This window comes from Petromyzon marinus, chromosome 14, assembly GCF_048934315.1.
Source record: "Petromyzon marinus isolate PM22_M1 ecotype Great Lakes invasive population chromosome 14, UKy_Petmar_22M1.pri1.0, whole genome shotgun sequence".
Lineage (NCBI taxonomy): Eukaryota > Metazoa > Chordata > Hyperoartia > Petromyzontiformes > Petromyzontidae > Petromyzon > Petromyzon marinus.
The window spans coordinates 7436709-7508797 of NC_133680.1; the positions used below are offsets into that span (position 1 = coordinate 7436709).

General features: G+C 42.4%; 2 protein-coding genes across 3 annotated transcripts in view; both read left to right on the forward strand.

The window, feature by feature from the left end:
* Positions 1-1061: 1061 nt before the first annotated feature.
* Positions 1062-39415, forward strand: LOC116942361 (hyaluronidase-2-like). Of its 2 annotated transcripts, none has more exons than XM_032954160.2 (7): positions 1062-1283; positions 15229-15321; positions 28188-28333; positions 28763-29647; positions 30829-30918; positions 31314-31515; positions 32459-39415. In XM_032954160.2, the coding sequence occupies exons 3-7, from the start codon at positions 28214-28216 to the stop codon at positions 32659-32661; spliced, it is 1500 nt and encodes a 499-aa protein (XP_032810051.2). In that variant the 5' UTR covers positions 1062-1283; positions 15229-15321; positions 28188-28213; the 3' UTR covers positions 32662-39415. The 2 variants fall into 2 exon arrangements, with proteins under 2 accessions (XP_032810051.2, XP_032810052.2); XM_032954161.2 differs by lacking the exon at positions 1062-1283 and adding an exon at positions 12517-13856.
* Positions 39416-49524: 10109 nt separating this feature from the next.
* The window catches only part of LOC116942360 (dual specificity tyrosine-phosphorylation-regulated kinase 2-like), a 24825-nt gene continuing 2260 nt past the window's right edge, over positions 49525-72089 (forward strand). The window contains exons 1-5 of the mRNA XM_032954159.2: positions 49525-49762; positions 49959-50162; positions 61554-62477; positions 65905-66313; positions 71163-72089. The exon at positions 71163-72089 is cut by the window's right edge and continues 2260 nt beyond it. Coding sequence (XP_032810050.2) covers positions 50019-50162; positions 61554-62477; positions 65905-66313; positions 71163-71503 — 1818 coding nt within the window. The 5' untranslated portion in view covers positions 49525-49762; positions 49959-50018 and the 3' untranslated portion in view covers positions 71504-72089. The remainder of the gene's footprint in view (positions 49763-49958; positions 50163-61553; positions 62478-65904; positions 66314-71162) is intronic.

A 72089-nucleotide genomic window follows, 5' to 3' on the forward strand; every position in this document is an offset into this window, starting at 1 on the left:
ACGTGCACACTCACTGACTCAAGGCTGCTTAGCGTAATAGGCCACTCCCAATGCTTAGGTATGGGGACACTTTGTTACTATTTGGCTAGGGGAGGGCATGGCAATGACGCAGCAGGGCACCTGAAGAGCCTCAGCCTGACGTCTCGTCAATCATTACTCATTGGCACCACCTATAATGAGTCATCTCCCAACCCCATAATTCTATCCCACCAGCGACCACGATTAAAGAGCCCATTTAGTTCCTATTAAGTGAGGGACCCTGGATCATGAACGGACGATGGGCAGACGGTCAAGAAGGATAACGGTAGGCTGCCCAATTGATGGAAACGCCGTCTAACGCGGACATCCGCGGAGATGGAGCGACCAAAAACGGCTCGTCGGTGCAGCTGCTGGGTGGATTATTCCATCGCAGGATCGTGAATCAACGCTGTATTTGTTTGTATCGTTTGCTATTGCGACTTGCTGACCAGCCCATACTGGACATCTTTGCGGGGGGGGAGGGAGGGGGAAAGAGCTTAGTAGCTCATCGGATTTCTCCTCGAGTCTATACAAAGATTCACATTGATCCCGTGAGAGATTGATGTGGCTAGAAGGAGGCCTTCATCCAGCAGCGGATCGACCACAGCTGACGACGGTGACTGTGAGCCGCCACGACAAATGTTCTAATCGATGAATAATCGATTATCACCGGCAACGAATGTACTTTTATTTTTCGATTTAAAGCTTTCGTGTACTTTTCGTAAGCAACGTTGACACATAATCGATTTACAGTAATCGATTCCATATCGGAGAACCGCGAACGCATCGATTACTTTACGAGTCTCTGAATCGATCCGCGCCTTCAATCACGGCACTCGGGTTTACAACGTACGTCACCGTGACGTCGTAGACCGCCCCCCCTCCCGCTCTCAGCCGGACTCCGCTTCGAGTAAACAACTCGCCCTGGGGGCGCTCGTCGCACTGCGGCGATCGCCGTGCCCGGCCGTTTCGCCGCGTAAGCATCGCGCCCTGGGGACGATTTGCGAACGCACAACGAGCCGCGCCGCCTCCACCCCACCACCACCGACTCCCCCCCCCCCCATAGGCGACACCTGGGGGCGGCAGGTGACGGCGGGGCCCCCATGGGCAAGAGGCGGCGGCGGCGGTGGTGGCGGTGGCTTCAGCTTCAGCTTCGTCTCCCGGCCTCGCTTCGTTCCGCCTCGCCCTCCCGTGGCGAGGGAGACTCACGGGGAAGTTGACTACTCGCGGCGGCGGTGGTGATGGCGGTGAGCGTTTGAATGGTGGTGAGTTTGTTGCGTCGGCGTTGGACGCGCACGCCGGACTGACTCGCTCGCTTGTTGACACCAAATGTGTGTGTGTGCGCGTTATTGTTGCTTTTCACTGAAGCCGTTCTGTACAACTTAAGGTTGTGCTCCAGTTAAGTTTCCATTTGTGCTCATTCACACGACGAAGCATAAGAAAACGTTCGGTCGATATAACTTGAGGTTGTGTTTTGTTTGTTTGGAAATGTTGCAACCGGTACTTGCAGTGAGTCGCGGTGATTTGCATCGGGCGCTGTCAACTCGTGCAGCAGCTAGTAGCGGTGACGATGTTATCGTTCCTAACTAGTCAACAGTGTGATCACCGTACAGCATGTTGCCCATTGTAATACATGACTGGTGACGGGATGTGTCTTTAACTTTGCACCTTTTGTACGTGCTGTAATGTAGCAATAGTGTGTAACTATTAGTACTGTATGCGTATTGTGTACCGTACTGTAGTGCACCATGATTGGGTCTACAGTAGTTTAACTCGTCAACATTATGCTTATTGTGTACTTTAATGTAATACTAGTGGTTGTGCTGTAGTATGTTCAACGTGAACAATGTACTTAACACGTTAACAGCATCACTTTAATGCCTATTATATTGTTGTTAGTACAGTACTTATTGTAATGTAGTGCAAGTGATACGTACTGTGCACCATACTACAGGCACGAGTAATATAGTGTGGCTGTCTGATAATGTCTGCTACTTAATCATTGTATGTCTACTATGTGCTCTAACTATACTGCACTCGTGATGTAGCTGTCCGATAAGCAGTGTACTTGACTACAATACTCTAGTTATAGCAATAATGACGATACATCCGTTGTGTTTTCCTTGCTCTCGAACGCAGCAATCCTGTGTACCCGTACAGCGATTAGTACAGCATGGCTACTACATTACTGTCCTCAACTCGTTACAGTATTACGACGAGTCCTGGACTGTAATGTAGTCATGTTGTACATCTGTTGTTTATTAGAATGCTAGTTTCATAGTTCCATTTATTTTGGTATAGCCCCGTGAGCCATTCGGCTCTTGAATCGGGTGCAACCGCAACAATAAAAAAAACATGAACAAGAAAAACATCTTAATGCAGCAGCATTACCCTAATAGTTGTACTTACATTGTACATTAGTTGCGATTAATACAGGATTGGCATTTCGCTTTGCACTTAAGTGTGGCACGAATAGTCTGAGTAGGTGGAATAATAATACTGCACTGCTTATTGTTTGCTTGTCCATGGAAGGAGATGTCCCGAGCCATAGGAACACGGAATTTCCGCGTGGAGGGAATTTTAAATTAGCGGAGTGTTTAGTTGCTGGTTTGTTATTTTAAATTAAATCGTTGCCAATCCACAATTGGTATGAAACATTGCCAACATCCACACTGAAGTCTGTCAGCTTTGACGTCGATCAACCGACTTGTAAACTTTATCGATGAATTGTAGCCAGGGCATTGTGTACGACTTTTAATTTTCTATTCATGAATTTTAGTGGTTTTATTTGTATCCTTTTAATTAACCGGCAGATGAAATAGACCCATTGAGACGCATGAAATACTGGTTCTTGTAAGGGGGACCAAGGTTTGTGGTGAATTGTTAATATATTGGAAGTGGAACAAAATTGTTTCCCGTAAGATGTTATCTGCTTAAAATGTAACAAGATATACAAGGGACTTTGTTGGTAGGTACGTTTACAATAAGTCTGGCCAGCACATTGTGACCACATTCACACACACAAACACAGCTGGGCATTCAGCTGCATTTATACCTGTGAAACCCTTAGAATGCACAATGTACTTTTGTTGCAGCAGATGTTGCTTAGCGCATTTTCTTTTCGCATATTTAAGACTCTACGTTTAAAAGTGCTTTTAAGAAAGATTGATTACAGTGCCAAGTGTAGTTCTGTAATCGATTAATAAATCACTTTACTTTATTTCAAATGCAGGCAACTGTCCTTTTGAATTGCATAGACAGAGGTGTAATACAACGTTGCTGGCCATGCTGTAGGATTGTGCAAATAATAGAGGTAGTTACATAAATAAAGTGGCCTTGCAGTGTATACCGTCTTAGGAACGTTCAACAAATTATGTTGACATGAACAAGAATGCACCAAATAACTTCTAACAGTGCGGAATTTAATACAACGTTGTGTAGAGTGTATGCACATTTTAAAAAATGGAATAAAGTATATACTGTAAGTGACATTTTAGCACAAACAACCTAAAAAGTTTACCAAGTACTGTATACACAAATAAAGGTAACATTTCAGTTGAATGGTCTCAACAGAACGACCATTGCCTCGAACAGTAACAAACTGAAATGTGTTTTTTTTCTGTCACAGGGACGCATTTGGCAAATGCAGTGTATTGCTACGCCCATGTCTTGTGATGGGAGTACTTTAATAACTTATTAGAGTCATACTCATTATGCAGGGTGAAAGCAGTAGAACAAGCCTACCCATTTAAAAGGTGTAATGTCAACAAAAGAGAAATATTTTAGAAATTCAGAGCAATACTAACACAGTGGAGTCAAGATGTGTAACCAAAGGCTGCAGCCGTAGAGGGTTTATAGCCGATTGTAACTTCATACAAGGTTATGAAAGTATGTGGGCATCACAGGCATGAACATATTTTAATAGATTCGTGCTCGGATTCATGTTTTCTTAAATGAGTAGTTGAGTTTGTGGTATATCTGCATACTCAAATTTGAATTTCGTATAACCCTTGATTTATAATGCACAGTTTAGCATTAAAGTAGATTACAGAAGCATGGCAAATCAAATTAATTGAATATTTGTATTCTTTTGTTCTTTCGGTAAGGTAACGTAGATAGAAAATAATAAGATAAAAAAATAATAAACACAAGCAGTCGTCATGAGGTGGATGACGATCGCTTGTGTTGGGATCGAAACGTCGTGAGTTTTTTGGGTTTTATTATTTTATTTTTATTTTATTATTTTCTATCTACGTGACTTTTTACCGAAAGAACCAGAGAATATTAATTTAATTGAAGATTTGTTACAGTGCAGGTAATGATTTGGCTGTGAAACTCTAAGCTCTTCAATGTTATTTTGTAATTTAAAATACCTATTACATTTTGGAAGCACAGTGCAACTGGTGGTATATTTAGAATGTAATATTATATTATTTGCATGTTCTGAGTGATAGTGCAGTTATTTCAAACTCGGCCAATAATATGAATGTTGCTGAAGTCTTACGTTACAACCAAGACACTACGAGGTACATAGAGTATGGTAAAACATACATTTTTCATTTTCTATGCATTTAAAGGAAAATAATAATTTGGGTAATAAAATAGTACAACATTTGGACAATAACGTGATGAGGAAATGCCATATATTTGCATAGCAAATTTGGTTGGCATATCGGCTTGAGTGTAACATATTATTATAATGCTTGTACTAGCTTTTTTGCCTGTCCAAGGACGGGTGTATATGGCAGTAAATCTGAAATATTCATAGAAAAATTGTTCAGCTCATGATTATTAATGAGTGGGGGGGTTGCTCCATGTGGAGTCCGTTAATGGTTATTGTGGAGCGGTGCGGCATGTGGAGTGACGTCACCCGCTCATAATTATTAATGAGGGGAGGGGTGCGGCATGTGGAGTGACGTCACCCGCTCATGATTATTAATGAGGGGAGGGGTGCGGCATGTGGAGTGTGCGACCTTCTTGTGCATTCGTGTAAATTTCACGCGGGCATGAATATTAATGAAGGGGGGGAGGCTCTTTTGCATTGACGTCACGTACGGATGTAGTACTGTGCTGCTTAGATTTATTTTTACCGTCACTTTCTGTAAAGAAACGTCATATTTGAAGCGACTTTGCATAATAAATTATTTAATTCAGCTTGACAATCCTCTGCGTTCGTGTAAAAATCCACCCACTCATGAATATTAATTAGGGGGGGTGGGCCTCATGTGGAATGACGTCACGCGCGGGACACACATTCTTGGCTTATTATATTAGTGATATCCATGAAAGCCTCAACTGTTTTTCAGGAGGGTCCTGTCTATGTATTTGTCAGTAGGATCGCAATGTTGCTGCATGTAATCCCAATTGAGTAATTTTGCAGGTAATTTTTCAGAAACTGGGTAACCCGAAGGAAACTCGTGCAGAACAGTGAGAGAACGTACAAACTCCACGCAGAAATGTGCCAGCAATTTATATTGAACCCAGGGCCTTCTTGCTGAGGCACAAGTGTTAGCAGCGTGCCACCCTGCTGCCCATATGAATTATACTGGCATAGAAATACACTTATTTTTTCGTGGGGGGGGGTCAATAATGCATCTTTTTTTTGCACAGCAAGTGAGCTTTGACGTCAAATCTGTCATGTGACCCGCTCATGTGGAAGTGTAACGCATTGTAGTGTAGTGGTTAGCGTGCTGCGCTACGAACCCGGCGACCCGAGTTCGATTCCCGCTCACGGCCACCACCGGTGACGATTATTTGAACCGGTCCTGGGCCTCCCCTAGGTCGACTCAGCCTCAAACGAGTAACTGGTGTGGTGTGTGAACATCGCCACTGGCGGGACACAGGCGGCCGGGCGTCGTGAGTCCAAGTCCCGGGCGAAGCCGGATAGTACAGCTGGTTATTTATAAAGCGATCGAGCACGCCAAAATAACTGGGCATCGGTCATAAGTCAAGTATTTTCAGTGTAGTCTGGTGGTCCATTACGACTGTCAACCTGTGCTGTTAAGTCCAGACATAATTGGTAATCCTGCCATATCCCATCGATATGCCTACCTCAAGGGCATGGTGGGATAAGAAGATGAATGATCCTTAATCTGGTCTTTGCAAGAATCCACAGCGCACTGTAAGCAGTGGAGGTGGTGCCGAGTAAGATACGAAGACACGTACTTTGTGCAACAGGGCCCGTTAGGACTACCGTACAAGCAGGTGCTGAGATGGCTGAAATGTACACTGAATTTTTTAAAATAACATGCATGACAGGAAAGCTACTTAGAGAAATCTCATGTGGTGAAAGTATGTGTCTCTCAACACAGGACTGTATTTGAAAAAGTCTATGAAGTCTTTTTAACAAATAATGAATTAGCGTTATGTATAATACTTTGTATTTAATATGCTAAAACCACAGATAGCCAGACTAAAAAGGGAAGAGCCCTAGCAAGGATTCAATAGAAACCACAGTAAAAGAACCTACTCCAACTCAGTCATCCCTCACCATTAACGTTTTACCTTAAGTACATAACATCTCATGCACTGTCACAATATATGTGTTACATTATACACAATTTAATGCCTCGTGTATTTTATTATGCAAGCAATATTACATAATCTATATATAAAAGGGAAATTTGTGAATGTGTGTCTGTTCAAAGTGTTTAGCGTACTTCCCGACATGCAACAAACTTTAAATTTGCCATGTGGGTACTTTCCAGACTGTACAACATGCAAAAATTATAAAAATAGACTTTTGTGTTATATATATTTTTTGGGGGCGGGGGGTGCAATAATGCATATATTTTGCACTTGTGACGTCACAGCGTAACGCAGTGTGCCTGCTCATAAAGTGCCATACAAGTGTGTTGTAGGTCTAAGGCGTTCTTCGCCCAGCATTGCTTCATTATTTCAGTCGTTTACGGTCGTACGCACCCGGAAAGTTGTGTGCATCTGCTGCAAGCGCGTGTATGTGTACCTATAGACGCGTGTATGTGTGGGGGGAGCGGTGGTGTAGTGCGCTACGAACCCGGCGACCCGAGTTCGATTCCCGCTCACGGCCACCACCGGTGACGATTATTTCAACCGTTCCTGGGCCTCCCCTAGGTCTACTCAGCCTCACACGAGTAACTGGTGTGGTGTGTGAACATCGCCACTGGGGGGACAAAGGCGGCCGGGCGTGGTAAATCCAAGTCCCGGGCGAAGCCGGGTAGTAAAGCTAAGTCAACTATAAAGTGCATTTACCTCATTATCTTAATTTGAAGCTTTCGTGACTGCAGGAATCCATACTCTTTGGTTCATTCGGTAAAGTCACGTAGGTATAAAATAGTAGATCACGAAATTTTTGATCGCAACACAAGCAACCGTCATCAGGTGAGACCAACACAGCAGGGGAAATGCTGACGGAGAAAGAGCTGCTGCAACAAGAGGTTTTATAAGGTAGGTGGAGAGCTGCTGATGCAGGCTGCTTCTAAAGCAGGGGTGGGGAACGTCCGGCCCGCGAGCCGTATGAGGCCCCGCGAAATCATTTGGTGTGGCCCTGCCAAGGCAACCGCAGGCGGGACTCGAAATTCAACAAATCTAGGAGCAAACCTGGAAAAGCAGTTGCGAGTAGCAACATCATCAATACCGGCTAACATCATCACACGCCTCACCAAAGAGAAGCAGTTCCAGCCAACACATTAGGGGTGAGTTAATTAAATGTTTGACAAAATATCACAGGCTAATTTTGATATTGATGATTTTGTATGGCCCGCGAATGATGTTATGAATATCCAAATGGCCCTTGGTAGAAAAAAGGTTCCCCACCCCTGTTCTAAAGGGTAGAAATGGGCGTACCCATTTCTGCTGCGCGTGAGACAAGGGGGAGATCGGAGGCAGGAGGATAGAGGGGGGGTGGGGCATAGATAAGAAAGGGGGGGGGGGCTGCACGTGCGACAAGGTGGAGATCCCCCTGCCGCCGATCTCCCCCTTGTCGCACGCGCAGCCCATTTCTTATCTATGCCCCACCCCTTCTCTATCCTCCTTTGTCAGCATTTCCCCTGCTGTGTTAGTCTCACCTGATGACGGTTGCTTGTGTTGCAATCGAAACGTCGTGATCTATTATTTTCTACCTACGTGACTTTACCGAAAGAACCAAAGAGTATGGTTAGCCGAGTGTTTACTATATGCTTTCACTAAAAAAACTACTTAAAGATTATCTATTTACATGTCTTTATTCATTTATATGTTGGTTGGCCTTGTGCGGCGAAATAACAAATCCAGCTCGCTCCGCGGTATGACTGCATTTCTCTTATTCATTGCACAAGAAACTATACGTTGGGGGGGAGGGGTAAAAAAAAACATGCACATTGCTAATTTGTTTTTGTAATAATTGCACCATTGTTTGTTTTTTGGGTTTGACTAAAAACTCCACCCTGATAAAATACTGTAATGCAATGTGGGTGTATCAGCATTACTTGTGCAGTTTTGGGGGGAGATTATCCATGACGTTGTTTACAACAAATGCCCATTGTGACACTCATTGCCAAATTTCAATAATTATATTATCCACAATTTATTAATGGCAGTGTTTCACATTTGTTTACTTTTATGATTAACACTGTGTTGAAATCTAGAGTATATCGGGTCAATGCAAGACTGCATACAATATCTATATATATAAAAATATACCATTTTCGCTTGCAGATTTCATATTGTAATGGCTTGAGATTCTTTTCCATTTTTTCTGAGCAACAACCCTTCATTGAGGCAATTGCCCTTCATTTGCCCGAGGGTAGTATCCACTTAGCTTATTACATGGATATATGAACCATTATTATGTTCTCTTCATCCAAGAGTGGTCCGAATCAACTGAGCTTATGATTAATTCAAGCGTGGGCCACTGGAATGCCTCTTTACATGTGATGTGCTAATACATTTTTGGCATGTTGCAAGCTGAAACGGATATTACACTTACTTAAGTGAGGATTAACCTGAAGTGGTGATTATAATAAGAGTCGTTTTATTATTATTATAATATTAAGGTTCATTTTAATAGTGTATTGTGTTTGTTCGGATAGTCCCAAGAGCACACATTGAAGTGATTTGTGGTGTTTTGGGTCAATGTGGGTGGTTGGAATAAAAATCAATTTGAAACTACCAAAACATATATTTTAAAAAGGTTTTGAATAAAACAAAAACTACAACATTCTCAGGATTGTTAGAACTATAGTTCCTGCTTTCCTGCGTAATTTGCCTTTTATTATTTTACTAAGTTGGTAAAAAGAGGCTTTGAACATCCTGTCATTGTATAAATTAAAGTGTATGTTGTGCACTTCAAAGTGCTGATTCAATGTTGTGTTCAAAGCTATACAGGGCCATAGTTGACTTGGTATACGGTATTGTATATACATTTAAATGCGATAACATTGTAAACACATGAAATGTGTAATCAACACAGAATGGGCATTTTGCTGATATGTAAGGGATTGCTTTTATACTGTATTAAATGTACAATTTTTAAATGTTAACATTCTTCATTAAATAATGTGCATTGTAATTGTTGATTGTCGAACATTGAAAGCTAGAAAGTTAACAAGGTTCAGTATAAAAGGTCTGGTATTTGTGAATTGTGAAGTTGGAAATTTTACAATGTGTAATACATTTACTCACGTTTCTGAATAAAACATTTAATACAAGCCATTTATCATGTATGCAATAGTTTGTGCCCATTTGCTATACATAGCATGGTGCGTGAGTTAACACGTCGTTACTGGTCATGATCAGCAGTTTTGTGAACAATATGGGGATGCTGGAATAACACCAGGAAGGAAACGAGTTTGACATTTGGTCAAAATGCTTTGATCAAGAAATATGACACTGAACAAAACCACTGTGTCCCCAGAGTTGATCTCTTTCATTCTCATAAGCGTAATTATTGGACTGATCCTGATGGAAAAGCTTCCCTGTGAAGAGACTAAATAATAAGCAGTTGCCATGTAATCTGAGTCATTAAACCGAGTGCATGTTTATTTGTTGGCCTTGTGTGGTATATGGATTGTTTTGCTCAGTCATTAAAAATATACCAGCCAGCTGGTGTCTGTTAAAGAATACAATACTTAAATGTGGATGTTATTTTTTCTGGCTACTCTCACCTGCATCCTCAAGAATAACGCCTGAGAATATCTTAATTATTCATAAAATAAATCCTGAGAATCGTTTTTTGCTGAAACTGTAGTTTTGAAAAGGGGACTTTTACATGTAATACAAACCTTATAAACAATCTCCCCAAATGCCGATGTGAGCAATAACTGCATTTCCTTGGCACACTGGGGGCTAAATAATGTAATAATGAGGGCTTTACCTTCCACAAGAGTTGGGCAATTTTCATGATTCCTATCCTGAAATCGCGATTCCATTCCTGGAATCGATGTGGAATTGTCAGAGGATTGGGGGTGGGGGGCGTCCAGGCTGTGCAGAATAGATGGGTGGCCCGATGGAATCGACATTCAAACACATGGCCTTTGGCCATGATATTTTGGTCATTGGTTTAAACATTGGTACTGCAATGGCCTTTTCCCATTGTTAAGTTGGTGTAAAATCATCACATTTTTACAATGTCAGTTTTAGAATACCTAGTTAAAAATGTAATCCATTTCAGTAATTCCTTGATTTTTCACTCTCAATCAAAAGGATGCTAATTCACCCTGTTCTGAATTAACGTCTATATGTAGGAATTTGTGGACCTCAAGCATTTTGTTAAGTTATGGATAATTTTGAATAATAGACGAACCCATCAACAATCATTATACCTCAAAGGTTAACAGTATGAAAACATAAAAACTATGCATACCCAAGGGTCAAACTTATGATTAAGGTAGTATTGCTCAGTGGTCAATGATAACACGTATACCCTAAAGTGGTCAAGTATAGAATATACTCTTTGGTTCTATTCGGTAAAGTTACGTAGGTAAAAAATAAAACAACAAACGTCATGATCTATTATTATTTTTCTATCTACGTGACTTTACCGAAAGAACCAAAGAGTATAAATATCGTTAACATACAGTTATTTTATATACAAAAGCAGTGCAATCGGACCAATTTATCATGCCTCCTTCCTCATGCCACTTATCGGCTCTATTTTTTATGAATGTGGTCAGGTCGAGAAGTCATAATCTATGTGTTTCACATTGCCTTACTGTGACATATATGGTATACTGATGCTTGCAATTAGCATTATATCCCAGTATCGGTCAAGCCATTGGCTATTGAGTGCAACTTAATTGAAGTGCAAATGTACACGTACACACAAACCTAAAGATGTCACGACGTTCATATGCAGGCAGAGGCTAAAAATACCGGTTCCCTCCCTTGATGCTACTGCTCGGTCAGCCATGGAATCCACTCTTGCCGTTCTTGTGGTCCGAGCTCTTGGGCTTTGGTGTCCTGCAAGTGCCTTACATTGAGCAACTCTGACCTTGGCATGCCGATAACTCTTTTAGCACCATTTAGCCATCAGGCAATTGGCTGTGAGCACATGTGCTGCTTCTGAGTCCCTTAACGTGTGGGCGGTCGATCCACTGCTGTGACATGCCATGCTCTAGGGGTTTATTTATTGCTTAAGACAGTTGCTGTGACGTACGTAGTCAGGATTTGTGGCATTTGTAGGGCGTAGTAGAATGGTCTTTGGCTTAAGGGCCAAATATTGACACCTCTTACAAACATGATAAATGGCACGTCGATTGGGAGATATGATGCCACCTTCATAGTTAATTTTCCTTTGGTTGGAACTGGGTGAATTATTTGTAAAGGTGTTTTTGTTTTGGGCAGATGATTCACGTGCCTCAACAAAGCACTTGCTTTGGAAGTAGCAGAACAGAAGTCGCTGCTACAAACCATTTTATACACGGGCAATAAAGTAAACAAACTCTGAATCTATTTGCTTCTCTTAGACCCACTAAATGTATCTCTAGCAGTATGCTATGTTATCGCAGTGCAGAAAATGGAAGCTACGTACACATGTAATGTTACCTGTATTCGTAAAGGTAACTGCTTGGTGTTGCATGTTGGCCATCACCAAGTCCTCTATTCTCGGTTTAACTGATCTGTTTCATAAAAAGACTCAACCCTCTCAGTTATGCAGGATTTTCCGATTCTATCGGAAAATAACTTCGGGAGCACTGGAAACATAGCCTATTATGTATATTCAGGCCCTTCCAGGGGGTTTACAATGTTTTAGATGTCTTAATAAAACACAAGGAAGAACACTGGGGCAAGACACCTTCATTTGAGGGCCAAGAACACACGCTTAGGTTTCAACATAAACAACTACATACGGCTCATCGAGCCAAACTGAGTTCACGACCAGTATGGCAAGAAACGCTATTCTAAACCAAACTAGTAATATATACAGATTCATTTACAACATTTGATGAAGTTTATAACAATTTTAATAGTTCCCACTTATTGTGTTACTTGGAGTGTGCTTTGCAAACGTTATCAGTGTGAATTGGAGTTATACATCTGTACACATAGAGTATATATGTCTTTGGGTACAACATCAGGATATGGTGTTGGTAGCACCAACATAAATTTGGGGTCACTGAGCTGTCATTGGACTTCAAAAAGCCATCAGATTTTCTGAGGTGGCGATTTTAATGAGCAGAATTCCATATTACCAAGGGTGGTGTTGGTAAATGAGTAACACTTTGCTGATCTTTTAAGTAAGAAAGTGGTCCTGAATTAAATTAGCTCAGTCTCATTATAGGCAATAACGTAGATAAACTGAAATACTGCTTGTTCATAATTGTTTTGTGAGTTAAACAGCTTCTTTAAATAAACTGTTCCTAATCAGTGCCATATAACCAGAGTGGCTCATATATGTCTTTGGTGTTTTTTTTTGATACACAAAATTTACTCTTGTGTCATATAATGTAGTTTGAATAAACAACATTTTTATAACATGTGCAGCATGTATATAGTTCACACATTGTAAGAGTTGGTTATCTGTGCATTTGTTTGTTATATCATGCAAATGAGGCTTTGTGCATTAAATCCATGAAGAGTAGACCCTTGTGTATTCACCTGCTAGCCACCTGTGTTATTGTTTTACCAAGCCTCGGGCATATAAATTTTATTTCTTAAATTCCAAAAGACGGTGTCTGCCATGGGGAATGGCGCCATGTTATTGTAAGTGTTTCTGCTTGGCAAGGTGTACGTGCGTTGAATAGTCAGTGGAGCGAGAGAGAAAGGACACTCCATAAGTGTATTTGAATGAATTGAAAGGGCTGTATAATTGAATTTTATATATCAGTGACCATTTGCTACATGTTATCATAGGTACTTCAAAACAGATGGGTTCTCTGTTACACGTTCATGTAAGCGTATACTTGCTAGTGTGTTCATTCACAAATACCATATATAAGTAGTGTTGGGAAAGGAATACATAGCTGCATTCAATATTGAATGAATCAGTGCTGCTCGATATTACAATATGCGAAGAAAACACGCCCAAGAAGTGTGTTTTGTAACATAATCAACCAACCAGGATGACATTTACTTTCAAGCCAAATTTTCCAGGTTTCATATTCCAGCAGTTCTATAGAGCAATGGAACGTTGCTATAGAAATTCCGTTATTCCACGTTAACGCCCTTTTACTCCAGGCCAATAAAAAGGTTTAGCACACCAATGAAACGTCATTTTTTCTTCGTGTGTCCCCACACTGTAAACGTATACGTAACGATCAGTGAGCTTATAAGAACTGCTCTTCGTCACATGGATGTGTAATGTACACAAAGATGCAAGCAGCGGACATTGGTACAAGAAGTAAAGTAACGGAGTAACGGATGTGAGCTACAGGAAACTAACTGTACGTGTTACTTCTGCATTTTATGCACTTATCAAAGCTAAACGTTTATGACTGCAAATGTACTTCGTAAAAATTGATGGCGAATGTAATGACTCGCGGAATGATTAGGTGTTGATATTTCACGGCATTTGTACAAATGCGACCAGGGTGTAGTGCGCAACATATACGCAATGTAAATTCATCAAATTATTGTCTTATGTTGAAATGCGATGTGTGTTTATAAAGTACCGTATATATTGTTGTGAGGTTTGCATTTGAGGCCGTTCAAAACGCTTTGATCTCCATACAATGTGTGGTATTAATTTGCTTTCCCATTCGAGAAAGAGCCCCTAAATGGAGATGTATGTTTATTTATTATTAGAGCATTGTGTGTACGGTACTTAACAGTGTTTATTAGATTTTGATTTAAAGCTTTCGTGACTGCAGGGATTCATATTCTTGGTTCTTTCGGTAAAGTCATGTAGAAGGGAAACAATAAAATAATACAAATATAAAACAATACAATTCTCACGACTTTCCTCAGCAAGAACATTTTCTTGCTGTAGTTTTTCACACCTGATGATGATTGCTTGTGTTGCAGTTGAAACGTCGTGATAATTTTATTGTTTTATATTTTTATTATTTTATTGTTTCCCTTCTACGTGACTTTACCGAAAGAACCAAGAATATAATGTTAATTAGCACCATATGCTTACCAATATAACTGTCACCGATATATTAATGTTTCAAAAATACTTTTTATAGCATTATCATGATGCAATTATTGTGTTTGTGTACTGCACTATAAGCCTGGCAAACCGAGTTTTGATTCCCAGCCATGGCCAATTGATGTCCGAGTGACATCTGAACCAGCGTGAAGTATACGGTTAAACAAGACTCATGGCCAAAAATGTGAGATGGCTATCATCCAGCAGTGGATTAACACACAGATGTAAATTATATAATTCAAAATCATATTTTATAATTTATTCTAACTTGCTATTGGATTGGGATTATTAATAGAATGCAATCCATGAATAGTTACATGCCTATGAATACATTTTTAAATGCATGTCATGTGGAACTAAAAAGTAGATGGACAAAGGTCAATTATTTATTTGTCATATGTTTGCGTAACTTTCCCAAAAAAATAGTTTTAAATTAATAGAATCGTCAAATCAGACACGGAAGTGTTTGTTGTCAACCACTATGCACTAAAGAAATTAATACAAATACCCACCTCTTACGTAGGTGTGTCCACCAATAGAAACTGCCTGCAGGCTACCGATAGACCCTTGTTATACTCGCCCTGTCCATGAGTAGTGCCATTCTTGTGTGCGTTGTTCCTCAAGCACATCCGTATGTCCCCCCCCTCTTCCTTTATACCGAACAGAATTCTCAGCAGTCGACTGGAAAGGGAAAAGGGAGTGGATCTCGGAGTCTCCATCTGTGCCTCATTAAAACAGTGCAACGGAATAATGTTACCGTGAGTACAGTATTTCAAATCGTTTTTTACAATATCACACGTTTAACATGCATTTCAATGTATCACACACTTGTTTAATTTGCATTAATACACAGAAGCATTTTTTTATTACACGTATATTAACGTCTCTTTACGTTGTATAATTCACATTACAATTGTTCAATATATTCCCTAAAGCAACACAACTCTGGGCAATATAGGCTACATAGACTATATGCAATGGTTAGGCTAGTAAATTGAAATATTAATGTATTACTGCCTTTATAAAACGAAGGGCTTTTGAGTCCCAGTTGTCACACGCTTCTACAAAAAATATTGTCATATTTAATATCCGTGCCTGCACTCGCTTCTATATAATTTAATTTGTATCCCCACCAAATCCCCCTCGTCATTAAAACAGCTGATTTTCTTCCACCGAGTCACTCGTGGTTTGAATCACCCCACGGTGAGTTAGTCACATGTGTGGGTAAACTGTACCCCTTGGCCGAGCCCTGGGGACCAGTAGCCCTCTTAGAGTTTTTGCATGGTTAGATCACACGCATCTGACCTCATGCCGCTTCCTAATGGCTGGAGGAAATGAGGGGTCTGTTAACCTAGGAAGCCATGTGAGATGGGGACACTTCAAATTGTTGTCCGTTTCATACAGTGGATCCTTTATCTTTTTTTAACAAAAAAATGCCCTTTTATTGGTAACTGGTTCAAAGGGTGCTTTACATTTTTAATTTGAATCTGTGCAATGCAAAGTGAAGTGTATTGTTTGAGAAGTATTATTTTTTTTACTATTTAAAATGCTTGACTATAAATTGCAGAATTTTGTCGTCATTTATTTTTGTTCAAACTGTTAATCCCATGTGCATTTTAATTACGGCCAAATCGTTTTTTTATAAGTAAATGGTGTGCATGCTGTTTGATACAGTTAGACACGATGCCAAGACTCATGTTAAAAAAATACACTTCTATTTTATCAAAATAGAAATGAAAACGAGAGCGCCCTGCTCTGGAGGCATATGGTTTTAATTATTGTTGTTTTAATAAACAAGAGCGCATGTTATTTTAATGTTACATGGACCACCATGGGATGATGGGATTTCAATAAAATACCTAGAGATGCAAGGAAATGAATGTCAGCTTTTTAAACAATAAATGTGCCATTATATGCACAATAAATACATTTTTTTTATGTTTCTCATCATTTACAAAATTACTTGGAGAAATATGAGCAGCCACTGATAGGATTTCAAAGGCTTATCTGCATAAAATTAAGAGGAAAACTAAATTACATGTTGCATAAATAGTAAAGAGCAGCCTCGCAATTACTTGCTCATGCCACTGGTGGTGGAAGGGCCTCGAAAGAGCCCCTCAAGAGGATATTTGGCCTACTTTTCTGTACTGGCCAGATGTCTTGGGAGAGGTGGGCGTACCCACAATTTATCCCACCACAAGACGACTTGCCAATTGACTCATTGTGGTGCACCTATTTATACTATTGGATGGATCGAGTTGGGCAGACTCGAGAAACTTGTTCGTCATTTCAACTAACATTTCAGGAGATTGTACCGGTGACCTCTTAATTCCAAGTTCAGTGTGCTAACCATTACGCCATTGCAGGATCCCTTCACAGGGGTAATGTATAACATATATCTATTAATTTAGATCATGTCTGGAATTATAGAAAATATGGGATCTAGTGTCTGATGAGTCATATTTGGGGTTGTCACCATTTATGCATGAATTGTTGTACTTCGTAGTAGCATATTTTGACAAATACATGTTTGGAGCAACTGTGTGAATCCAGGGTGCTAACTTTTGCTTGCATATAGTAGTGTTTTATGAAATGGCTATAAAATAAAGATAATTTATGTTTTTTTTCGGCAGAGTTTTAAAAGTGAACAGCATTAATATGGGTTTTCCCCTTTTTTCTGGCAACAAAACTGAAACCTTTTTACAACGATTCATGTCTGCATTAACCACAATACCTGCAGTCAAAATGCAAACAATAAACATACTATGATAATATATTGGCATTGTCCTTGAAACTGATTGGTCCACACCAATTGACGGCTTTCTTTTGAGCCTCGACCCAATTGGTGCTCGATCAGATGACGCCAAAAGGCATACGCCAAAAGGCGTGTGCCTATATTATCATAATTTTTTTTGTTTGCATTTTGACTGCAGGTATTGTGGTTAATGCAGAAAACACTGCTATATGCAAGCACAAGTTAGCACCCTGGATTCACACAGTTGCTCCAAACATGTATTTGTCAAAATATGCGACTACGAAGTACAACAATTCATGCATAAATGGTGACAACCCCGAATATGACTCATCAGACACTAGATCCCATATTTTCTAAAATTTTGTTTGCATTTTGACTGCAGGTATTGTGTTTAATGCAGACATGAATCCTTGTAAAAAAAGGTTTCAGTTTTGTTGCCAGAAAAAAAAGGGGAAAAACCCTATTATTACATTTTGGTACTGGCAAAGGAGGTCTAATGATGTAAAGTGAACAGTGTTTGCTTTTGTTGTAAACGGTAATTGATTAAACATTTAATTTATACATGAAGGTTATGAATCCATGGCCAGTAAAATTGTACATGCTGCATTCTATGTATGTGCAGTACTAAGAACCCAGTCACCTGCGTTGAATTTCCAGCCACAGCTCATGTAACCCGTGAGTGATATCTGAATGAGTGCTGGGTTCACCATCATCACCAACCTGTACTGACCAGCATAGTGAGGTATGGTCAAACAAACCCCATACCCAAAAGGCCTTCATCTAATGGTGGCTTATATACAAGTATAAAAAATACATAAATCAACTTGTATTGTAACTAGTAAAGAAACATTGAATGGGTACTAATGTTAACCTTTTCTACGCAGTTCAGTTAGCATGCCACTTCATAGTGGGGTGCCACTGTTAAATAATTATCAGTAGCATATGCTTCCAATGCGTTCATTTGCCCTAGTTTTGGTTTATATTTTGTGATAGTTTCATGATTTCTCAATGGATCATTTAGGAGTTGTACCAAAGACAACTCCATTGTCAACGTAAATCTAAGACAGTCTGCTGTGTGATGGTTAAGCTGGCCAAATGTAATACATAGCCAATAAAGTGCAGGCCGAGCTGCATACTTGAAAACCAATGAAATTATTTTAATTGGCCTACCAGTGCGCCAGCATATAGAGATTATTGTGCCTCCTTAAGTTTTGTTATCAGAGTTTCTTGGCAGTAAAATTAAATGTTGCATAACTTAACAAAGGTCTTATTCAGAGTAGAATTACGTGGTTTGGAACCTTTGTCTGACGGTGCTGACATTTTACCATGTTGATTTCAAATCAATCCTCGGTTACATAAACTCCAGTGCAATCATCTGCTGAGGTGGGAAATAATTATGTCATTTGTCAGTGGAGTGCAATATCTGTAACAGTGTTGGCAGTGAATAATATACTACTATAATTAGCCAAGAATGTGTCCCGCACGTGACGTCACTCCACATAAGGCCCACCCCCGCCTCATTAATATTCATGAGTGGGTGGATTTTTACACTAATGCAGAGGAAGGTTGAGCTGAATTAAATAATTTATTACACAAAGTCGCTTCAAATATGACGTTACTTAACAGAAAGTGACGGTAAAAAATAAATATAAGCAGCACATCGCTACATCCGTGCATGACATCACTGCATGGAAATTTATACTCCACATGCCGCACCCCTCCCCTCATTAATAATCATGCGCGGGAAACGTCACTCCACATGCTGCACCCCTCCACAATAACCATGAGGGGGTGACGTCACTCGGGCAAAAAAGCTAGTTAACATATATGTGGATATATGTATATTTGTACAGCCATGTTGACAATGTACTGCACAACCCTATTCCGCTTCTAAAAATCTGATATGTTTAGGCACATTCCAAGTGATTTGATAATAGGCTAGTCCAGCGGTGGCCCACCGGCGTCTTCTGAGCCACATGAGGGGGCATAATCTAGAACATACTATCACAGGAGCAAAGAATAATGAATGTCTCCCATGCTGTGCCAAAAACTGTGTATATATACACACTTATACATGTATGTGACTTTACCGGAAAAACCAAAGAGTATGGATTCCTGCAGTCGTGAAAGCTTCAAATTAATATATACACATATATATATATACATTTTGCTCTTTGCAGAACTCACGGGTATTTTTGGCTCTTGGTCTGTTACAGGTTGGCTACCTCTGAGCTAGTCTATGGGTACTTATACATATATTTTTATCCCATTTATTGTCATGCTTTCATAAACCAACACTCAAAATATAGTGGGGAAATTCAGTTTGTCAAACTATGTTCAAGAGAGCAATGGTATGGCAAGCTTTAACATTTGCATGTATGTATGTGGAACTTCTTTTGCTCCGTACATAGCCAGCCGTGCTCATTGGAGGTATGGGGAAAAGGGCAACAAACTAAACACAAAAAGCAGTTATAAAGAAATACGTTTTTTTTTTAAACCCATTCATTGCACATGTATGCAGATCCCTCTAAAGAGACAATACAATACTGCGGTTATCAGTTATTACTTGCGGTGTATTAACCCTAAAAAATGCGCTGTTGGCTTCACAGTGGATGTTAAAGATCCGCTAATGTCATTCGAAATGAGTAGGCCATTGTGTGCCAAGGTCATGGTCTAAATTGACCATTTTCCAAAAATTTCCCAAAAATGAAAAAATGTACATTACACATAGCAACATCACTCCTCCCGTGGAACTATTGCAGAATGTGAAACATCACCTTCATGATAGCCTTGGACTTTTGGCATGGCGCGAATACCAGACATACTAAAATTATTATAAAATTTCATGCCCATCAATACACGTTTACATATTACTCCAAAAAACTGCGGTGAATGCAGCCAAATGCGAGCGAGGTTTTTTAAATTCAAGCAAAATAGCCATATCCAAATGGTAAATGAACCAGCAATGTGCTTCTGGTATGTGAAACATTTCCCACACTATGTCAGGCAGTGAGTCGTGTTGTGAGTTCATGTGGAGTCATTGTAGGGTTAGCCCTGACAGTAACTTCAGTTAATCCTCAGCTGCTTACACTTTAGGTGTTTGGCAGGATGGGGTTGACGTAAGCATGAGCTGCGGTTTAAGATGCGTTTGAACGGCATATCTATTGCTGTGCCTGTTGAGTAACATGTGTCCTTTGCATTATGCAGTCCTGCTAAAAGCACACACACCCTTGCTAAAGAACAGGGTATTCCTGGGTATTGCTAAAAGTACTCGCGCACACTGCAGATGTGCAAAATACTAAGCTATCTAAGCAGGGACTGGTACTGTTGGTGCTCTCTGCTGAACCCTTGTTAAAAAAAGTTGCTTGAACAGAGAGCAGTGTGTGGTTTTAGTAGTCGAGGGTATTGCTTCTTGGAATTAAGTACTCGATACACAAGTGAAAAATGAGAATTCAAAGTGGTCAGCTGTTGAATACAATTACATTACTTCATGTTGTTTACTCCATTTAACCTGAAAATTTGGAATTCAATGATTAAAGGAAACATTACCAAATCACTTACAGTGCATATGAGTTTAGGCCCAAATGATTTGCCAGTCTTTAGTTTCAAAGTACAATACCAATCCTGTGGTTTGCATTAGGTCTGCCTCTTTACTTCTGATATGATAAAATACACATGTTTGAAAATTGTTATCCGTGTATGTGATGTTCTGTTTCAATAGAGAATTTGCTATATTTTAGAACACTGCCCACTTTTTTTAAAGAGCGATGGTAACATTCACTTTCCAAAAAAATAAAACTATGGACCTTCGTGCTTCTGTGTCTACTTTTCAGCTATCGTTCATTCGTGACCATGTTTATAATCCGTACATCCTCGGTGGTAACATACACTGTTCAACAAAACGTTCTTCTTTTGGCACTTTGGAATGTTGCTTTTTATTATTATGTTCAGTCTTCCCAAAGTGCTTCAACCTGCTCTCACCCACCTCTTTCTTTCATCTTGAGTCCTGATCTGACTTCAATGACTGCCCCGGATGTACCTCTCCTGTGTTTTTCAGGTGTCCCTCCTACAGGTATCTCAAAGTTGTTTAGCGAACTTGCTGTACATCATTTTTTTAAAAGAAAACCAAGTTGAACAAAATTACATTGAAATACAATTGATAACCGTACATGTTATGCAAATTTTAACTTTTCAATTTATTGACAATTATTGAATGTGGAAAATCATTCGCAATCCGATTTTATTCCCCATTATTATTCACGATTACCCTGCAGCGTGCATGCAGGTATTACATGTCTCGTGACTCGCTGGCAGGCACTGCCTTTCGTAATAATAATCATTGGGTGTATTTTCATATCAGTGTCATTCATGCAAACTGCATCTCACAAAGCTGTGAAATCCGCAACACCTGGATATACATATATATTAAGCTGCTTTTCAACCAATTAATGAGGGTGACAAAACTCTATCCCACACGAGTAAAACGAATGGAGATTAGTCTGTATTTTCCTGTTCTGCCTTATGTTAAGCCATCGTTATGACACCTTGACGTACACGGGAAGGGAATTTCACAACACTTGTGTAATCCAACAACACTCATCTCCACAGTGCATGATTACCGGCATGCATAGCCACCAACACCCAGCTTCCCCTAGCCCCCAATGTATACAGTAAGGGAAAAAAGTATTTGATCCCCTGCTTATTTTGTACGTTTGCCCACTGACAAAGAAATGATTAGTCTATAATTTTAATGGTAGGTTTATTTGAACAATGACAGACAGAATAACAAGAAAATCCAGAAAAACGCAATGCCAAAAATGTTATAAATTGATTTGCATTTTGATGAGGGAAATAAGTATTTGACCCCCTCTCAATCAGAAAGATTTCTGGCTCCCAGGTTTCTTTTATACAGGTAACGAGCTGAGATTAGGAGCACACTCTTAAAGGGAGTGCTCCTAATCTCAGCTTGTTACCTGTATAAAAGACACCTGTCCACAGAAGCAATCAATCAATCAGATTCCAAACTCTCCACCATGGCCAAGACCAAAGAGCTCTCCAAGGATGTCAGGGACAAGATTGTAGACCTACACAAGGCTGGAATGGGCTACAAGACCATTGCCAAGCAGCTTGGTGAGAAGGTGACAACAGTTGGTGCGATTATTCGCAAATGGAAGAAACACAAGAACTGTCAATCTTCCTCGGCCTGGGGCTCCATGCAAGATCTCACCTTGTGGAGTTATAATGATCATTAGAATGGTGAGGTATCAGTTCAGAACTACACGGGAGGATCTTGTCAATGATTTCAAGGCAGCTGGGACCATAGTCACCAAGAAAACAATTGGTAACACACTACGCCATGAAGGACTGAAATCCTGCAGTGCCCGCAAGGTCCCCCTGCTCAAGAAAGCACATACATGCCCGTCTGAAGTTTGCTAATGAACATCTGAATGATTCAAAGGACAACTGGGTGAAAGTGTTGTGGTCAGATGAGACTAAAATGGAGCTCTTTGGCATCAACTCAACTCGCCGTGTTTGGAGGAGGAATGCTGCCTATGACCCCAAGAACACCATCCCCACCGTCAATCATGGAGGTGGAAATATGCTTTCGGGGTGTTTTTGTGCTAAGGGGACAGGACAACTTTACCGCATCAAAGGAACGATGGACGGGGCCATGTACCGTCAAATCTTGGGTGAGAATCTGCTTCCCTCAGCCAGGGCATTGAAAATGGGTCGTGGATGGGTATTCCAGCATGACAATGACCCAAAACACACGGCAAAGGCAACAAAGGAGTGGCTCAAGAAGAAGCACATTAAGGTCCTGGAGTGGCCTAGCCAGTCTCCAGACCTTAATCCCATAGAAAATATGTGGAGGGAGCTGAAGGTTCGAGTTGCCAAACGTCGGTCTCAAAACCTTAATGACTTGGAGAAGATCTGCAAAGAGGAGTGGGACAAAATCCCTCCTGAGATGTGTGCAAACCTGGTGGCCAACTACAAGAAACGTCTGACCTCTGATTGCCAACAAGGCTTTTGCCACCAAGTACTAAGTCATGTTTTGCAGAGGGGTCAAATACTTATTTCCCTCATTAAAATGCAAATCAATTTATAAAATTTTTGACATGCGTTTTCTGGATTTTTTGTTGTTATTCTGTCTCTCACTGTTCAAATAAACCTACCATTAAAATTATAGACTGATCATTTCTTTGTCAGTGGGCAAACGTACAAAATCAGCAGGGGATCAAATACTTGTTTCCCTGACTGTAGATGTTCAAGATTGGTACAACTCAACAATGAATGTTCCTCTACTGCCCTCTGCTGAAAACATAGCCCCGCAGCAACCTCTTACTCAACGTGGTTGCCCATATAAGCACTATCCAGGCTCGTGTACCCTGCTTTAGCTTCTGAGATGTGAAGAGTCTGGGCGGCATTCTGGTGATTTGGTCATTGGCACATATTATGCAAAGCTGATTAAATCGTATTCCATTGTCACATACTGGTAGAAACCTCCTGGTTACACCAGCCCACAGGGGGTTATTGTGTCTGTCCGTCTTGCATCCAAAAATGGGAAGGGGTGGGGCTGGGTGGGGAGGGTGGGGAGGGGCTGGGTGGGGAGGGTGGGGCTGGATGGGGGGTGGGGCTGGGTGGGGAGGGGCTGGTCACCCCGTGGTGCCCTTATAGAACTCAACGTTTAACCTACTCACGCCGGCTTGTGCCCGCCCTCAGTCGGGCATATTTGCGGAATACACCACGTGGTGCCGCTGTTGGCCCTGGCCATTGACCGAGCAACCCAACGTTCCTACCAGCTCCCTCCGCAGGAATGTGTTTGCCAGCTTGTGTTGAAGTGGATGCTTAATTTCTGTCCCCAGGCATGCACGTAAGTGTATGTGTAGCAACTGAACTGTACCTACTGGTTTTTCAAAATCCAAGTTTGTTGTTCATAACATGTGCTCACTCGCTTAATAAGTAAGATTTTAAAAAACTTTTTTTAAAACACGCTTCTATGAAATGTACCGTACTAGTAATGGAAGAACTCCACGACTCTAGGAAGTGGCCCCGAAGCTTGCCATAACGTAATGGGACCGTGGTCAATTACAGCCAACGTCAGTTGACTGTGGACAATTAGACCCAAGCCGAAACATAACATAAAATAATGTTAAAAAAAATATATATTTTTATGATAGAATATAGTATTGTCATCAATATGACATAAGTATACCAAGTTTACAGTCGCTACCACATTGGGAAGTGGGTTAAAATTGAGATTTGAGGATACAACGACAACAACAACAGAGTGAGTTAAATAAAAGTGCGTAAAAAAAGTATATGTTTAAACAGAATGTTGTCATTCCCAGTGTAAATACATAGATATTTCAATATAGTATTTGAATGCAGTTTTTGTCTTGACAAAAAATATCTGAATTAGTTTTTGACATACAGAGCCTCATCAGCATTCGGATCTGTTAAACAATTGCGGTGAGGTTGGTAGATGTTTTAGCAAAACTGCATGTTCCCAATCATAACATCTGGTTCCCAACCATAACATCTGGTTCCCAACCATAACATCTGGTTCCCAACCATAAAAGCTGGCTAGGGTGTGCAAGTGATTACACTACACTTGGTAGGATGGCGATCGTGTTCAGGGTATTGCATTTTTGTTTTTTAAATGGCTGGATTGCAGGTGGCTCCAACTTGAACACTTTCCACCTGTTTACAATCATCAGAAATCTTATTTAATGTCTGCTAAGTTGTAGGAGTCGATGGCATTAAACTGCACCTCGGTGGCTTTTATACATTTAAAGTATTGTGGTGAGCAGACTTCTCCATGCAATGTAATTGTTTTTCATGCAACTTTTTTTACTTGGCTCTACAATATAACTAAGACAAAGCACATGCCTCAAGAATTTTTACACAGTGCACCTCTTTATTGTGCATGAAAAACTTGACTGTTCCTTCGAGTGAAATAGTTCTTTGCGTTAATACGCAAAAAAATCTTTTTCACTGCTTAAGTATGAATTAGTGCATTACTTTAGGGGATTTTGCCAGTATGAATACTATACAGTATATTTGGCTTATTTCCAAGATATTTGGTAATTACTGAAATATCTTGAGCTCAATCAAATGAAAAGGTCATGCTATGCAAACTGGTTACTACATTAAGTTATGAACCTGGCCACATGAGTTCGATTTCCAGCCACGGTTGATGTTGGTGGCGAGTGATATATGAACCAGTCTTGGTTCCCCCTCCTTCACCAACACTGCACTGACTCGTGCGGTGAAGTGTGATTTAACAACCCCCACCACTGACCACGGTGTGGGCGATGCCATCCAGCAGTGGATTGACAAACAAGCTGCACGTTATATATACTCTATTGAAAATGTTGGAGGTTAGATTAATGGTTTGCTACTGGCTTCAGGAATCGTATGCTTGGATCCAACCTTTGCTGCATGCTCTCGTGTGGGGAAACGTGCTGGTTTTACTTTCACGATACGTTTCCACTACCACCATGAATGAGACTTGGTGGCCCAGGAACAGTCCTGCTATGTCTGAATTGGCAGCACGGCGCAGGTCCGTCTGATTGACCCCCCCCTTCTACCCTTTGCTACTGCTGCGGAAGCGATCTTAACCATTTTCACTGTCTGCCTCGGTGATATTCGGATATCCCAAGATAACACGCATTGTTTTATTTTAGCCGTATTTTTACCCAAAGGTTAGTCTAAGCGTGGGATACCATTGATATGTGTATCCTGCGTCCATGTTGGCTCTGTATACGAATGATTGGCTTCGAGGTAAGTGAACGTGTGAGGTATCTTGTGAAGGTTATCTCCTGGACCTGCTTACCCAAGCATACTTTGTGTTAGTTGGCCTAGTAGCACTTTCATAGGGCAGGAAGCCTGCTTCACAAACCAACCCAGCATGGATTTCTAGCGGGCATGGATACATAAGCATATATAGCACAAGGAGATTTTTTATATGACATGTATATGTCCAGCCCGGATTGGATGAAGGCCTCACCATGCCTTGGGATATTTGTTTATTCCTTACCACAATGGTCAGTGAAAATTGGTGGATTGCAGAACAACTATAGATTTTACTGCACTGCTACCTAATGCTCAGTGTCTATTATATCTGCATACTTATCACCCATCCAAGCACTGTCCAGGCTCCAGCCTACTTATGTTTTGATTATTTACGAGATTGCTGGCATTGCGGGTTATTTAACATAAATGCCAGACCCGTTGCTTTTTATTTGTGGCTGTTATCATACAATGCAACATTATGAACGACTGATCGGTAAGCGGTGGTCATACGGCTGTGATACACGGTGCAGCTATGTTACAGCCACCCAGGTCCAGTCGTGTTGGTTTGAAGGCGCCAGGAAATGGGAAGGGTGGCTGTCGGGGATGTTAGCAGTCTGCGAACCCATAGGTTTTCCTGTTGACAACCTCTTGTTAATTTTTCTCCATTGCCAGCTATAAACGAGTTTCCTATATTGTAGCAGATTGTTCCAATAGATAGTGTCATTTTTAGATAACTGTTACGTTGTGTCTTTCATGATTTATAGACTGTTTCGTTTTCAGTTGTGTTATATATCAGTGGGGGAAGGTGACAGGTTTTTTTCTTTTTTTCTGGTGATGTGCAATAAAGGACACGATGCAACGTGAAACATCAGCGCAGCGATCGTGAATCGTCTTAAAACAATGAAGGCCATTAGAAATGTGCATTTTCTGTATTCGTAGTTCATTGGGTTTAGTGTTGTTTCAGTGCACCACACTTGGCGTTCAAAACTATTGAGTGCCAGAGATGTTTACATCTTTTGAGTAACTGCTTCTATTGTCAAGTTTCGTGAGTGAATATCAAACATGGGCACTCTTAACACACGTTTGTTGGCTAAGAAATGTTTTAAACCACAAATAAAGAACAAGTACTTTCAATTCCTAAAACAAAAAAAAAATGCTTCACTTTAAAATATTAATGCGTGCGTGGGTTTCCTGTCGGTGGAAAACTGCCGACATCGGTAAGGTTTCTGATCATTGTGGTATGGTGATTCAGCAAAATAAAAAATAATGTGCACACTGTTTATAATACGCTAGATTGACAGATCTAATTAGTTTTTCACTTGTAAACAGAAGATAACAGCCCTGCATGCCGCCTTAACTTTTCAGTGCTGACATTGTAAGTAGCAACATTTTAATACATAGGACATGTATATAATAAATTGGGATGCCTTTAAAATACACTACCTATACCATATATAAATGACGTCCTCTTTATTAATTATGATAATCTACTGCCCTTTGCCAATTCACTGCTGGATGAAGTCACCTCCCTCCCCCGTTTTCAAGTGTAAATAAAATGTAATATTCTTCTTTGTGTAATACAGATGGGTAATTCTCAGCCTACTGAGTTATATAGAGCTTATGTTTATCTTGCTTTCAAAAAGCATGCAGACTAAACAAAGATAAAGATCCACCATATATACTTAACAGACTTGGGGCATGTGCTGTTTGTGAGGGTAGCGTGGTGCACGAGATGGTGGTGTGGTGAACATGAAGCCTGGCTGCCTCTTTCTGCCCAATCCTGCACTGAGTGTACAATTAAGACTGAGTCAAGCTTAGGGAGGCCCAGGACCGGTTTGGATTACACTACTGATGTTAGCCATCGCTGGGAATCGAACTTTAGGTGACGGTGTTTGTAGGGCATTATGCCTAAGCACTGCGCAATGGCACCACCACCCATGCATACACACACACACGCGTACACACGCACACGCGCACGCACAGTCTTGGAAACGTGCCAATAATGTATCGGCTAGATGCCCTAGATTTCACCCAACTCACACGCCACTTTGCTCCTGGACTTGTTGGCTGCAGCTTGTGATGGGAAAGGTGTCGGCAGGATGCTCAGGACTCCGCGATTGAAACGCCGCATGCCCATCTGCATGGCCATGGAAGCTCTGCGTCCTTGTCGGGGTCACATGGCTCTGCTGGCCACCCTCTGCCTTTTGTTGGCAGTTACGGTGAGGAAGCTAGGAACTGTATTATAATTAATATTGAATTATTTTCTCGCTCGGTGGTATTGTGATATGTGCATTCGTTTTTTTATTAGGATGTATTAAATTCCATGATTCCAATAGAATATTCCACTTGCAGTGGATTATTCACTTCCATTAATTGGAGTAAACTAATCCACTGCACGTGCTCATTAAATAATACTTTATTAGATTTTGATGTATGTGCTCAACAATTGTTTAAGTATTAAAATGCATAGGAAAATCACAGCTTCATTCCCCATATTAAGGTGTGTCCACTTGCACATATTCTTTGCTTTTACAGTCAGAGCCTTAAATGGCTTACTAGCTGTGTGCTCCTTATGTAATATTGCGGTAAAGGAGGTTTTTTATATGTGCGTTGTGCTCTAAACCGGCTTTGACTTTTGTCAAATCTAGGCGATGGCTCAAGAGAGAGTGCACACGAGCCCTCCCCTCCTGTACGACAGACCCTTCCTGGTCATCTGGAATATCCCCTCGGAGCAGTGTAAGTCGCGCTTCAGCGTAGACCTGGACCTCAGCATGTTCGACATGTACTCGACCCCAAACGAGGGATTCTACGGACAAAACGTCACCATCTTCTACACCGACCGGCTCGGCGTGTACCCCTACATCACGGACGACGGGGAAACCATCTTTGGCGGGCTCCCGCAGAACGCGAGCATCACGCAGCACCTGGACAAGGCCCTGGTCGACATCGAGAAGTACATCCCCATGGACCAGACGGGCCGCTTGGCCATCATCGACTGGGAGATGTGGCGGCCTCAGTGGGTGCGCAACTGGGACAAGAAGGACGTGTACCGGCAGAGGTCGCGCGACCTCGTGCGCCTCAAGCACCCCAATTGGACGGACGCCATGATTAGCCAGCAGGCGCAGTGGGAGTTCGAGACGGCGGCCCAGCAGTTCATGGTGGAGACCCTACAGCTGGGCAAGAACCTGCGGCCGGAAGTGCTGTGGGGTTTCTACCTCTTCCCGGACTGCTACAACCACGACTACAAGGACAGCGAGGACAAGTACACGGGCGTGTGTCCCGACGTGGAGCTGTTGCGCAACAACGACCTGGACTGGCTGTGGAATGCCAGCACGGTGCTCTTCCCCTCCATCTACATGCCCAAAGCGCTCGAGTCCACCGCCAACGGGCGCAAGTTTGTGCGCTACCGCGTGATGGAGGCCATGCGGGTCTCCACCAGGCCGGATCCGTACAACTCCCTTCCCATCTACGTGTACTCGCAGTTGGTTTACATCAACTCCGATAACAACACGATGGTGGACTATAAGTCGGAGGTAATTTGACAGTCAAAAATATGTGTTGATGGATGTTTTGGAAATGTTATAGTCAAGCACATTTTTTTACCTTTGTTAAGTACATATTATGGTCTTGCTGCCTTATTACAATTAATTCTAATTTATGTTTTCAGTGCTGATTAAGTGTGTTTTTTTTGTAACGTAATAAACACATTGTTTAGAAAAAAATTCTGCTTCATTGCAGTGTAAGACGAAGTTTTTACGGTTTACTTGCATTATAATATTGACCTAATGTTACATTCCAAGGTAGCATGATTAATCAACTTTTAATCTGATGATGAATAGACTCTTACAACAGACTTTATTCAAACTGTTGCACTGCCGAAAGCAGAGTTCTTCAACTATATTTTCTGACAGGCCACAATGAGTGTGCTGGTAGGCCTTGTAACATCTTGAGGCACATATACAGACGTTAAGCCGTCACATGACATCATGGTCTCTGTACATATGACCACTAATCTATACTTCTCAACTTCAGGTCTCTCATGTTCCTAGTTAATCCCTCTCACATCTTACTGAAATGTACATCTCATCGATATCCCAATGGGTCTACTAGGCATCTGTGAAAAAGAGCTAAATAGCTCATCAGATTCTTCCACTCTAAATAAAGATTATAATTCTGGGTCGCTGGCCTGCGAGTCACCAGTTGAACAATCTGGCTAACGCACTGAATGGGCAGCGTGAATTAAATGCCATATTTACTGGCAGGGTGGCATAGTGGTTACACTTGTGTCTCACAGCCAGAAGAGACTACGTTCAATTCCTAACTCGGGCGACGTTCTGCGTGGAGTTTGTATACGATTCCCCTCTTTGGCTTGGGTTTCTTCTGGGTTCTCCAGTTTCCCCCCCTCCCCATAGCTAAAAAAACCCCTATACATTGTAACTTGTATTGTATGTATATTGAGCTGTACATAGCCAACTGTGCTAATCCCAATGCTGAAGAATTTCCCACAACTTACTCAATTTGGATTACACAATGCAACATCGCCCCCCTACCGTGAAAACTTGCAGGACCCTCCTGAAAAAGAGTCATGGCACTTGGTGAGGCTTTCCTGGGTAAAACAAAAAAAAAACAATAATAAATAGCATTACACGAGCAGCATTAATTAAATTCCATGCTGACGATGTACTTTCCATTGTGTTCATGTTTCCATGTGTAGGTGGATCTAATCCAGAGCATTGGGGAGAGTGCAGCTATGGGGGCTGCAGGCGTTGTGTTGTGGGGTGACAAGAGGTATTCACAGTCAAAGGTGGGTGCCAGCTGTACTTATTATTATTTCAATTGAGAGCAAAACTGGAATATGTTAAAGGATTGTAAAATTAAGTGAGATTTTAACCAAAATTGGTGGTGGAGTCGAGAACAAAAACATAACGTATAAAGTCTTATTTGGGCTTTTTATGTTATTACATTACCTAAGTAAACTGCTTTACTGAAAGACACCAGTGTTATCCTAAAACGTGCAAAGAAGAGTTTTGAGAACCAAAGATGTGCTTGGCAATTGTTTGACTTCGAAGCTCTGCCTTTTTCCAAGTTATTTTTTTCAGAATCTGCAAACTATGAAGGAGCCTTGAGTAACAATCCCAGCTGATGGTGCACCAACTGTACCACGCGGCTAACGCATTCTTTTTGCTGTGTTCCTTTCAGACGCGCTGCACGCAACTGCAGGAGTACATTATGTCCACGGTGGGGCTGTACACGGTGAACGTGACTGCGGCTGCCACGTGGTGCAGCCGAGCACTCTGCGGCTCCCAGGGCCGCTGCAAGCGCATCTACAACGAGTCCGACGCCTACCTGCACCTCAACGCCAACAGCTTCAGCATCCAGCGCAATCGCCCGCCCCAAAAGGGTACGCTCGCCAGCCGGCCTCCGACGTTAACATTTAGGGCTGTACATTCTTTAAAAAAAACTATTAAGCTTTTTTTATTTTACCAGGTAAGATCCAGTGAACTATAACGCTCTTTTTCAGAAGCGACCTGGCCACCACAAATTATAGCTCAACGAAGTGGCTTATAACGGGAAAATTTATAGCAGCCAAATACTTGATTTGACACTTTCGTGACTGCAGGAATTCTTCTTCTTAGTCTCGGCTCGCACCTGGCTTGGCCTTTTCATGTATGTATGTATGAGTGTTGAACTTATTTCACACTGTACGTAGCTGACTGTGCCAATCGAATGTGGCCTAGCTCAGGCTTGAGCCGCTCTGTTGCTGCCAAAGTGGCATGAGTTAGTGGTGGTTCAGTCATGGTTCAAGTTAAGCATGAGCTGGCTTATACGTGAGCCAGACCCAAGCCCGAGCGGAGCCATGCCTAAGAATATCCCTTCGAGTTGAAATTTGATCAGTCCGGTCACGAAGGTTTATTTTGTTGGCGAGGCACAGAGTGAACCGCTCACTTCTCTGCATTGTCGATGAGAGTGCAGTCACCGGTTGAGTTAGATCACATCGAGACATTGAGTGAAATGCTTGTGGTGTCACTTCTAAGGCATTCCACAACACTACGTATCACTACTTTCATAACATTTACATTGAGTGTGGTGAAGCATGTAACAAATCTGTCACCGTACAAGCTCAGGACAGTTTTGCAGCTGCGTTTACAGTTGCAAAGTGCAGCTCCTTTCTATTTAACCTTTTGAGATGTACCTCTTGTATTTCAAGCATGCTAGATATGTAAATCATTAATAGATGCAAAGCAACAACTACAATTTCACATTCGGTAATTGTGACATTGTGCTATAGTTTACCATGTTAACCTCTGAAACGTGTTGCTGTGCGACTGTGCGCCAATGAACAGGGTTCACCGTCTCGGGAAGGATGTCGCGTGCCGACGTGCTGAAGCTGCAGGCAGACTTCATGTGCCAGTGCTACACCGGCTGGAAAGGGCGGTACTGCGACGAGAAGGGATCGTACTCCAGCTCGCCCAGACTGCCCGCAATGCCGTGTGCTTTGCTTGGAGTGATCGCCACATTCCTTGTCTTGGCAGTACCCGCACTTTGAGAGAGAGGGACTACGCGTGCTAACATTGCTTTCAACGCAGGACGATGTTCCCACGCTCGCATTCACATAGACAGGAGGAACCGTGATCTCGTTGCACGCTGAATCTGTTAGCTATGAGCTCTCGCTTCGCAGCACATTTGACAAAGTGGTGTCTAAAGATCAGCTCGGTTTTCTTCAATATCTCAGAAGCAAGCGTGTTGGAGTGTCCGTGCAACTTGAGGATTCTTACAAACGTGCGTAGATGCAATTGACTTTTGAGTTGTTGCGCTGCTTCAGTCATGAATGCATATTAAACGGTGGTAAATTATATAACATTATACTGCAATGACAACACCCTCCTATTATTCAATAGGCAAAGTCCAGATCATCACCATCATTATCATGTACATGGGTTTTACCTACTGCCTGAGGTGGCAAACATCACAGGTACAGTTTTTTTTGTATATGGCCAATAAAGTTTATGTATGTGTTAACTTAGTAATTTAAATTGGTTATAAAAAATGGTTCACCTGTACTGACCATATAAGTACTCGGTACCACGAAAGATTTACCACGTCAGGTGGTAATGGTTTCTTCTCTAGAAACAAAGACTACATTTTTCACCCCCCCCGTCTGATTTATATATACAATCCCATATCCATTTGTGTGCTGGCTTGGAGTGTAACCCATGTAATCTGTATACGTAGTCGTAAATAATTCTGCCTAACGTGAAAATAGATTGTCCGTAGGGGGTTTTCAATGCAGTCGGCTGAAGTGAAACAGGTTTTCACAAATGTTTGAAGGTGGGCTAGACCCCTCCCGTTTATTTGGGTTGTACATTTATTTCGTGAACCAGATGCAACGGATGCAAGTCTTTATCATCTTTAGTGTGGCGCCCTCCGCTGGTTGAAGTTGTTAGTGACGTTTATTTTATTTGGCGTGCCACGATGAATCGCTAAAATCGATTATTGCAGTTACGATATATGCTAAATCTTGCATATGAGAATTGATTGATAATGTATGCAAATTATAGACCTATTTTCCATTTAGGCTAATGGAGTAGGCACAACTGCATTTAAGATATGAAATTACCAATGAGGCAGTAATAAACGATATTGAGTATTGAATTACAATTATGTCCCTGCATCTTGACTTTTGAAATGCTTTCCCTGGGGGAGAATTGCCTCATGTCTAATTATCAATATTAGACATATAACGCTCAGCTCGCAAGCGATTCGATGTTACATCAGGATTCCTGGTCACCGTGCGATTCAAGTGTTGATTATGTTTGTATGTTAGGCTGTTTAATTGTTTCTCAAGTCTTCTGTGCAGTTGTGTAAAATATTTGCTCCGTTAACTTATTCTAACATGGGCATATAGTTTTCTTAAATAAATAACAGTGGATTGTTACCTATTGATAACAATTGTAATAAAAACAAAACATGTAAAAATATGACAATGTTTAACTACTGCTAAGTTAAAAAAGGCTACGGTTATGTACATGTGGCCAACCTTCTAGTTGTATGAAAATGATAATTGTGATGGTGCACGTGTGTGGATGCACAAGTCAAACTGTTTAACAGTTCCGTTGAATCTTCAGCCACCGTATATGCAGAGTGCAGCTCCCGATTGTAGTCTTATCAATGTAGTCATTTCATAATACTCGGTCTATACGATGCTAGAACAGTGTGGTCATACTTGTATACCGCTATAGAAACCGATCTGTGCAATAGGCTATAATATTTTTTGTTAACTTCAGAACTGTTATTTTTACTTTGGAGAAATGTTACCACAATTGTTTTGCAGCTGCCTGTACTAACATTTAAGCCTGCCACTGCTGTATAATATTGAACGCATTAGTTTTACAAATCACCGATACATTTTGTTGTTAGCACGTCGTGTGTCGCAGCAGCAGCAGCAGCCCCTTGATGCCTTTACAAAATGAAGAACGTGTGTCATGAGTACAAAGGGGTTGGTGGGGGGATGTTTACATGTGTAAAGCTGGCGATTGCATGCTTCTTGAAAAGTAACGATAGTCAGGTGTTGCTCGGGCTGCTGCCAAATAATCTGCCCAAACTATTAACTCTGACATTGAATATCAGCAATCTCGATGTTAATTGAACACGGGTTTTATGGCCAACATTATGCATCATCGTTGATTTTTTTTTTTAGATGAGCCACGTGATTTTCTGGCCAGATTTGCGTCGTTAAGACCCTCCACTGCCCCGACAGACAAACAAATGACACATTGTGAGCAGCAGCATTGTTTAGTTTTATTTTACAGCATGTCTGAAGTAAATTAACAATGTTTTATCAGTGATTGATAAGTACATTTCGTTTATTGGCAACTGAAAAACATTTTGAGCCAACTTGCACACTGGAGGTTAATATTAACTGTCATTGTTTGTGTAATTTATATTTCTGGGGGGGGGGGGGTAACTCCACGTACATAGGATTTTTTTATTGAACTATACCACAAATACAATATCGTGCTTAACAAGCAGTGCAAATCATATTTGAATGGATGTAGTGTTACAGCGATCACTTTAGACTTGCAAGATTTCAGAAGGCTATAAAGTTAGTTGGGTGTGTTAGTAGTTCGTTTCACACCATTAGCCTTTGCTTGTATTATGTAATGGGTGGCTGTGTATGCATTACTGTAATGTTCCATTAAAACCAAGGCCAGCATATTTTAGTTATGTATAATTAAAATAATTGGGGTGGAACGAGGGGCACAGTCATCAGCGCATTTCGCTATCAGCCTGTCGACCCTCGGTCGATTCCCAGCCATGGCTAACATCAGTGGGCAAGTGATCTCTAAACCAAACCTAGGCAGCCCCCTTCATCAAGCCTCACTGACCAGTGTGAAGTATGGTCAAGCAATCTGCATGGCCATCATGGTGTGCGGAAGCCATCCGGCAGTGGATTTAAGTTAGGTTGTAAGATTTTTTTTAAAGGTTAAGTTTGCATAAAGAGATCAGATTGCATTGGAGTCGTCAGAAATATGGATAAGGCATTTAACTTATCCATACTGATAATACAAGTCTGTGACTTGTAAAAGTTGGTTTCTTATGTCGTTTAAAGTTATTCAGAGTCGGGAAAAATGTTGAAAAAAATATTTTTCATTCATATAGTAGTAAAAAAACCATATCAAAAAGCTGTTGGATAAATGACTGCTCCTGTGGGTTTGTGTCGATTGCTTTGTTAAAAAGAAAGTAGTTCGGTTTTGAATATATACTGTGCTGAATAGCTTTAGAATATGCCTGTGGAATAATGACTTGGAGGTCTGACCCTAACTCGGTATACAGCTGATGTTTGCACTAGGGTTGACAGTTAAATACAGATGGAGTTATGACTGCATTGGTAACTTTTGTTTGGAATGTATTGTTGGCGTTTTTTTAAATATCAGTAGTTTGACTCAGCTATTGAGCCACGTTCTGTTAAAAAAACAAAGGGCATGATTTTGAGTGCACATTTGTCGAATACATGGGTCAGTCCATAGTATCGTGATCAGAGGTAACTGTCGATATTAAAACACACTGCATGGAAATGCATCAGCGACGCAAGTATATTTTTTCTAATGCTGTATTGTATATTGAATTAAGACAACAGTATTTGCCGTGTCTCGTACATTACAAAAAGTCACGATTCCATCTTATTTGGACTAAAAAAAATATTCTGAATGTGGAGACGTAACGGAGATCTGCTGATATGTGCTTCTAACCATAATCCTCCATAAGCACGCATGCATTTGTAAGCAATATTGGTATTTGTGTTGTACAGGGCCCCATCGTTTAGCTGGAGTTCTCTTGACAATAAAATCTAGTAATCCAGCAGAATTTGTTTAACACGCTGGACTGCTGATGAGACCTAGAACGTCTAAACCAAGTCAAGAGGTTTATTCTAACAAATGCCATTGGATAATGTGCATTTTGAAAGCCAGTAGGTTTGTGGAATAAAAAAAAGGTATGTGGAAACACGGCCAAGTTCTGCTTCTCTACTGTTTAAACTTGACAATGGTTAATTTATAAATGAAAATAACCTAACTTTCATGTGGTAAAACAATTTGAGCCGAACACATTACGTTGCTTTCGACTGACTTAAAGCTGGTATTCATGACAGCAATTTTTGGGAGTCACTTTCGAGCTGAAGGAGATATCACCTGAGAAGGCATTGTATCCCGAGTTGAGGCTGGTTGAGTTCTCCGTGTACCACTGCAGGTGGGACATTCAACCGAGCCCCGTTTGAGGGTACGGGCACATCGATGTGTATGTGCCGTTAACGCAGTGAGTTTGGAGCGTTGAATGCAGTCTGCAAATGTGTGTTACATGCGGGTCTGGTTAACATAGCTCCACACAACACATTAGCTGTTTTATCCACTCAGCTTATTAGTAGCTGAGAGGACATTACTTTATGATTGTTGAATACAGATTTATCCGAAAGGAAATCAAGCATTCACCTATTTTAATTGTGTGTCCTCTGTGCGATGAGTGAGCAGAGCTGTCGATGTGATGTCCAAATACAGGTTGTAAGCACATACTCTGTACATCTTAACAAGTTTTATCTGTGAAATAGAATGCGATACTGGAATGTGTTTTGATGATTCATTAACAAGGCATTTAGACTGTTATAGTATGCCATTCGAATTCTTCAAGAATATGCTCACATTTATTGTGTAGCTTTCGGGGTCTTACAGAAATCCGAGGAGGCTTATAGTCGACCTGGTTTGGTTTCCAACATGAAGTTTGAAACACGCCACTTACAGCGAGGGAAAAAAGTATTTGATCCCCTGCTGATTTTGTACGTTTGCCCACTGACAAAGAAATGATCAGTCTATAATGTTAATGGTAGGTTTATTTGAACAGTGAGAGACAGAATAACAACAAAAAATCCAGAAAACGCATGTCAGGATGGATTTTGTCCCACTCCTCTTTGCAGATCTTCTCCAAGTCATTAAGGTTTCGAGGCTGACGTTTGGCAACTCGAACCTTCAGCTCCCTCCACAGATTTTCTATGGGATTAAGGTCTGGAGACTGGCTAGGCAACTCCAGGACCTTAATGTGCTTCTTCTTGAGCCACTCCTTTGTTGCCTTAGCCGTGTGTTTTGGGTCATTGTCATGCTGGAATACCCATCCACGACCCATTTTCAATGCCCTGGCTGAGGGAAGGAGATTCTCACCCAAGATTTGACGGTACATGGCCCCGTCCATCGTCCCTTTGATGCGGTTTCCACCTCCATGTTTGACGGTGGGGATGGTGTTCTTGGGGTCATAATCAGCATTCCTCCCCCTCCAAACACGGCGAGTTGAGTTGATGCCAAAGAGCTCAATTTCGGTCTCATCTGACCACAACACTTTCACCCAGTTGTCCTCTGAATCATTCAGATGTTCATTGGCATACTTCAGACGGGCATGTATATGTGCTTTCTTGAGCAGGGGGACCTTGCGGGCGCTGCAGGATTCAAGTCCTTCATGGCGTAGTGTGTTACCAATTGTTTTCTTGGTGACTATGGTCCCAGCTGCCTTGAGATCATTGACAAGATCCTCCCGTGTAGTTCTGGGCTGATGCCTCACCGTTGTCATGATCATTGCAACTCCACGAGGTGAGATCTTGCAGGGAGCCCCAGGCCGAGGGAGATTGACAGTTCTTTTGTGTTTCTTCCATTTGCGAATAATTGCATCAACTGTTTTCACCTTCTCACCAAGCTGCTTGGCGATGGCCTTGTAGCCCATTCCAGCCTTGTGTAGGTCTACAATCTTGTCCCTGACATCCTTGGAGAGCTCTTTGGTCTTGGCCATGGTGGAGAGTTTGGAATCTGATTGATTGATTGCTTCTGTGGACATGTCTTTTATACAGGTAACGAGCTGAGATTAGGAGCACTCCTTTTAAGAGTGTGCTCCTAATCTCAGCTCGTTATCTGTATAAAATACACCTGGGAGCCAGAAATCTTTCTGATTGAGAGGGGGTCAAATACTTATTTCCCTCATTAAAATGCAAATCAATTTATAACATTTTTGACATGCTTGTTTCTGGATTATCTTGTTATTCTGTCTGTCATTGTTCAACTAAACCTACCAGTAAAATTATTGACTGATCATTTCTTTGTCAGTTGGCAAACGTACAAAATCAGCAGGAATCAAATACTTGTTTCCCTCACTGTATATGCAATTCAGCATTATTAATCCTAATTTTAAATGGTCAATTTGAATACAGCCACAATATAATCAGGATAGTTTACAGTTATAAATTAGATTCATAATGATTTATAATGTGGTGATGCTGAAATTGATCAATTCCCATTGGATTTTATATCGAACAATACAGTATTGGTGTGTACATTTGACTTAAAGCAATTGAGTCGATCTTGGAATAGTATTACAATTTCGAAAGCTAATATGGAGCACTTTTAAACAGAGTAGATTGCAACATTTTCATAATTGTGTTAAATTGCATTAGAAGTAATAAAAGATATTTGGAGTGCTATAATCGCTTTTGGATTGTTTAAAGTATTTTTTTAATCTGGTCAAATTAATCTACTGATTTATTGTATATATACACATGTTGTGGTTAGGGAATTATGTATTGATTTAAACGTAACATTTGATAAACGATTCACATTTAATTTGGACTAATTTTTCTAACACTTGATTTTTACAAAGGTTAATGATGTTTTGCATTAACAGTTAATTTGTAGTTATCTGTTAACTTATTTTTGATGGACATGTAACATGAATATGCTAATATCAGTAAATTAAAGGCTTATTATTTAAACCGACGTTGTGTTTGAGTTTTTGTGTTTTATTCATCCAATACGTACCATGTAATATTCAACCTTTTAATGTCAACATACTTGGGAATACTGCGCTTTCATTGTATTCTAGGGCAAGCTTTTTGGCACGTACAATCCACTGCTTTTGAGGCGAGAGTCAGAGAATTATTCATAATAAAGGTTTTTGGGTTAGATCGCGTTTATTTATAAATGTGTCGTAACCCTCCACCACCCGACACGGCCAATCAGCAAAAAAAGTGTCACGTTGACAAAAGACAAATAATTCACTACTTCAGCCCACCGGTGTGTTGAAGAGTTAATCCACATTTACAGTTTGAGTACGACGTTTCGCTGGTAAATACTTCCAGCATCATCGGGCAATTCGCCAGAATGGTAAAGCCCTCGCTTGCTCCCGGTTTTATATAGAGCAGCAGGGTGACGTCATCACTTAACTCATCAGGTGCAGTGATTAGAGGCGGAGGGGGGGGGTAATGTAATTATATAATCGATTAGTAATCAGTCATTGGTTATGATTAGTAATGAGTTGTAGATTAGTAATTCTTTAAATCAAAATGTAATGTGTATTATTTAATAATACGCTTCCAGGCCGCACTAAGCCGGTAGCTGTCAGAGCGATTAAAGTTATTCTTGTTCCTCTCAATTTCAATGGATTCTCTAATTAGTCTTTGCCAGTAATAATTAGTTTTACACACCACTGCAACATTGTCAAAATCAATTGAGTGTCCTTGTTGACAAGCATGTTCTGCCACTGCCGACAGTTGTGTTTGAGATAATTTAATATTTCTCTGATGTTCTTTTAGTCTTACGCTAATGTTACGTCCCGTCTGCCCAATGTAGCAGCTGCCACATGAACAATTAATCCGATATACACCTTCTGTTGATAGTTTAGGTAATGCGTCTTTAGTGCAAGATACTAGTTTTTGAATTTTGTGTACTGTACCAAATCTTACTGTAATGTTTTGCTTTTGCAAAACGCGGGCTAATTTGTCAGTTACTCCTGAGATATATGGAATTTTTATTGTTTTAACAATCTGGTCGCTTTCAGTAGTATTGCTTTGCGATCGTGATTTTATCCATTTCCCTCATGCCAAATCACGATCGCAAAGCAATACTACTGAAAGCGACCAGATTGTTAAAACAATAAAAATTCCATATATCTCAGGAGTAACTGACAAATTAGCCCGCGTTTTGCAAAAGCAAAACATTACAGTAAGATTTGGTACAGTACACAAAATTCAAAAACTAGTATCTTGCACTAAAGACGCATTACCTAAACTATCAACAGAAGGTGTATATCGGATTAATTGTTCATGTGGCAGCTGCTACATTGGGCAGACGGGACGTAACATTAGCGTAAGACTAAAAGAACATCAGAGAAATATTAAATTATCTCAAACACAACTGTCGGCAGTGGCAGAACATGCTTGTCAACAAGGACACTCAATTGATTTTGACAATGTTGCAGTGGTGTGTAAAACTAATTATTACTGGCAAAGACTAATTAGAGAATCCATTGAAATTGAGAGGAACAAGAATAACTTTAATCGCTCTGACAGCTACCGGCTTAGTGCGGCCTGGAAGCGTATTATTAAATAATACACATTACATTTTGATTTAAAGAATTACTAATCTACAACTCATTACTAATCATAACCAATGACTGATTACTAATCGATTATATAATTACATTACCCCCCCCCTCCGCCTCTAATCACTGCACCTGATGAGTTAAGTGATGACGTCACCCTGCTGCTCTATATAAAACCGGGAGCAAGCGAGGGCTTTACCATTCTGGCGAATTGCCCGATGATGCTGGAAGTATTTACCAGCGAAACGTCGTACTCAAACTGTAAATGTGGATTAACTCTTCAACACACCGGTGGGCTGAAGTAGTGAATTATTTGTCTTTTGTCAACGTGACACTTTTTTTGCTGATTGGCCGTGTCGGGTGGTGGAGGGTTACGACACATTTATAAATAAACGCGATCTAACCCAAAAACCTTTATTATGAATAATATTGGTCGCGAAAGCCTACGTGTTAAACAGTCAGAGAATTACACAGATTTGCAAAACGTATAAACCCACTGTACCGACAGATGGCCAGGAGATGGTACAGCGAATGCATTCTTTCTACAGCCCATCTCTGGGAACCTTTTTGAGTGTTATCTTTGGATACTTGGGTTTCGGACACTCAGAATATGGAATTAGATAAACATTCCAATGCAGGACCCTCCTGTAATAGCTTTGAGTCTTAGTGGGGGCATTCCTAGAAAAACCTCTGTAATTGGTTTCCCTCATACACCTCAATTGATGTAACTGGCATTTGTCCAAATTTATATTGAATGACATGGATTATTTTATCCATTTCCCTCATTCTCGCAGCGGCTTTTGGCTAACCATCTAACAGACAGTCACTGCATCGTGCGCTGTCAGATGCGCTTCTGTGCACGTCTGGAACGCTCTTCCTATATTATGCTTTTTCAATAATTAAGAAACCACTGGAGCTATGCACGTTTAAATGTAAATTGAAAACTCATTTCTTTTGAACTGCTCTTTGTGCTTATATTTTTATCCTCCCACACCTTTATTATGAAGAAGAAGTTCAACACACGCAGCTTGAACTTCTTTTCTCACACTTGCTGGAAATTACTCTTTTATTTACATTCCCATAAGCTGCATCACTAGCAGTCCACATTTTCACAAGCATCTATCTCAAAAGGCTTACAACTGATTCTAGGGGATTAATATTTATTTAGCACATATATTCAGCAACATCTCTATTGCCTTACAAAAACTGGAGGCAACTTAGAGACTTGGAGCACCAGATGCACATCTGTACCTTGAATTTAAAACTACACTCATGAGATGGGAGTGCCAAAACATTGTGTGCCATGCCTATCAATGGTTTGCTGAAAATGTAGATTACTCTTGAGAGCAAACTATTCATAAGTTTAACAATAGTTTAACACGTAGGCTTTCGTGACCAATATTATTCATAATAAAGGTTTTTGGGTTAGATCGCGTTTATTTATAAATGTGTCGTAACCCTCCACCACCCGACACGGCCAATCAGCAAAAAAGTGTCACGTTGACAAAAGACAAATCATTCACTACTTTAGCCCACCGGTGTGTTGAATTATTAAATAATACACTACATTTTGATTTAAAGAATTACTAATCTACAACTCATTACTAATCATAACCAATGACTGATTACTAATCGATTATATAATTACAATACCCCCCCCCTCCGCCTCTAATCACTGCACCTGATGAGTTAAGTGATGACGTCACCCTGCTGCTCTATATAAAACCGGGAGCAAGCGAGGGCTTTACCATTCTGGCGAATTGCCCGATGATGCTGGATGTATTTACCAGCGAAACGTCGTACTCAAACTGTAAATGTGGATTCACTCTTCAACACACCGGTGGGCTAAAGTAGTGAATTATTTGCCTTTTGTCAACGTGACACTTTTTTTGCTGATTGGCCGTGTCGGGTGGTGGAGGGTTACGACACATTTTTAAATAAACGCGATCTAACCCAAAAACCTTTATTATGAAGTTTAACAATAGTTTACAGCACTTTTGCTGGTCATCCAACAGTGGATTTCTGACAATCTGCTTATCACAAGGGTCTCCCCATGCAATGTTTGTCCTTGGGGTTTGACCATACTTCACCAAGCTGGTCATAGTGGGTTCGTGACATGGGGGCCCAGAACAAGATTATATATAGCGCAACACTGATGTTAGGGGACGTCCGTAAATGACGTCACGCACCTAGGGGGGGAGGGGTCAGACATTTGTGACGATGTGTGACGAGGGGGGGGGGGGGTGAGAAATGTGACGTCACATCAAAATGCACAACTTTAAATAAATACAGACAACACGTTCTACTTAATTAAATATACTTTTTAATAAATGTTTTCTCCTACAACATCAGAGTGCAGCGCCACATTAAATACGCACTACAATGACAATAGTTTAAAGCGATTTGAAGCATGTTTTATATCTTTTTTGGGGGGGGGGCAGAGCTTTGTGACGTCATATTTGAAAGGGGGGGTCTGAATTTTTGTGACGTGTGACAAAGGGGGGTGGTCAAAAAATCATCCAAAATCGCGTGACGTCATTTACGGACAGCCCCCCTAGCCAGGTTCATATTTGAGAATTTGTGAGATTCTCAAATTGGTGTTTTTGTTCAGGTACCCCACCACTAGAGGGCAGTATCTACCTATCTAGACTCACCACACCGTCATCCAATCTCATTACGTCACATTGGGTACATTCTCAACATTGGTTTCGTTGATTAAAATACATTATTACATTCACATTACATGCATAAAATTGTGGATGTGAGGATATGTTATTTATGATCCGTGCATATGTATACGCATGTGCACATATGTTTACATTTCTGCGAATGGAGCAACAAAAACGACCAATAAATTAGATGGTAGGAGTCAAATGTCTGAGAAATGTCCAAGCATCGTCTTCAGTGGAGGTGACAACTCTCAACGACCCTGAATCGCGACGATTCGAATCGCTGTAGGGGCGAATTGTAACCTATTTACTGTTCCATTAGTAACTAGCAGCTCTACATTACAAAATTGCAAATGCCATTACACTTGAACATATAGGAGTATATGATACTGTTGTGTATGGAACACATGATGATAATGAATCATAGTCAATCCACTGCTGGATTAGCGCCTCCACAAGCCGCTGCCAACACTCACGATCCTGCGATGCAATCACCAAGCATCTGAACGGGAACTGATATCATCATTCCATCTCCCTTTCTTTACAGGCACATGTAATTCCTTCGCAGTATTGCAAGCTAATTGTGAGATGTTTAATAAGGTACAGCGTGTACCTGCTTTCAAAAATTCACTTTTAACACCTTTCGCTTCTCCATAACCAGGCTCTGAGAGAAAGAAGAGGTGGAAATAGGCTGAGAAACACTGCGAATTTATTCACTTGGCTCATGCAAATCGCAATTACCAGTCTACCTTTGACCGTAGGCACATCTTCGCCCATTCCCACCATGATGTAGAGTGACTTAATGATGTCACATCATGAAACAAGAGGAAGTGGCAGCATTAATGAACGTTCGCTCTTAAATATCGTCCCATGGTGTAAATGATTAGCAAACTGGACTTGCAATTCAGAGGTTGCCGATTCGAGCTTGCGGCGCTGCTGCAGTTGACACAATGGGCACGTTTCTTGAATCCCACAATTCATGTCCACTCAGCAGGATAAATAGGTACACACCGCTAGTTCATCCATCGGCAGGTCACGTGTGCTGGACTAAAGTGTGAGTACTCCTACATCTTCCAAGATGTCTGGTGAAGGTTTAAGAGTAGGAAAAATAAAAACCTCTGGATCTCCCTCACGTTAAGGCCCTTCCCACCCAACGGCAGTGTAGGCAGAAATTACAGACCTTTATAAGATGTACTTCAATAGGATGATCATAACATCCTATTTTCAATTTTTTTTAAAGATATGCTGCTCAGCCAAATACTACAGTAATAATGTCATGTGTTTGTTGTACATTCGCTGAAAGTTGACTATAAAAATGCACCTTCAATTCACTAACTTGTATAATTGAAAATTGGGAAAATTTTACATCATGCTTAGCCAAAACTCATGCATGTGGGGTTAATTGTATGTGGGCTGTTTAAGATCGTTGTTTATAGGTTGTTTAATCATTAAATTACAAAACTACCTTTCTAAATGTCCGAGCAAGGAGGCGTTCGCCGCTGTTTGCAGAGAAAAAAAGAGTCGGGAACCGCAGTGAGGGCTTCCCTTGGTAAACAAGCACAATAACAACAACAACACACGATGCATGTATTGTGAGCAGAAAAATATTGTTATCCGTGAATATATGCATTGTTTCTGAAGGGTCGCTGTGTTTTGGCTATGTGGTTATGACCTTCAGCACGCAAGGGTATCTACACTTACACAGGATAGTCCCTTCGCTCCTTGCGTTTATGGCACACACTTGCCAAAAAGGATCACTCAACTGGTGCACGTGCTACAGGGTAACATTTTACAAGCGCGCACTGCCTGTAAACTCAGCACCCTTCCCACATTACCAAGCTCATAAAATGATACCCTGCAGCATTTGAATCCATGACAAAAATCACCCTTAATTTAATTCCATTGAAGACCTCCCGAAACACACACCTTGTGTGATTCCCACGTGTTGAAAACACACACGCACACACAACGCTGATATAATTACTAATCTTTTTCCGTGTAAAAACGTATACCGTCAAAGTATCAGCAGAACTCTCGTCTCTCCTGATATAGAAATGAAAGATTGGTCGTGTCATTTTAGTGACCCAGGTCGCTCTTGTAAATAAGGATTATCCTGGTATCTTGCATTATCACCTGGTTAAACAATAAGAACTTTGAAAACTGAAACTTGTATTGTTTCGTCCATCCGCCTATTGGATTTCCAGACAAATATTATCCAGCAGCCTTTGTATAAGTAACCGAAACGCATGAACTGGGTTCAACAGTTTTGAATCTAATCAGCCAGAGTCCAGCTTGTTAAAAGTCCCTCTTGTTAAACATATACTGCTGGGTTACCATTTGTCATTTCCAAGGGCACTTTATCTCCACAACGGGGTCCTGTTCAAGGCACGAGGCAGTATTGTACACAAACTGATTGTGTTGTGGATAATATTTTTGGCGAAAAATTTCCATACTCAAATTTCGTGTGCATATATAAATGAGATACATTTTTAGTATACATTGTCCTCTTGGCTTTCCATACCAATATAGTTTGTTTCATGTAGGTCACTGATAGCATATATGGCCAAGTGTCAGTTGATGATTTTGCAAACCATGAGTGTTCATATTTTGTTAGCACATGCTTCTTTTGAGCCTCGTGCGTTATTTGCTGTGCCAGCACACATTATGTGGAGGTAGATGTACAGTACCACATAAAAAAAAACTAAAGCCATTGAAATGAGACGTCGCACGTAACACTTTCACATGAATCTACGCTTCATTCTCCAACGGGTCTTCAACAGCATTTGAGAAGGAGAGTTCACTCATCAGACGTCTCAAGTAACGTAGCTTTCAGTCCCTCTTAGTAGAAATATTCAAAAATGGATATCGTTGTCGGTTGGCGAAACACCATTTTTCGCTCTATAAATAACGCTGCAAACAAGCCAAATCTAAAAACAATATATATTTTGTTTATGCCGTTTCTGGTAATGTGGGAAATATTATTTTCCTGCCAAATCTAAGCAAATGTTCCATTATTGACCCTACATGCAATGGTAAGCACATATATAAGTCTATCCAATGTTACTTTTAGATTCAATTGTATAATGTAGCTTGGGTTAACGCCACAAACGTAATGTGGTATGCAGCACATCACCCCTGTGATGCGAACCCGACTGCTTTCTCTATAACTTGTACAAATACACAGTGGCATATTTGGGCACAAGATTAAATTAAAGATGATTTTCTGCAGCTGTAAAAACAATCTCTAAAATTAGTAAGTTTGACCACTCTTCCAATTTATTATCATGTCTATTTGAGATACGTATCGTTTAAAAAAAGGTTCAAAGTGAAAACTTGGTGTAAATGTGCAATATTAATTAGAATAGTTAATTTTCGAAACAACGTGACTTACCGAAAAAGCTAAGAATATGTTCATATTCTACTTGGGGGAATGAGAAATTGGTGTCACTCAGCTTTAATTTTGCATTCTAAAGGGTCCCCCGTCTAATGTAGAATAGCACGTTGAGATTCATCTCTTATTTCTGCAATAAAATAACTTAAAGGACATGAAATGAGTAATGTATGCACACACCATGCATTATATATTGCAGGCTAAGTGCACGGCACAGCCATTGTCTTCCAAAATTTATAGGCACTGTGTATTTACGGCTTTGTCGCACAAGTATATTCTGTGTAAATCAATTGACATACATATGTTCCAACCTTTAAAATGAATTAGAAATAACAATGACATGCAAAGCCTCAAGGTAAATATAACATTTCATTGTGTTTGTTTTTTGTCTTCCTATTTCCAACTTGAACGAATGTCAACGTTGTCATCTCAAATCACATTGTGCTTACTCAATTAAGCCTGATATAAGAACTGGAAAACACGTTGGGTGGGACATGAGGTTCATTAGCAAAGATTTTGTCACCAATACTAGTCACACCGTGTGTTATTCGTGCCAAGAAATGGAACACATCCGACGGAGGATGGAGAAATGAAATCACTCGACGTGCAGATGCTAGGTAGATGATTACGTTGCAGGATCGTGTTTAGGTGGTGGTAGCTTGTGGAGGCCTTCATCCAGCAGTGGAGTGACCTGGCTGATGATATTTGCTGACCCGCCAATACTGGGCATGTGAAAAACAGAGCTTCATAGCTCATCGGATTCCTGCAGTCTAAATAAAGATTCTGATATGATATGTGCAATGCAGTGTTGGATGTGACCAGTAAAATAAAAAGTACTCCGAATAAACATGTTCAGTGCAGGTCACAGAGACATGTGATAGCACAAATCTAATTTAGCCTATAGCTACATCTATAAATCACAATACAATTATGATTAATAACAAGTGTTACCATAACCACAGTTCTCAGGCCACCTTTGAAATATATATTAATACATGCCACTGATATACAAAATAAAAACATAAACAAGGCACCAAACGTTGCTGTACAGTTCTTGTTTTGGTCTACATTGTGTAGAGGCGGCACAATTTGAACGCTGTGTCAAGAGCCCCATGATTCTGTGTCTGGAGCCTTAAATAATAGAACCGTGAGCTCGCGGAGGAGAGGGTTAACACATACAGTACGGTACGCTGCAGAATGGACAATCCATCTTCCCCGGCCGGTACAGTGCGATGCTGTGCACCAAAAGGGAAGATTGTGCTGAGCACAGCGTTCGGAGTCCTGCCAACCCTCACTGCAATCCCCTGATGGGGCTTACGCTCATTCAATCCACTCCCGTTACCGTACTGCTCCTTCATACGGACAAGATTAAACACAACATGCACGGATTGATTCTCTTTGTCTTTCTCATCGTCAGCCATGGTCAATCTCCTGCTGGACGAAGGCCTCTCCAAAGCCACTGCCACATTCACGATGCTAATGTGTAATGCTCATCTGATACCTATACTTGCACACGTAAACATTCTATGGTATTTTTATTGAGGCTTGATGTCTGAGCACTACCGCTTTTTTAAGCTGGCCAATATATTATATTGTAGGGCCTCTTGAACAGTTTCTATTTCATATGATAATTGATCATTTTCAGCCCTCTGCCAAATCCACTGCAGGGTGAAGGACTCCCCATGCCATCTCGGTTTGACCATACTTCACAATGCTGGTCAGTGCTGGCTGATCAAAGTGGGGCAGCGAGTTATTTTTGTATTTTGTTCAAAAACTTATAGTGAGTCCGCCTGCACAATTTATATTGCTGATGCCCTTCTCTTATATAAATGTAATCATAATCATACACTTACATTATGTAACATCGTGGCTATTCAGACGTCCACATCACCGTCAAAGGCAACTTTGGAAAAGATTCAAAGTGTTGACCTTGATTCCATTGAAAGCTGCATTACTTGACCTTCTGACCATCTGTTCTGACATCTCTCGGGGGAACAGCTCCCTGCACCCATCCCGACCCTCTCACCCATTTCTTTTTGGCTTAACAAATGAACATCATCAGCCACACTCAGCGAGGCCAAGCAGGATGTCTGCGCCCTGACCTTTCGTCACAGGCGCACCAAACTTAAAACGCATTCTTTTGAAACCAGAAAAAAATACACACAAAAAAAACCCCGCCTGAACCCGTCTGTTCCACTGTGGCCACGTGTTACCAGTGTAATCACCTACAATGATCCAACTACCACGGCAAAAAAAAAACCAGCGCCGTGCATACAAGCTCCAACTCACGCACGCACGCACACAACACACCACCACTTCCATCCCCCTCCCTCCGGCTCTCTGCAGTGCTCCAAGCTAAGACTCCACCTCCTCCTTATCACGCGTGCGTGACTCCCAGCCCCAAAAACCCACGTACGCAGCACCCCCCCCCCAACATCCATCCTCGGAGCTAACCCTGCCCCTCTGCCCTGCCAACCAAACACTGCTTGGGGACGCGTCACCCCACCCCCCATCATAGCCTGCCGAGCTTGGGGAAGGAGGGGTTGCAGAGGAAGGACATCGGCTACGTTCATCACTGAGCTTGTGCGCTGCGATTCAGACGGCCGAAGCAGATTGCAGCAAATCGGCATCAGCAGCAGAGCATGCGCCCGTGCGATTAAGCGTCTCGCCGCGCTTAGACGCCGGTAGGTCTCTTCCACCACTGTTAGTCGCCTTCTTATATATTTAAAAAATATATATATTATAATTAAGTTTTCCATTATATTTTTGCCCGCCCCACCCGTGAGCTATTTGGTTTGCAATCTATCAAACTCCCACTACTCTCAACTACCCGCAACATTGTGATTGTTGTTGTTATTGTTGTTGTTATTTCCTTGCTAGGGGGAGGGCGGCTGGGCGGGCGGTATTGGGGAAGCTTCCCAAGCTAATCGCGATCTGCAAATGCAAGGCTGCCTGCTGTTCGACCTGCCCGTGTCCATCCCGCTGGGGAACGGCATGTACAGCGGGGTCGACACTGAAAGCCCTGTCCGACGCTACGGAGGAGACCCATCGCCTGCACACCTGCCCCCGCTGTCCAGCTACATGGTAAGCAAGGAAGGGCACACCGGGTGAGAATCGTCACACCGGCATCGAAATATTGGAATCCGATGAGCTGTGAAGCTCTTTTATTTGGGGGGGGGGGGGGGGGGTTAGGGGTGGTTTCTGAACAGACATCAAATATGGGAGGGTCAACACACACACACCCAAGACAACGATCCCTCCGGATAGGCTTTTGACAGGACTGTTGGGGCAAGTGCTGTTAGCGAGTAGCGCCTAATGAAGGCCGGCGCCGCGTACGTTGGGGGTGGGTGGCCAGCGCCACGCTCGGCCGCCTTTGTCTCCCCAGTGGCGATGTTTACACATCGCACCGGGTTACTCATTTGAGGACGAGTAGACCATCACACACATCACTGCCACCACTGCCACCAGCAACAGCTTCGCTTCGGCTTCTGCTTTTTATTACCCAGCAAAGTCTCACCGAGTCTCAAGACTCTTTCTTTTTTCAGGAAGGTCCTGCCAAGTATTGGATGTGACGCAATGTATGTTGAACTTCTTTCGCACCGTACGTAGGCAACCATGCTAATCGGAGGTGCGGGCTATTCACAGTCGTGGTGGGCGATGCTGCGATGTGTGTAATCCTAATTGAGTCGTTGGATGTTTCACCAATGCCAGTGACATTGGGGTTTTTTGTTTTTATATGGGAGGGAGCCAGAGTACCCGCAGGGAAGCCATGCAGAGCGGGCGGGAGAAGAGACAAACTCCATGCGAAAGGCGTCCGAGTTGGGCATCAAACCCAGGGGCTTCTTGCTGCGAGGCACGGGTGTTATAACACACAGTGTGTTAGTGTTACGCCACTGTGTTACACTGTGTTATAACACACTGTGTTACACCACTGTGTTATAACACACTGTGTTACACCACTGTGTTATAACACACTATGTGTTACACCACTGTGTTATAACACAGTGTAACACAGTGTGGTGTAACACTAACACACTGTGTGTTATAACACTAACACACTGTGTGTTATAACACTGTGCTATACAGCATTATACCACTGTGTTACACCACTGTGTTATAATACAGCGGTATAACACTGTGTTATACAGCATTATACCACTGTGTTACACCATTGTGTTATAATACAGCGGTATAACACTGTGTTATAACACTATGCCACAATGCAGCAGCATGGGTCACCACATTATGGAATACTGATTATGGACAGATATACATAATCGCCCATGTTTGTATGTAGTATGTGTGCTGTCGCCTGTGTTGACGACACGATCACCATCCATCCATCGTCACCGTTGTGATCTCGCAAGAATGTAAATCTGAGCGTGATAAGTCTGTCCCTGTCAAGAGTCGCGCACGCATACATAATGTGAATGCCGTACACGGTGTGTTTAATTTAGAGGGTTCTGGACAATTGTCGCATTACATTGATTTATTTCTTCTCGGTCGAATTTGTAAATGCTCCTTTGTTAAGCGTCTTTCACCATGCCTTAGTTTGGTTGTGTAAGACTGCGGCATTCTCTGCAACCGAAATGGAATGGCAAGCATTTGCGGGCGAATGTGTGGGGGGAGGTTTTGTTAGGTGTTCTTTTTTTGTTGTCAGTTCGGCGTTGTGCTTCCTCGATGCTTACCAGCATCAAAATATTTCCCAGCTCGAGCTGGGAGGGGAAGAACCAAACCCGTGTAATAGAAGTCCGTACCCTTGGGGTGCCCATATGGCAACCCCCAAAGCGGTATGTTGCTATGCTAATATGGTACAGGTACTGAACACCACAACACTGTGTTGAGCAAGCGCGAATACGCTTGCTATTTATTTGACAGTGTGTATTATTTGCAGCAGGCTGGCACTGCTATCTCACTCATCTCACTTTGGAGAGGAAGCAAATTTCGAATAAATACCGCTATTATCGTGCGCCCATCCCCGGACGCAGTTCCTCCCAGTGGGGGTGGGGGGGGGGTGGTTATTTATTTTTCCAGCATGTCCTAGTTGTAGTAGTAGTAATGTGCAATCGTGTGTGTGTGTGTGTCAGATCCTCAGTTCCGTATCTCAGTTTCCTGCCCATAAGGACGAAGGGGCGAGCGTCGGGACAAACCACACATTCCTTGGGGCCCCCCATTCATCAACGCCCCCCCATCCCCACCGCGTGTCCGTTAAAGCCAAACCCCCCGCAAGTCTTTAAAGCAAAGCGCGTGCGGAATTTACGGAGCTTGATACAAAAAAAAGCAAATCCCTTGAGCAACGTGGTTGCAATATGCTCAGCTTTGGTTGCATTAACAAAGGGCGACACATCGTGCTGCTTCTAGGACTACACATCCCCTCCCTCCCCTTTCCTCTTGCCCTCCATTGTCTCGTCCTTGTCTCGTCCTTAGTCACCGCCGCTGCCGTCAATGCAGTGGCATTGTGTGTGTGCGCGCGTGCGTTTTCATCGGCCCTCAAAAAGCGGGTCAGGGCCGTTTATTCACTGAGCTATTGGGAAGGAATGGACGGCAGGATGTCCTGTTGCAAATCCACGCGTTGCGCGCAATTCTAAAACCACGGACTCATCCGTGTGACTGTATCCAGGACATGTCCCGCTGGTGGGTATTTATATCCTACAGCCATCCCAATGCTGTCTATAAAACAATATTTCATACTTAAGAAGGCGGCGTCAACTCATGCAGGTTTTTTTTGGTAAGGAATGACTGTGAAACGGCACATCATAAGCAAGTAATCATAAAGTACTATTTTAATTATGCATTTCGGTTTTTTTTTTACCGTGTGGTGGTTTAGTTGATGTTGAACGTTCACATTGTTCATGGTGAGGCTTCGTGAGGACGGCGAGTGGCTTCAGGAGTGACAGTCTGGATTCGATCAGGCTCCCAGATTGGCTTCGGTTGTTTCGCTCCAGTTGCTGTTGCTGTGGTCCGTGGGTTGACATTGCCGGCCAGTCGGCACTGTGGGACGACGAAGGCATTGTGTCACTATCGGGGGTTGGTCCCCTGACGTCCCACGGGAAAAAAAAAATATTTACGCAACGATTTCCAAAATTGCATAAAACAAGATAACAATCAGCTGCAAAGCACGCAAACGTTTCATTAGCTGCACAAGATATATTTACTAAAACACCCGATGAAACACTACAAACAGGATTTCCCTGTTTCTTACAAAGCACCGTCCCAATTCCCACACACTATTTAATTACAAATACACATTGTGTATATATGTAATGTGCCAGCAACTAACTCGCAACATATTGGCCGAGGGTAACACGCTCCTTGCAAGGCAAGCGCAAGGCCAGATAAAGTCCCAAGTGTGTAATATAAATTGATGTTGCTTCCCAGACTATACATACAGAACTATTCTATAGCACACTGTCTAGCAAGTAACCAGAAGTGTTGTTCCTATAGAAGGCTCTGCCAGGAAAGTGTCCAGATGTTCTAGCCGTGTCTTAATCTACTGAACACAGACCGCTTGCCCCTAATTCTCGTAAAGCTTGCAAGGCATAAATATAGCAGCAGACTTGGTGGGAGCATCCGTGTGCTATAATAATAGTCCGTGTGTTCACAGTAGAACTCCCCTTATTCATTGCGATTTGGTGGACAAACATCGCGAATCCTAGAATCCCACCGGGCTATCCACAAATTGACTTCTATTTACTAGGGGGGGTTGGGGGGGACGAACAAAGAAAATTCGGATAACCGCGGATAATACGAATATGGGGCATGTTTAATATAATAGTTGTGGGTAATAAAGGTGCTTACTGATTGGCAAGTTCCCTGTGCTAGATGCTTCACTGTACTTGGACCTGTGGTCGTCGATGGGAGAGTAAAAACCCAAAACCCAGCCACAAGCGGCAGCCCAACTGTCTGCCGTTCCAGGCAGAGAGCAGCACTGACACATCCCCCATCCCTTAACAGCAAAGCCCCGTCGGCCCCCTAGTGGCCCAGCCACGTTGCAGGAGCAGACTCAATAATTACAGATTCACCAACGTTGTCACGTCTCCGAGATATATTTTTAGCTTCAAAATCTTTACTAGCTTTACCATAATTGGCTTTTTTTTCGAATGGTTAAAAAAATCAATGCATTCCAAAGTTAAATGTTTCAATTATTTGGGTTGGGGGCATTGGTGGCGAGATGTTAAATACCTCGCCTGGTATGCAGAAGGTTATGGGTTCGATCCCGACCCTGACGCCTGAAAAATTTGGAGTTTGCATGTCTCTCTCCCCGTGGTCACGTGGATTTTTCCCCCGACTCCTCCAGATTTTCCCTCCATATTTAGAATGAACATGCGTTTAGAGTATTTGGCTGCGATACATTTCCGTATGATAAGCCACTTCGTTGGGCTATCATTTGTGGCCATGTCGCTTCTGACAGAGAGCTATATAGCTCATTGGGCATTACCTGGTAATATAAAAAAATAGTTTAAATTAGTTGTACTCATTTTAACCACTCTATTATGCGTAATCATCATCATGAGCCTTGGTTAATTCACTGCTAGATGAAGGCCTCTCCCCCAGCAGTCACCATCTCTCACAATCCAGCAATGTAATAAAAGCTAATTGCATATCGGCTGATCTCAATGCTTCATCGCCTTTCTTATTATGACAATTTATTAGTATTAATTACAGTATCATAAAATGCAGGAATTGTACACGTATGCATGCTTTTTTTTCTCATATATTACCTATATACGTATGTTGAACTTCTTCCGCACCGTACGTAGCCAACCGTGCTAATCTGAGGTGCGGTTAGACCTTCAATAGTGCTGTTCGTTGCCGGCTGCTTGGCGTTTAGGATAATGTTGGGCCTGTGCTCAGCAACTGTGATTTGAAACTAAAATGACAACCATCTGTTGGAGTCAATACATAACGAAAAAAAGGGCTCTACATTTTTGTTGCACACATTCTTTTTGCAACAACAAAACAAATCCAAATGGAAACAGTCCATGCCAAGAGCCCCTCTCTCCTGCCATAAAGAGGCGGATGGGGTATTTCCGCGAGAGTTGGTATCAAGAGACTGCGGACAACGACGCCGCAGCAGCTACTGGCGAGAGGTGTGTCGCTCAGGTCAAAGTCCTGGGGCCAACTGGCCGTGAGAGGATGTGTCTGCTGATGGACCGATAATGGCGTGCTCATGCAAATTACAGCCCCAACGAGCGAGCCCGCCACTCCTCCACTTCACCCCACGTAACGTGCGAGTCGGCTCCCCCGCACAGCCTCGCTTATCGGTCCCTTGGCGCTCGCACACGGCAAGCTACCGGGAAGAATGCGGTTATCCGGCTCCTGAAGTCGCCTTTGAAGATTGTTTTTTTCTTCTTTCTTTTGGTAGCGTCGATGTGATTGTTCGCAAAATAAGCAAGGGCGTATGCTCAAGATTTTTTTAATATTAATTTCATTTCTGGCCCAATGCCATGAGGGTTCCCAGAAAAAAAGAAACTGCAATTAGCATAATTTCTATTGATGCAAGATATACGGGAGATATGGGCTTTGCATATTTATGGTTGCCACCCCTATCTGGGTTTTGACAGAGATGCCAATTCCCGGCCACACTCGCTGAAACCCATACAGGCCGGTGCAGACATTTGTATTGTGTTGAACCTTATTATAGTAGACCTAGGCTGACTGAAAAATATAATCTTGAGGTGTGTTTGTGGAACAAAAAAAAGCGGCAACCCTAGCTTTGCTGCATGGGAAAGACACACACACTCTCTCTCTCATGTGTACGGTTGATATGGGCTTTCTAGCACTGGAAAGATACACACACGCACGCACGTTCGTTCAGCAGCACACACAATTTTACTGAGCCCCGTGCATCTTGCGCCTATTGGCTCATTGTCAGTCGAGCACAAGAGACCAGGTGGCAAATCTTGTCGTGGCCCAGAGTTGACTATGTTTCTTCAGGAGGAGTCATATTTAATATTCTGCCCATTCACAGGCACAAACACCGCACCCACTTTCCTTTATTTCATACCACCCACTCTGTGTTTGTCAAGCGCACTGTGCACATAACAATATGGACAATGGCAACGCTGTGCCTTATGTACTCAGCAAAAGTGGGTCACGGACAATCTGGTTTTTCACCTTAGCAGCTGTTAATGCCCAAAGCCATCTCGCCATATTTGCAATCGGCGATCACCCCTCCCAGACCTTTTATCACTTGTGGACATCTGTGAGCTGAAGCCTACAGATCCGGTTTCACCATCACTGACCCTGAGCCAACAATGGCACCTTAAGATAAAATTAATAATGAATGCAATGAATAAATCATGAATGTTTATTAAAATCTAACAACAGACAGAAGGTTGCCTTTTAAGCTATGCATTATTTATAGGACAATAATGAAGCTCTTTCAAAGTCGAGGTTGCAATGATGTTATTGTAGCATGCCATGTGTAGATAATCTATGTGTTTTTGTGGAGCATTATGGGTAAAAGCACAGACAGAACCTTCTTTCCCCACATATAGATAGAATAATATGTTTCAGTCTACTGGCCTACTGCCTTTCGAGACTAATATCATCCAGCAGCATTTAATTAAGCTAGCAAACTTAAGACCACTTTGGGGCTATGGGTTTTGTTCAACAGTCTAGCTTGTTAAACCAAAGCTCCTTGGTTACCATATTTTATTGGAGAGAGCACTTGATGTAAACTATGCTTCCCTATTAAACGCGAACGTGTTGACGAATGTGTTGAGTTTAAACAAAAAAAAATCAACGCACAAAGCAATATTCTATACAAACCCATTCTGCATTGTTGTAGATCATTATGGGGAAAAAGTACATATATAAGCAGAACTTTATACGTGACGACATAATACAGTTATGTTTATATATGCTTTTACCCATAAGCCTCGCCAACAACCCATAATTAGTTAATCTACACATGGCATGCTGCAATGGCACGATTGCAACCTCGGATGTGCTTTTGCCCGTGTGTTGAACCTGACCATATTGGCTGTTAGAAGCGAATACTTAACATGAGGAACCTCCGTGGCACATTAGGATTACTCTTGCCCTTCCTTTCGGCCAGAATGAGAGCAGTTACGCACTTGGCAACACTTATCTGCAAGGGGCAATGTCATTCACCTTAAATCCGGGACCTGACTGCTACGCGAACACTACATATCCATTGGCACTCATTGATGAACAGCAGGGGGCTAATCCGTGTGTTCCAGTTAATCCAAATCCAGGTCATTGAGACATCTGACGTAAGTCAAATTACCTTGGCCCTCGTCTACTTTCTAAATATGTGTATCCATTGCTCCTGTAACTCAAGTCTGGGCATCGCTGAATTTAAGACAGATCTGCTCAGCATTTGCCACAACTCACGAACATAAACTAAATTGGGCATATGCTCACTCGCGAGGCTCAATCTACCGTAAGTCATTCTCGAGCGAAAACCCAAGCTTGCCTGCCATAAACGAGGCCCCGATGACAGCTGCAGAGTGTAAACACAATAACGCCTCTCCTCTGTCTCTCATCTCCGTGAGCCATGGCCACTCTTGTTTCAAAAGGGGCATCGTGCTGCTTTGATGTGTAAAAAAAGGGCACCCGGCAGCAAGTATTGCGATGGTATTTTCAAAGAAGAGAAAACAATAGCTCTCGTTAGTTTCATTCACGCAGCGATAAATAATTATACCCAAGACTGGGCAACCCCAGCAAAACGCATCAAAAGTGTCGTGCACGGCTGTTTTTAGATGCAGTTTTCAGCCGATGGTAAAAGGAAGACCCTTACGAGACAACAGTGGCCAAACGTGAACTTGATCCGTTGCGTACTTCAGTCAGTTATTCTGAAGCGCATTGAAGTAAAATGTGGTGCAGCCTCATCAAAGTTTCACATTTAATGCTTCTAATTTTGTGATGAACCTTTGGCGAATGTGATGCGTTTATTGACAGGACAGGCGCCGCCTCTCTGTTGCACACTGAGTTGAAGCTTTAAGAAGAAAGACCAGTTAGAGCAGTACACCGCACTACGTCTATGCCTTGCGTAATTTTCAGACTTGCATACCACTGCGGGCAATAAGACACAATTGGCTACTGCTGGTGACCAATGAGCTATTGTGTGACCCGGCTTACCAATTACATGCTATTTCGAAAAGGAAGTTCATCATAAGGGGCGTAAAATGTTCAGGGAGTATGCCACGCGCCTTATATATTGACGAGAGATGCTCTTGGGCTCAAAACACAAGTTCGGAATTGGAGCGTACCCATGTCTAACCAAAGAATGAAGGTAAGTCCCAACTTGCTGTTTTTGTCGACTATCTGCCGTTTAATATTTAAACGTACGATATTATCCATAATAACGTTTGTTGGGTTAGATCGCGTAAACGACACATTTATATTTGCGCGATCTAACTCCCCCAAAAAACTTTGTTATATTATTACTGCGTACATGAATGTTATGCTCTTAATAAATTATGATTCAATAATTATTCCACAGTTTTTAAAATGTGACAGATAATGATAGGTGGGTGATATTATTTCACTGTGCATATCGAATAGTAGGTCTCTAGAGTTTAATTTAAACCGATCTCCCAGCTGTGAAAATGTGACAGGTAATGACCAATGTGTGATATTATTTTACTGATTCTAGATTTAAAGCTTTCGTGACTGCAAGGATCCATACTCTTTGGTTCTATTCGGTAAAGTCGCGTAGGTGACTTTACCGAATAGAACCAAAGAGTATTATTTTACTGCTCATTATATAGTATAGTAAGCCTGTAGAATGAAAATTAAAAACAAAATGTACGTAACATTTGTGTGCAGTTCATAACATATTATATGGCCTTGTAAAATAGCGTACAATTATTCGTCTCTGACTCTTTGGTTATTTCGGTAAAGGCACGTAGGTAGAAAAATAAAATAAAACTAATAATAATATATCACGAAGTTTCGGTCGCAACACAAGCAGTCGTCCTCAGGCGGAAAAAAATAATCCAGCAGTATGGATTCCTGCAGTCACGAAAGCTTCAAATCAGGATTATTCGTCTCTGACTTAACTCATAGTTCATATACTGTAGTTGTGAAACATCAATGTGGATTGTTTTTTTTGCGTATTTAATAGAACTTCAATGTCAATGTCAGACCTTTGAGCTCCGATTAGCACGGTCGGCTACGTACGGTGCGAAAGAAGTCCAACATACAGTACGTTGAGCTGAGACAACGTACAATCAGTTGAAGCCCTGCCTGCATTACTTTATTTAATTTTCCGTCCTGGGCCAACACAGAAATAAGACGGCACAACCTCATGACGCCTACCCACCTCGTATGTTTTCAGATTATGGATGACGCAGGCTTGCTCATAGCCTGCGCGTCTCACCATCAGTCATGTCTGCGGGTCGTTTTCATTGTCAAGTTTCAGACAATACGCAGGCATCTGCTTGTTATTTTATATTTCTTCAGCCACAAACCGGTCTAATGACTCAGGTCATACCCAAGCCGGTTTGCCCTCTCCGAGGTTTTACTCATTATTTAGTTTTGAAAATGGCATTATTTTAAATAGATTTACTGTATAGGTAAAGTCCCTGGATTTTAGGATGTATTTACGATATATGATCATTTACAGCGCTGTCAAGCCCACCGCTGGTTGAGGCCTGCCCACACCATATTGATTATGGGGTTGTTCTGACCATACATCAGTAGGATTGGTGAAGGGGTGGGGGTTGCGGAGAGGGCTTCCCAAGACCCGGTTCAGTTGTCACCCACCACTGATGCTAACCATGGCTGGGAATCAAACTCGGGTGGGCGGATTCATAGCGCGGTGCGTTGACTGCTCCGCCACTGCTCCACCATCCTCCGTTGTAATATGTGACCGGCAGTGAACCTGGGAGAGTACAACTCTCGTACCACTCTTTACGCTTTACCTATGAGGCAAAGTGCATACTGTACGTGACACACAATATTAAACAAAACAAAAAACACGTCGACCGTTTTGGTAAGAAAATACCATGCGCTCAGGTTTCTCTCTTAGGGCTCAGGTGATACTGTGTGTGTGCGTGCGCGCGCATGTTATTGTTTACTCAGCACGCCTTCAGGACGTGGACCTGTTTACTAAACCAGAGGGCCCGGTAGTCCGCGCTGTTGTAATTCGACAACATGGACATGGCTTTGTCGGATGATGCACAGGTAGATTTTTCATGTTCCTAAAGATGGGCAAGTTTCAGCCAGCACTATGTTTTTAGGCAAGATTGTGGTACCACTCAATGTGCGTATGGGAAAGGGAAGTGTCAGTTTCCTTGGAGCAAAAATGTTATTATAATATGTTAATATATGCAGGTTGCTCAGGAATAATCTATTCCTCTCTGCATCCATGCGTATACTATACCTATGTATAGATTGACTGTAATGCAATTTTCAACTCCATTGAACAGCCAGTAAATATTGAGGAATTGTCAGTGGTTCAGTTTAAAAGGCATATTAATACATCGAGGAAGCAGTGACCTTCATAATAGCAAACTTACGTTTTGAGTGGTACCCTAGGCAATATAAAAAGGGGTATAGGCCGATGTTTAATATCGTTATAGTGTCATCCAAAATGAATATAATGCATCTAATGTAAATCCACCGAGGAGATGGAGCGATGAAATCAGCTCACGCACGGGTGGCAAGTTGGCTGTTGCTTCGCTTGATCAAGAGGCGTGGTGGCTTGGAAGCCTTCATCCAGCAGTGGATTGACCATGGCTGATGATGATCAAAGAACGGGCAAAGATGTGACATATAAAGCGGTCGGAATAATTTTGTTACTAAAGTATCCGAGTGGATTTTTTTTGTATCTCCTTGTATTAGTGGCTTCTTTACACAATGTCCTCTTGTACTCAAAGCTAAAATTCCCCCAAATAAAAACGAATGTCTCTAACATCTCATGCTTGACCCAGATGTGTGCCACGGTCGCGAAATGTTCACTACATTGGTTGGTATGGAGGAGGTTGTGGGTTCGACCCCGAACGTAATGCCTGTATATTTGAAGTTTGCGTGTCTCTCTCCCTGTGATCTCGTGGATTTATCTCCGTGTCCTCCAGTTTTACCCTTCACATTTAGAAGCGTGCGTAAAAAAAAATGTAGGTGCAATTATATATCCACGTGATAAGCCACTTCGTTGAGCTATCACTTGTGGCCAAGTCGCTTGTGAAAAACAGTTATATAACTCTTTGGGCTTTACGTGGCAAAAAAAAAAGTTCAGTGCAGGGTGTTCCAGTTGTCTTGTGACCCCCAATTAAATGACCCGTGACATATTTTTCCATTGCATATTCATTTGTGCGTTAAATACACCTTACTTAAAAAAAAATCTAAAGTTTTAGAGAATTAAATGGGGGTCACAAGACATCTGGGGCATCGTGTACTTTAGTTATAAATAAATTAAACCGTCTAAATGGACAGCTACCATTACAGGGCTCGATTTAAATCGTCCTTTCCTCTGCCATCCCTCTCTCGACCTCCCCACAGGTTGGCCGCAACAATAACAACGCGAGGCTCACGGATCACATGTTCTCCGGCATGCCGCGGCCGGTGCACATCCAGCCGCTGTACCAGGACGCGCATGCCAAGCGCGGCCTGCTCGCCTCCGACCTCGGCAGCCTCGCCAATGGCCTCAAGAGCCTCCAGATGGAGCGGCCGGCGCTCGGCAGCTGCCTGCGGGCGGCGGCGGCGGCGGCGGCGGCGGCCACGCAGCACGACGCGGTGCCCGGGTCCCCGCGTCCGGACGACGGCTCCCCGAAGCCCCACTCGACGGCCATGTCGCCCGAGCAGGCGATGCGCAAGTACATGCACAGACTGAGCATGTTCGAGCACCATGAGATCTTCAACTACCACGAGGTGTACTTCGTGGGGCCCAGCGCCAAGAAGCGGCAGGCGACGCTGAGCGGCGTCAACAACAACGGCTTCGACGACGAGCAGGGCTCGTACATCCACGTGCCGCACGACCACGTGGCCTACCGCTACGAGGTGCTGCGCGTCATCGGCAAGGGCAGCTTCGGCCAGGTGGTGAAGGCCTACGACCACCGGACGCACCAGTACGTGGCGCTCAAGATGGTGCGCAACGAGAAGCGCTTCCACCGGCAGGCGGCCGAGGAGATCCGCATCTTGGAGCACCTCAAGAAGCAGGACAAGGAAAACACCATGAACGTCATCCACATGCTCGAGAGTTTCAACTTCCGCAACCACATCTGCATGACCTTCGAGCTGCTCAGCATGAACCTCTACGAGCTCATCAAGAAGAACAAGTTCCAAGGCTTCAGCCTGCAGGTGGTGCGCAAGTTTGCGCACTCCATTCTACTGTGCCTCAACGCGCTGCACAAGAACCGCATCATCCACTGCGACCTTAAGCCCGAGAACATCCTGCTCCGCCAGCAGGGACGCAGCGGCATCAAGGTGCGTCGTGCGGTGCTCAGGCATTACGAAGCTCCCTGAGATGGAGAGTGAGACGTACAAAAGACAAACATCATCCATATAGCCTTAACACGCTGTAGGGGAAAGTTCTGTTAGCGAGTAGCGCCTATGAGGGCCGGTAAGGCACACAAGGGGCGTGGATGGCCAGCACCACGCCCGACCGCCTTTGTGTCCCTAGTAGCGATATTTACTGCACACCGTACGTGTGCGTGTGTCTCACGCACACGTACGATGACACAGGGCCTGATACCCAAAATCTCAGCGGTGCTGTCTAAGCCACCAGTACCAACACCACGTGTTGGAATTCTTTCAAATCAATGCCTATAATTAAATAAGAAAAATAGTTTTTCGTCCATTGACCTCTTGGCTTTTCAGACCAATATTATTCAACAGCATTTGTTCAAGCAAGCAAACTCGACTGGTTTAAACCCTCTGGAGCACATCAGCCAAGTCAGGCTTGTTATAAAAATGCTGCTGGGGTTACCAGATGTTCTTGGCAAAAGCATTAATCTCACACAAATGCATTAGGGTGGTCTATAATGGTGCCATGCAAAGTGGGTTGCCAACTTTCAGGCTTAAGTCACCATACACGTGAGTTTGGTCTGAGTACTCAAGCAAAACTAGTAGGAACGTGGACAAGTATCCAAAACAGAACTCTCCTTAAAAGGAGTCCTGAGGCTTGGGAAAGACATTGACGTGGAAGTGATTATTATTCTTTGGGTCTTTCGGTAAAGTCACGTAGATAGGTTCAAAGAAATAACAAAAAACAACGATGTTTCAATCGCAAAACAAGCGGTCGTCATCATTTTCCTGATGACGACCGCTTGTGTTGCGATCGAAACGTCGTACGTGACTTTACCGAAAGACCCAAAGAATATGAGTCACGAAAGCTTTAAGTCAAGAAATGATTATTCTTATTAAATTCTAGATCAAAAAGCATTTTTTTAATGAGATGTGAAAAATTAATTCAATTCAATACAATTTGGATTATATAGAATTAAGTACATTTCACCGGATCTTGTATTTAATTGTATTTATATTCGTATGCATCATAGAGGAAACTTTATCGACACCACAACCGATGACTGGACCAAAACAGAAGAAAATATAATGGGATGATGTAATATTCAAATTACCTTTGGCCATCTGAATAAAATTTTCCTTGCCTCTTATTCCGTCTTATTGACATCCCAGATGGAATGACTAATAGTGAGGTACGTCAGCGTTGCCTGCGGGGTTGAATGCCAATGAACGCGGCACGGCCGAAAATTAGTCGGGTGTCATGCGAGCCCAGGTTACATTACAGAATTTTTGCAAATTTTCCTTAACCCACTTGCGTCATCTATATGAGCCACGGATTAAATAAGTGTCTTGGGACCCAGGAGTCATTCATTTTTTTTCCACATTGGGAGATTGCAACGATGCTCAAGATTCATTAGTGCATTTACACCTCTACTGCCGAAATAATACTGTACCGTCAGTCGAGACTGTACACTTCAATAGGTTATCTTATACTTCATACAAGTCCCACGTTACTGGGGTCTTTTCTGGTTATCTCGGATAAACGTGGTGTGTCTCCAAATGGCATTTTCAAGGTCATTTGTCCATAATACAACACAACTTTCAACTCACTTTATTCTGTAACCGTACAAACAAGAACACCACTGACCACAAATTAAGGCTTTTGAAAGCACGGATGTTGAGAATATTGCCAAGAGGCTTTAGCAACAGAAACTGGAAAATCATGTTGCTCATTGGGTTATTGAATCACCTGTAGTATGTGTCACATACATTGAGGAATACATCTCTGTTTAATCAGATCAAGGGCTGGAGTGTTACAGGCACTAGTTATCACACTCAGCTATGAACCTCGTGACCTGAGGTCAATTCCCAGCCAAAGCCACTTCACCCACCCAAACCGACACAGCGGTGAAATATGGTGAAAATGACCCCTGTGACCGACATGGCACAGTAATGGATTGGCAAAGGGCTGTAATGAAATGAATTATTCATCAAAATATTCTAACAAAACATGTAATGGTGTTTTTGTAATACAAGACATTAAGTGCTTAATGCTGCCGTACATCTTAAAAATCTTATATCAGTATTAGCAAGCACTGAACTATCTAACCGAAATTTACATGGACATGAGATGCATATTCTTTATATTGTTAGGTGCATTAGGTGTGAATTTAGCATTTCAATTGTGCAGCTGGACAAACCGACGAATACCCAATCTTTTAGAGTTCTTGACATCCTCACATTGCCGTATTAACCGTGCACATCCAGCTGTGATTAATGCAGGTGTGTTGAAAGAGTGTTTTTTTTTTGCGGTGGTTAGAAATGCAGATGATCCACGTCAGCTCCTCGTGATTCATCAGCTGTTCACCGTGTTTCCCATTTTTTATGACGCTGCCAATCTCTTCTGTGCCAAATTGTCTCGGGGGGTGGGGGTGTGTTTCAAATCCTCCTTCGGCTAACATTGAGTCACCTGCAAGCCTGTGCAGGTGACTTAATCCCACTCCGCCGTATTCTTTTATTTTATATTTTTTTTGCTGCTCTCAAGTTTCAAGTTTCATTTATTCCGTATAGCCCTGTGAGCCATGCGGCTCTTGAGTCGGGTGCAACCGCAACAAACTAAATATGAACAGAGAAACATCTTAAAGCGACGACGCACAACAGAAACATCCTGGGATAAACCAGTAGCAAAATGTGATAATTGCTTTTTTTTACCCTTTTATCTGTGCGCCTTTTGGCGTCAGCTGGTCCAACACCATGTGAGACTAGGCTCCAAGGAAAGCTGTCTCGGGTGTGGACCAATCAATTTCAAGGACAGTGCATAACATTATCAGAGTTATGTTTTTTGTTTGCATTCCGGCCACAGGTATTGTGCTGGATCATGTGGGAGCTTCTAGAACTTTAACAACACCGACAAAACAATGAGCAAGCCAAAAGCAAGGGCTCAGAACTGCATGAGGCCTTTCGTGAAGTTTATCACGCAGTTTCTTTTTCAGAAGTGGTGCAGAATTCTTTGTTTGTACTCAGGACCATATCCTGCCCGCCAAATGTGGGAAACCCCCTGCAAGCAACACCCACCTTGGCACAGCTGATTATCGTGATAACATCATCAAGCCTCACCCATTGCCTCCCATGCAGTGGCACACACGGGAACAGAGGCGAATATTTTTCTCTCCACGACTCCCCTCTAGCCATCTGACCGACAAATCAGCGGACGGATAATCGATCACTTAAACGTTTAGACATCCCAGCTTTTCTCGTTATTAACCACCGCAGCCCATGCATGCACATATGTACGTTGAACTTATTTTTCACCGTACGTAGCCAACCGTGCTAATCGGACTTTCGTGTGCGTGCGTGCGACGGAAACCCCCCCCACCCTGCCCCGCAGGTGATCGACTTCGGCTCCAGCTGCTACGAGCACCAGCGGGTGTACACCTACATCCAGTCGCGCTTCTACCGTGCACCCGAGGTGGTGCTGGGCGGCCGCTACGGCCTGCCCATCGACATGTGGAGCCTGGGCTGCATCCTGGCCGAGCTGCTCACGGGCAGCCCGCTGCTGCCCGGCGAGGATGAGGGCGACCAGCTGGCCTGCGCCATGGAGCTGACGGGTTCCCCGCCGGCGCGTCTCCTCGAGCAGAGCAAGCGCGCGCGCCAGTTCTTCAGCTCGCTGGGCCACCCGCGCTACTGCACCGTCACCACGCTGCCCGGCGGCTCCGTCGTGCTCAACGGGGGACGCACGCGGCGCGGGAAGTTGCGCGGCCCCCCCTCCAGCCGCGACTGGACCACGGCCCTCAAGGGTGAGTGAGGTCGCGCGCATCTACGTAGCGGCGAAGCGTGCGAGCGCGGTGACATGATATTAACCCTGTCCTGTTCCGAGACGCCCGCGAGCTGCAGGGCTAGCGACACGACCACGCTGTACGATAGCTGGCGCCAAACTGTGCCGCACGCCCTCCCGCATGGCCTTAGTGGGAGCCTCGGTACCAATAAAGTTATTTTATTTTAATCGTCTTCTACCCAATATTCGCCGAACATGCAGCATACAAGTAGAATTGCATCTGTGCGTTTTCTTCACATACAGTTCGAGAATAATATTGCGTTCTATTTGCACGCAGGCATGCGACACGATATTCTCCTTCTTCTCCATCTCAATTGCCGTTAGCTGGGGTCGGGCTCTTTGTCAGCTTCGTCCATCCTATTCCAGTCTCTTGCAGTGCCCCTTCCTTGGTCCAATCTCACCCCAATTTTCTTCAGGTTCTGCCTCACAGTCCAGCCACGTTAATTTTGGTTGCCCTCAATTCCCCTTGCCCTCTTCATTTTTTTCAAAATACTTCGTGAAAAATCTGATCTGAACCCTTTCTCACCCAATGCCCGTATCAACTTAGTTTGGCTTCTTATATGTCAGTTAGCACTCAGATGCTTCTTCTCTTAACCTACCCCTTATCGTCGTGTCTTTTATCATCATGTCACTTGTGATATGCGAGGCGGTGTTTTATTCTCTTGAGGAATTACATTTGTGTTGTGAGCAGATTTCGATCAATGCTTCATGTCGTTTTGGCCAAGATTCCACAGCAAACATTACAGTTCAGGACGCACTCACATCTTTAAAATTATATTTTATGTACAGCGCGTTAAAGATTTGTAGTGTTTCAGTATATGGGCAGTCCCACAATAATGTGTGGGCAGCATATACATGCATATTAAAGATTTCCTGTCTGGCCGTGTAGTCTGGTGGGATAGATGTTGCTAGTCAGCGTGTATTATGACAGGTGTGACGGATGATATGGTGGTGGGCCACTGCCATGCACACCCAGATGCCTGTCTTCCTAATGCTGACGTTGACAAACTTGATACACACTGTCTCTGGTGTAGGCCAATCGGTTTCAAAACCAATCCATATATTATAATCAGAGCACACTTGTTCGTGTGGTTAATGCATACCTCATACCTCGCAATAGGTAACTATTGGGCGTTTGAACATCTTAACGCCTATTTTATTGCCAGAAAGGTGAAAGCTTATTCTTATTATTATAATAATAGGTTTTTACCCTTTTATCTGGCACCAAAACTGACACCTTTATGCAAGAGATCATGTTTGCAATAACCACAACACAAGCAGTCAAAGTGCAAACAAAAAGAGACAACTCTGATAATGATATGCACTGTCCTTGAATTTGATTGGTCCACACCCCAGACGGCTTTTCTTAGAGCCTAGTCTCCACTGGTGTTGGACCAGATGACGCCATGATCCCTTGTATAAAGGTGTCAGTTTTGGTGCCAGATAAAAGGGTAAAAACCTATTATTATATCTTGCTACTGGCAAAGGAGGTCTCATAGTGTCTTATTCTTATTTTTTTAAATAATTATGATACTGGCAAAAAGGTCCCATAGATATTGATGCGTACACACACACACGTGATTAAACGTCGAGTAACGTCGAAGTAACGCACACATACGAAGACTGCATCCCCCCAAAAAACGAAACATGCCCTCTGCTTTAGCGGATGTTTGATCTTGCGATTTATTGCCAGGTTTTTGATTTGGAGAATTTTTATTCATAACAGTGACTAAAAGTTACATGAAATGAATAAAAAACTTGGCCTGTGAGGTGGCCAGGACATTTAAATACTTTTTGAATGTTGTCCCCTTGAATGCATGGTTTTCTAGGTATTCTAGTTTTCTCCCATAGTCCAACTAACTCGTGAATTGAATAAAAAAATAAAGAGTTTTTAAGACCCAATGAGGCTTTCATTAATAAACAAGGGGCATAGTGTGGAGTAGTGGCACAATGGTTAGCACATTGCGCTGTCAATCCAGAGACCTGCGTTTTGATCTTTCACCACTGTTCACATCAGTGGCGAGGTGATATCAGAAGCATTTACATGTCCAATCCTTCACCAACACGCACTGACCAGCGTGGTGAAGTAAAACAACCGAATTAACAAGGCATGAAGAAGCCTTAGCCCAGTAGTGTATTATAACAGATGGTTGTAAATTAGTAGCATCACTATCTCTACAATAAACAATTAAATATTTCCTATTTCTCTCTGTACATGACGTCACCCCGTGTCCTATTTTTTGTGTGTGTCGAGCACAGAACATTCCTGACAGTGAAGTCTCCATGTAGGAATTGCCAACGTCCCTGTCTCTGTGGATTTAAGTCATCTGCTTCCCCCCCTGGCAAAGTTATTTTACAGTAAAAAAAACAGGATCAAAGCGAGTTCACTTCACATTATGAATTAACACGCATGAAGCCACCGCTAACACGATTGTGCGGTGTGGTGAAAGCTGCAGAGTATCTTTAAAATGCATCACAAATGTGATTAACGCAGGGACCAATTCTCGTGAATGAACGGATTCTCTCCACGGCTCTGTGTGCAGAAATTACCTTTTGTAAATTCGTCAAGGAAAACGTGCCGATTTTGACATGACTGACTTCAAGTTATACATCATAATGTGTTATCAAGCTGGTAATTGAAGCTATGCAGACCAGAATATTTGTGTGTAAGTGATTTGTTCAGCACTGCAATCCAGCTGCGCTCAATTTTAGGCTCTCATGAAACAAACTCACTCATGTCAGGCTGACAAGACCGACGTTAATCCCGCAGTCTTTATCTCAAGATAGCTGTGATCCTGCAGTTGTTGGGATATCTTGCAGTCAGGTGTTTCCCTTTGATGCGAGCCCAAGCAATAGATACATCGCCCCGAGATGGATATCACAAATTCGAACCATGCATTGCCCCTGGCTCCATACCGAACAGTGTGTTCTCTGATAACTACAAATAACTAAAAAGGCCTCCCTTAAATCATTTAGAGGAATGACGCACACATGGCTCTCTGATTTTACGAAGTGCGTATACGTAGATTGATTTCAGCTGGCAGCTTTGCAGCATGGGTTTAAATAAACGTAAGCGCTGTTTGTCGCTACACCTGAGGGCAATTGAAATTCACGAAACATACACGGATGTTTTGAATTGCTCATTAAATACTAGCCTTGGACACGCATCTGCCATTTGAAATGATTGGTATTCAGAAGAGGTAGACTTTTCGGAACAGAATGTGCTCCGCTCACAGAATTCAGCAGACGCTTCTAAAATGTGCAGGCGCTTCCATTGCGTCAAGGAGGGACGTGTACAGTTTTGAAATGCTGGGGACCAATAATTGTTTAATTAGCCTCATCTTGGAGCCCATTGAGAGTCGTGAGGCATGGCTGTGTGACAGAGGGAAATGGAAATAACAGCCAGATGCGTCTCAGCTATTATTATCGCACGTCACTATTATTAGCGCAATTACAGTGTTACCCAATTATACAGAAAATCGTAATTGTATCACCAATGACATTTTCTGAGGTTTCCACGTTTTTATATATTCATGGCTGTTTCAACTGCAGGACATATGCCACTGTCCAACATATGAGTAAGGTCCTTTGAGAATGGTTATTAAAGTACACGTTCACCGCATGTATTTCAATTCACACAAACCCTGCAATCGTTACACTTAATATGTGTTATTTTTTAAAATATCCCTTTGTCATTTTATTGCTGGATGAAGGCCTCCCCATACATATCTACATGACTATGTACACAGTACTACAATAACTTCGTGTACATTGTATTTTTTCGGTGTAAAGCTTGAAATGCATACAAATTATTTTACACGTAATTTGCTGAACAGTAGTGAAATACGTTTTGCTTAAACCAAAGTTGAGTTTTCCAAGCAAGTGAATATATTCATGATATCCAGCGCAGATTGTTTTTGTAAAAAGATAAAACATGTCAAGTAGAGTGGCAATGATCGTAAACAAATCTCACCCGTAAAAATGTACACGCATATACACTAATGCTTGTAAATTGTACGCGTTTATATGCACTGTTTGTTGAATGTCTGCCAGGAACGTGTTTTATTAAAAAAAATCAATTAAGTTGTACAATCTGCCACTCGTTTACAAATGTATCTCATTACAAATCCATGAAAATGTTACGGCATGACGATTGGTGCACTATTAAACGGGGGGCTCTGGCGCGTGTGCTGTCAGCAGGGCCACACGCACGTAAACACTGCTATGTGAGAAGCACGACCAATCAATGAGACCAGCGCGCCTCTCTGCCCTTCCCTGCGCCCTTGCTCATCGCTCGTGTTCATTCAGTCAGCAGTTTTTATTTTAGCCAGAGCGTTCCGTCTAGTCGACGACTGCCTGCGCAATATTTAATCGAGTGTTACTGTTAGTCCTGCCGACCAAAGCAGTCATATATATGTCCTCTCTCCCTAATCTAATCTGACTAATCCTCTCGCCTTCCGCCCAATATTATCATGGCAGCTAATCAGTGAAACTCAGTAAAGTTTTATATACACACACATACAGCCAATTACGTGTTTTGGTCTTCCTCATCGGTGCATTGCAGTCCCGAATAACAATGCTAAATTATTATAGTCCTCGTCTTCATTCAGACTTGTTAATTTTCTCTCATAAATAGTCAGTCACACTTCGATGTTCGATTGAGTTAGCCGTAACCTGCCGTCACGCTTGAAGATATCCGTCCACCCATCGTCATCGTTGAGCAAAATAAAATAACGCTGCGTTGACGTACATCACTATCGACGATTTCGTCAACAAACCTAACACCGCTTTGTTTCCCATTGCCCCTGCAGGCTGCGATGACCACCTCTTCATAGACTTCCTCAAGAAGTGCCTGGACTGGGACCCAGCCACGCGCCTGACGCCCAGCCAGGCCCTCAAGCACCCCTGGCTGCGCCGGCGACCCCTGAACCCCACGGCGGCTGCCACGCCAATGCCGGCGCCGGCCCTCACAGAGAAGACGGTCACCGTCAAGTACCTGCCCGTGGCCTCCTACGTGCAGACTGAGATCGTGACCAAGCTCTTCCCCGAGACGCTCTCCCCAAACCGGCCCCGCATCAAGATCATCCACTCGGAGGACGTGGAGGGCCTCATGTACCCTCAGAGGACCTGCCTACCAAAGCTCATCAGCTGAGGTGGCTGGCGCGCACACCCCGAGGAGATGCTGAGATAAAAAACAAAATGGCCCAACCAAAATGCGCTAGTGGCATTCGTTCTTGGAGAATCGATTATTGTTGTCCTCTCATTGTCCACGTAATAACCACTTGCCCGTGTACATCTTGTTTCACTGAGGACTTAAAGCGCTGCCTATCTGTGTTTATGTAGCATCTGCCAAGTTGTCGACCACAGGATTACAGTAAGAGTCTTCTCAGCTGCATAGTGAGTGGCCCTTACAGAGGTTTTTAAGTTCTACCTCAACTGCTTTTTTTCAGGTGTTAAAAACCTGCACTTTGCATAATCACTCAAGACCACAAGTTGCACGCAAGACTGTAATATTCACATGACTGTGCTTCTGTTTTTTCAACATCACCCAGTGCTGAAGAAGTACAGCTGCTTTTTTTTGGTTTTTTAAACAGAAAAAAAACATTTAGGTGTAGAAATTCACTGAAATGCTGCTTCTGTTTTGGCAATGCTACAAAGCAAAAACACAGAGGCGTAGAGAACACTGCACAACGTGCACCTGCTAAGCAAACGACATCTCCGAGGAGAAACGTCGGCCA

Coding starts and splice junctions, on each gene's coding strand:
- LOC116942361 (XM_032954160.2), top strand. CDS start 28,214: ATGCTCAGGACTCCGCGATTGAAACGCCGCATGCCCATCTGCATGGCC. Junction 30,919..31,313: donor AGAGGTATTCACAGTCAAAG/GTGGGTGCCAGC, acceptor TGTTCCTTTCAG/ACGCGCTGCACGCAACTGCA. Junction 31,516..32,458: donor CAATCGCCCGCCCCAAAAGG/GTACGCTCGCCA, acceptor GCCAATGAACAG/GGTTCACCGTCTCGGGAAGG.